This window comes from Tachypleus tridentatus, chromosome 10 (assembly GCF_004210375.1).
Source record: "Tachypleus tridentatus isolate NWPU-2018 chromosome 10, ASM421037v1, whole genome shotgun sequence".
NCBI classification, from domain to species: Eukaryota; Metazoa; Arthropoda; class Merostomata; order Xiphosura; family Limulidae; genus Tachypleus; species Tachypleus tridentatus.
This window is the reverse complement of record NC_134834.1, coordinates 111,352,293-111,424,381: the sequence shown is the minus strand read 5'-3', so window position 1 is coordinate 111,424,381 and position 72,089 is coordinate 111,352,293. Positions and strand designations below refer to the sequence as shown.

General features: G+C 33.2%; 1 protein-coding gene across 1 annotated transcript; it reads left to right on the top strand.

Moving 5' to 3' along the window:
* Positions 1–31,864: 31,864 nt before the first annotated feature.
* LOC143228443 (cytosolic carboxypeptidase-like protein 5) lies at positions 31,865–70,694 on the top strand. The gene is made up of 13 exons (XM_076459703.1): positions 31,865–32,589; positions 33,575–34,095; positions 41,105–41,276; positions 43,205–43,383; positions 43,770–43,944; positions 44,434–45,105; positions 45,958–46,233; positions 47,721–47,890; positions 50,282–50,420; positions 54,969–55,174; positions 55,975–56,207; positions 57,108–57,170; positions 65,601–70,694. Exons 2-13 carry the CDS (start codon positions 33,605–33,607, stop codon positions 65,981–65,983), a joined length of 3,159 nt encoding a protein of 1,052 aa, XP_076315818.1. The 5' UTR covers positions 31,865–32,589; positions 33,575–33,604; the 3' UTR covers positions 65,984–70,694.
* Positions 70,695–72,089: the final 1,395 nt, after the last annotated feature.

Sequence of the window (72,089 nt, the reverse complement as noted above, 5' to 3'; positions counted from 1 at the left end):
CTCTAATGTGTTCTGTGTGCTTGTTCAATAAACAAAATAGGTTTTGATGAATACAGACATATGATGAGATAAAAAGTAATGGTAGGTTTGGTCAACTGAAAAAAAATGTCAGCATTCTCCTCCTTGATGGTTTAGTTTTTTATGTGCTGCGAATTCTGCATTGGGTAAATGACAAAATTGTAGTAGGCAAATTTTTTAAAGATATGGTAGAAAATACAGGGAAAGGTTACCTTGTGTTGTATAAAGTGGTAGTAAGATGAACTAAAATATAGGGAAAGGTTAGCTTGTGTTGTATAAAGTGGTAGTAAGATGAACTAAAATATAGGGAAAGGTTAGCTTGTGTTGTATAAAGTGGTAATAAGATGAACTAAAATATAGGGAAAGGTTAGCTTGTGTTGTATAAGTGGTAGTAAGATGAACTAAAATATATAGGAAAGGTTAGTTTGTGTTGTATAAAAGTGGTAGTAAGATGAACTAAAATACAGGAAAGGTTAGCTTGTGTTGTATAAAGTGGTAGTTAGATGAACTAAAATATAGGAAAGGTTAAACTTGTGTTGTATAAAGTGGTAGTAAGATGAACCAAAATATAGGGAAAGGTTAGCTTGTGTTGTATAAGTGGTAGTAAGATGAACTAAAATATAGGGAAAGGTTAGCTTGTGTTGTATAAGTGGTAGTAAGATGAACTAAAATATAGGGAAAGGTTAGCTTGTGTTGTATAAAGTGGTAGTAAGATGAACTAAAATATAGCTTGTTGTTGTAAAGTGGTAGCAAGACGATCCAAAATATAGGCTTGTGTTGTATAAAGTGGTAGTAAGATGAACTAAAATATAGGGAAAGGTTAGCTTGTGTTGTATAAGTGGTAGTAAGATGAACTAAAATATAGGGAAAAGGTTAAGCTTGTGTTGTATAAGTGGTAGTAAGATGAACTAAAATATAGGAAAAGGTTAAGCTTGTGTTGTATAAAGTGGTAAGTAAGATGAACTAAAATATAGGGAAAGGTTAAGCTTGTGTTGTATAAAGTGGTAGTAAGATGATCTAAAATATAGGAAAAGGTTAGCTTGTGTTGTATAAGTGGTAGTAAGATGAACTAAAATATAGGAAAGGTTAGCTTGTGTTGTATAAAGTGGTAGTTAGATGAACTAAAATATAAGGGAAAAGGTTAGCTTGTGTTGTATAAAGTGGTAGTAAGATGAACCTAAAATATAGGGAAAGGTTAGCTTGTGTTGTATAAAGTGGTAGTAAGATGAACTAAAATATAGGGAAAGGTTAGCTTGTGTTGTATAAGTGGTAGTAAGATGAACTAAAATATAGGGAAAGGTTAGCTTGTGTTGTATAAAGTGGTAGTTAGATGAACTAAAATATAGGGAAAGGTTAGCTTGTGTTGTATAAAGTGGTAGTAAGATGAACTAAAATATAGGGAAAGGTTAGCTTGTGTTGTATAAGTGGTAGTAAGATGAACTAAAATATAGGGAAAGGTTAGCTTGTGTTGTATAAGTGGTAGTAAGATGAACTAAAATATAGGGAAAGGTTAGCTTGTGTTGTATAAAGTGGTAGTTAGATGAACTAAAATATAGGGAAAGGTTAGCTTGTGTTGTATAAAGTGGTAGTAAGATGAACTAAAATATAGGGAAAGGTTAGCTTGTGTTGTATAAAGTGGTAATAAGATGAACTAAAATATAGGGAAAAGGTTAGCTTGTGTTGTATAAAGTGGTAGTAAGATGAACTAAAAAATATAGGGAAAAGGTTAGCTTGTGTTGTATAAAGTGGTAATTAGATGAACTAAAATATAGGAAAAGGTTAGCTTGTGTTGTATAAAGTGGTAGTTAGATGAACTAAAATATAGGGAAAGGTTAGCAGGCTGTTGTATAAAGTGGTAGTAAGATGAACTAAAATATAGGGAAAAGGTTAGCTTGTGTTGTATAAAGTGGTAGTAAGATGAACTAAAATATAGGGAAAAGGTTAGCTTGTGTTGTATAAGTGGTAGTAAGATGAACTAAAATATAGGGAAAGGTTAGCTTGTGTTGTATAAGTGGTAGTAAGATGAACTAAAATATAGGGAAGGGTTAGCTTGTGTTGTATAAGTGGTAGTAAGATGAACTAAAATATAGGGAAAGGTTAGCTTGTGTTGTATAAGTGGTAGTAAGATAACTAAAATACAGGGAAAGGTTAGCTTGTGTTGTATTAGTGGTAGTTAGATGAACTAAAATACAGGGAAAGGTTAGCTTGTGTTGTATAAGTGGTAGTTAGATGAACTAAAATATAGGGAAAGGTTAGCTTGTGTTGTATAAGTGGTAGTTAGATGAACTAAAATATAGGGAAAGGTTAGCTTGTGTTGTATAAGTGGTAGTTAGATGAACTAAAATATATAGGAAAAGGTTAGCTTGTGTTGTATAAAGTGGTAGTAAGATGAACTAAAATATAGGGAAAAGGTTAGCTTGTGTTGTATAAGTGGTAGTAAGATGAACTAAAATATAGGGAAAGGTTAGCTTGTGTTGTATAAGTGGTAGTAAGATGAACTAAAATATAGGGAAAGGTTAGCTTGTGTTGTATAAAGTGGTAGTTAGATGAACTAAAATATAGGGAAAGGTTAGCTTGTGTTGTATAAAGTGGTAGTAAGATGAACTAAAATATAGGGAAAGGTTAGCTTGTGTTGTATAAAGTGGTAGTCAGATGAACTAAAATATAGGGAAAGGTTAGCTTGTGTTGTATAAGTGGTAGTAAGATGAACTAAAATATAGGGAAAGGTTAGCTTGTGTTGTATAAGTGGTAGTAAGATGAACTAAAATATAGGGAAAGGTTAGCTTGTGTTGTATAAAGTGGTAGTAAGATAACTAAAATACAGGGAAAAGGTTAGCTTGTGTTGTATAAGTAGTAGTTAGATGAACTAAAATATAGGGAAAAGGTTAGCTTGTGTTGTATAAGTGGTAGTTAGATGAACTAAATATAGGGACGAAAGGTTAACTTGTGTTGTATAAAAGTAGTAGTAAGATGAACTAAAATATAGGGAAAAGGTTAGCTTGTGTTGTATAAAAGTGGTAATAAGATGAACTAAAATATAAGGAAAAGGTTAAGCTTGTGTTGTATAAGTGGTAGTAAGATGAACTAAAATATAGGGAAAAGGTTAGCTTGTGTTGTATAAAGTGGTAGTTAGATGAACTAAAATATAGGGAAAAGGTTAGCTTGTGTTGTATAAGTGGTAGTAAGATGAACTAAAATATAGGAAAAGGTTAGCTTGTGTTGTATAAAGTGGTAATAAGATGAACTAAAATATAGGGAAAAGGTTAGCTTGTGTTGTATAAAGTGGTAATAAGATGAACTAAAATATAGGGAAAGGTTAGCTTGTGTTGTATAAGTGGTAGTAAGATGAACTAAAATATAGGGAAAGGTTAGCTTGTGTTGTATAAGTGGTAGTAAGATAACTAAAATACAGGGAAAGGTTAGCTTGTGTTGTATAAGTGGTAGTTAGATGAACTAAAATATAGGGAAAGGTTAGCTTGTGTTGTATAAGTGGTAGTTAGATGAACTAAAATATAGGGAAAGGTTAGCTTGTGTTGTATAAGTGGTAATAAGATGAACTAAAATGTAGGGAAAGGTTAGCTTGTGTTGTATAAGATGAACTATTTTTAAAAGTTTTTAACATTTTGTTGTTTCCTAAGGTGCTATAATAACAATACTGTGAAATGTGTTTAGTTGTTTTATGAATAATTTGATTTATTACAGTTTTACAGAGATTGCTTGTTACAAGTACCTTTACATAAGGTATATTTATAGAGCAATTTCAAAAATACTGACTGCATTTCTTAGTAAGTGTTTTTGTATTTATTTAATTTTGTCATAATTTATTTTAATTGCTTATTTCAGCTTCTTTGGCTAGAAATGTATTAGTCTGTTTCATTTATCACCTGATTTAATTTGACTAGAGAAAGTTCTTTTTCATCTAAGCAGTTTCCATTTTGATATTTTAGCTAAAGAACTAATACCAGTATATATGTATGTATTCTTGTAAAGCACAATTTAAATAAATTTATATAAAATAAAAATGCTAACATTGAATTTATCAAGGTGTTACATTTATGTCATTATTTGAACTAAGCTAGGTTTCAGTAAAGTTTTCAAGAGGGATTATGATATATTGACAAGTGTTTACTTCAGTAAGTATTACAATATACTGAACTGTGTTCACTTTCCAAGATGCAAGTAGGATTTGTGCATATCCTTTATTGGGGAAAATAAAAATCGGCATTGAAAATCCTGGAAAATTATTGAACTTGTGTTCTTGTATTGGAAATATCTTGAACATAAGTTTCAACAAAAATACAGCACATAAAATAAATGAGACAATTAAAAAATTAAAAACTACAACAAATTTGGCTAACAGTATTAAGTTTGAAAACCTGAAATTAATGAAACTTTCATTGGCAAGCACATTTCATGAATGGAAATGCATGGCAGGATTTAAAGTCATGGATTTTTCTAAGTAAAGTATGTATCAATCCTGCTTAAGTGCCCAGTGGCATAACTAGGCCTAAATGTATGTAAGCCTAATAGCAAATTTAATATAATTATAATTTGCTTCATTCTTTTTATCTCTCTTTCACTGCCTTTTTATTTGCAATATTCTGAATAGACTTAGCCCTACGGGTCTTTATGGATACTGTTGTTTCTCAGCATCAGAATTTATTAAAGTGCAGAAAGTACATCATTTACCATAATAGGCTTAACTACATTTGTTTCATCCAGTATGAAAATTTTTAAAACATTTCTATGTTTGGTGTATCATATGTTGTTGATTTCTTCATTTGCTGATTGATTTTCTGTTATTATTATTTTCTATTTTAAAAATTCACTTGAAAATAAATTTTTGTTTTTTTTATTGTATCTAAAACTTAGGTTTATGTGTAGTTCACATCACAATAACAGTGACATAGGACTCGTGAAGAAGTGTGATAACAGAACAGTCTAATATAATTGATGTTTCAATATCTTTTACAAAAGTAAAGGATTGAAATATGGTACAATACATAAATAAGAAAACAAATCATGTGAAGTAAAAATAAATGCCATTAATTCTGTTAGCTTTCTCTTAATTTCAACAGTATTCATTAAAAGTATGAAAACATTGGAAGTATTTATGTATGCAGTAGGCTGTTAGTCCATAAAGTGTTGTGTACATTAAATTATATATATTGATAAAATGTTTTCGTTGAGTTAGTTTTAAAGAGTGGTTTTATAGACAGTTATGAGATTTCCAGTGTGACTAAAAATTGAAAGTGTGTTAGCATGTGTGATTTTATCATGTGCATTAGCATATATATATGTGTGATTTGAAAAATCAAAAATAGGTTCACAAAATGTAGTCTATTTGTTTAAAACTACTTATAAAATAGTAACAAAACGCATAATGGGGACTAAGTAAATTGAAATTTGTGAACATTTTTGCTAAAGTGAAAATAGGTAGTTTGACAACTTACTAGTGATATTCTGTAAAGCAAAACTTTTTGATAGATTTTCTGAAATATAGTGAATGATGTTACATAACTATTTTCTCATAATTATAGATAGACATTTTTGGTTAGCCATGACATCGTATCTGTAATAGCAGTAGATATGAGTTTACAAGTGGTATTTTTCTAATTACCAACATATGTGTACAAAACATAAAAATATCTTGTGTTTTAGTAGGTTTCAAACAGTTGTATGCCTTTTAGGCCCAGAATTAGTGATTACATATTTTAAAAAGCCAATGGTTACTGAATGTCTAAACTTTACAAGGTTTCTTGAGAAAACTAGTTAAATTTTTTTTAGTTGTAAGGACATTTTATGAAAATATCTAATTAAATTATTAATAAAGTGCAACTTTTTTATCTGAATACAGACCAAAACCTGCATCCTCATTTCAACAACAAGTTTCACCTCACCATGATCTGCGATCTCTCACAAAATAAAGCTTTCACCTCACCACGATTTGTGACTTCGCATAAAATATCGTTTCATCTCACTGTGGTCTGTGACCTCACATACAATACAGGTTTCCACCTGAACCTCATCTATAACCCACATACAATACAGGTTTTCACCTGAACCTCATCTATAACCCACATACAATACAGGTTTTCACCTGAACCTCATCTATAACCCACATACAATACAGGTTTTCACCTGAACCTCATCTATAACCTGACATACAATACAGGTTTTCACCTGAACCTCATCTATAACCTGACATACAATACAGGTTTTCACCTGAACCTCATCTATAACCTGACATACAATACAGGTTTTCACCTGAACCTCATCTATAACCCCACATACAATACAGGTTTTCACCTGAACCTCATCTATAACCTGACATACAATACAGGTTTTCACCTGAACCTCATCTATAACCCCACATACAATACAGGTTTTCACCTGAACCTCATCTATAACCCCACATACAATACAGGTTTTCACCTGAACCTCATCTATAACCCCACATACAATACAGGTTTTCACCTGAACCTCATCTATAACCCCACATACAATACAGGTTTTCACCTGAACCTCATCTATAACCCCACATACAATACAGGTTTTCACCTGAACCTCATCTATACCCCACATACAATACAGGTTTTCACCTGAACCTCATCTATAACCTGACATACAATACAGGTTTTCACCTGAACCTCATCTATATCCTGACATACAATACAGGTTTTCACCTGAACCTCATCTATATCCTGACATACAATACAGGTTTTCACCTGAACCTCATCTATAACCCCATACAATACAGGTTTTCACCTGAACCTCATCTATATCCTGACATACAATACAGGTTTTCACCTGAACCTCATCTATAACCCACATACAATACAGGTTTTCACCTGAACCTCATCTATAACCCCACATACAATACAGGTTTTCACCTGAACCTCATCTATAACCTGACATACAATACAGGTTTTCACCTGAACCTCATCTATATCCTGACATACAATACAGGTTTTCATCTGAACCTCATCTATAACCCCACATACAATACAGGTTTTCACCTGAACCTCATCTATAACCTGACATACAATACAGGTTTTCACCTGAACCTCATCTATAACCCCACATACAATACAGGTTTTCACCTGAACCTCATCTATAACCTGACATACAATACAGGTTTTCACCTGAACCTCATCTATATCCTGACATACAATACAGGTTTTCACCTGAACCTCATCTATAACCTGACATACAATACAGGTTTTCACCTGAACCTCATCTATAACCTGACATACAATACAGGTTTTCACCTGAACCTCATCTATAACCCCACATACAATACAGGTTTTCACCTGAACCTCATCTATAACCTCAGGATGTCATAACATTATTATATCTAGAATATTTTTACTTAATACTAAAGTTTTTTCTTATGAATGTCAAACATTTACCAGTAAGTAGCACCAGTACTGTTTTGTTTGAGATTTCTTAATATAAAATACATTTTTATATGTTGGTTAGATATTTTATTTGACTTTGTATCTCTAATTTTGCTTTATTGTAACATCTGTTTAAAAATGTTTGTTCAGTATCCTGGATTTCTCTCTATCCTCTCCTTACTCTGATACTCCTGTATTTTACAATTATGTTCAGAAGTAAGCACCTGTTCCATGTCAACTTTCTTTTGTTATGATTATGGTTTCTTTTTCAAATATACCCTGTAAGAAAGGAGTAGCTTTACAAACGTATAACACTAAAATTTTGTTTTAGTTCTCCACACCTCAGGAAATCTAAACAATTACTGATTTTTCTCCTGCAAATGCAATTTCAACTGGTCTGCAAATTAATAATTACAAAATTCTGTTGTTCGTCATCTTCCAACAGTAGCCACATGTGTGTATATTGTTTACCCTATTGTATTCAACTAAATATCAGGTAGTATTAATTTTCAGAACATTAAAATAATTAATAACTCCATCAATATTCATGTTAGCTTGGAAAACATTACAATATAGTAAATAAGAACACCATCCATAGTACAATCAGTATTAGTGTTAACTCAGAAAACATTTAAAATATAATAATTATTTTTATGCCAGTCCTATTGCACATCCATTTGTTTAACAATAAGTCTGAGAATTTCATAGCCATGCCTCGTTGGGCTATCTATTGCGTACACCACGAGGAAATTGAACTCCAGATTTCAGTTATATAAGTCCATAATATTACCCATGTCACATATCGGGAACAAAGGTTTTATATCTCAATAACTTGGGTTTGTATACATATGGTGGACATAGCAAGGATAGCCCACTGTGTAGCTTTGACCTTAAAATACAAAAGCAAACAAAATTAACCCTTTTTGATGTTGTGAAGCCTTTATTGTGCATTAGGAATATTCATACAATTCACATATCACAGAAACTTTCACACTTAAATTATTTACCTTCCGTCGTTGGTTACAAAATTACATGATATTAAACTAATTCATATAAAATAATTTTAAAGATTAATATAACTGCCAGATTACTACTAATTCAGCTTCAAACATTTAACAGAAATATTGAGCACCTGATTTTAAGTTCTGTGCGGAACAACAGTCAACATGTTTACGATGACTGACTATTAAAGCCTAGCATAATCTGGTGGTTTAGGCAGAAGATTTGCAATTTTCGAAATCTGCCATTTCATAGTTGTTTCAACTGTGGGTATTACAATGTGGAAGTAAATCCCATTATTTGTTTGCAAGAGTTGACAACGGGTAACGTCTGAAACCTGTCCTCTCTATTCTACTAATTGAAAATTAAAGACGACTGGGTGCAGGTAGCCCTCAGTAGGTTTTCGTGAAATTGAACAGACGAATAAACCGAAGACTATCCGTTAAGTGCTTTCAGCATTCTAATTCAAGTAAAAGCCTAAATATGATAATTTCTTAAGCTAAAGACAGATTAATTTCCTGCCCAGGCGTTAGTAAAGTTTTTTGGACTTTTTTTTTTTTTTTAACGGAGAAGAACAAACAATCAGTTTAAGACAAAAAAAATATTACTTTTATGTCAGTAGCAATTATGATGGAAATAACTTTAAAACCTTGAAAGCGTGAATATCTGGTTGAGGGAAACTCACACACTGGCGGATACACCCTGGCCGGACGGCTTGCACAACAGTTTTTACCGATATCTATAATTATCAAAATGTTATTGACAAAAGATGTTTATGATCTTGGAAAATAGCTTCATGGTTTGGACGTTCGGCTCACAATCTACGATGCGCCGATTCAAATCCGCGCAACATCGAACATAGACGCCATTTCAGCTGTGAGGGCGTTATAATGAAACGACCACTCTAATGATTATAATCATTGGTAAAGGAATAGCCCAAGAGTTGGAGTGGTATTAACTAGCTGCATTACTTCTAGTGTATCAGATACAGCTAGCGCAGTTAGCCTTCGTATAGCTTTGTGCGAATTCAAAACAAACTTAAAAAGTAAAATTGTGACATAACAAGGAGCTCTATAATACATATATAAAAAGAAAGTTGAATAACATTTCTATTATTTGCGATAACAACAGAGTTCAAAGCAAAACACCGTATGAAGATTTTTAAGTTAAATATAAATTAAACATTTAAATTTTTTCCATCATCAGCTATTATCAACCTAATTTTGAGAATTGTTTTTTTCCAACACAGGATGGGTAAGACAACATCATGGATACAAAGTTTCAGTTACTCAAGTTCCCATGTTTTATTTAAAAACAAAAAGAGCCAAAGTAATGAACTCGGTAGAACTTTCCACGAGTTGCCATTTTACTCAAACTAGGACCAGTTCAAAATCTGCATTATAACACATATTTTGAAATTTTTGTTATCTCAAGTAATAAAATGTTACTTATCTTTCTTTTTGGTAAACTTAGTTTGCGATATCCTGTACAATGCTGATGTGTGTATATATACACACATACATTCACACTTCGCCTTCCTGCCTTAATGTATTTATTTTGTAACAGGAATTCGCTCATATCCACGTAAATAGAATACATTTGTGTTTGTTATATTAAAACACACGTTAAGCACTAGATTTTAATTCTTACTGGCAGCGTTTTTCTTCCTTTCTATCTTTGTGTATATCCTTTCACTCTCTCACCTCAGGTATTTTCTTCTGTTATGCTCTCGTATATTACAGTTGTTCCTCCAAAGTCGCAGCAACAAGTCGATTTATATTAAGTCCTTGTACAACTCCTGTATATTATAGTTGTTTCACCAAAGTCATTCAATAAGTCATTTTATTTTATGACCTTAATCCTGTTTCGTGTAATCGAATTAATAATCAAATGAGTTTTGTGTCTTCCAAATCCAGTTAGACTTAAAAAGTTGGATTTTCCATTCAATAATTTTCTAACGACATAGTCATAGATTGACCAAAAGATTTCCTTACTGAGAAAGATTCATTGTTCTAAAGGTGTAAATCCGAGTGTACGTGGTTTAAGATTGGCTGCCACAAAACGACTGCTAAATTAGGGACGTCTAGCGCAGCTAATCCTCGTGTAGCTATGCGCGAAATTCAAAGCAAATAAACCAAAGCCACGAAACGAAACTCTGTAGTAGTAACCAGGTTGGTGTTGTAAGAATAACAGTAAAATCCCACTATTTTCTGAGAGTAGCCCAAGATTTTCCGTGAATGGTTTTCTTCTCGACTGTTAACATCTTATCCTGTTTATGTATAGATGTAAGAAGATAACAGAGATTAATATTTCGTTAAACCTACAGCGTTGGTTGGCCCTACTTCGGCATGATCTAAGTCATTCTTTCTTGTGCTTCATTCAGGTAATTGAAAATATTCATTTTAGAGAATAAAAGCCCCATTCACTGATTCGTCTAGATGAACCATCCGGTTCTGATCGCCTATTTAACAGTTCTGTTTCTTTTTTTGACTTTACTGATTTTCACGCTGGGACCGTTTTATAACATACGAGCAGCGACACCGTGAATGTTCGTTTTTAGTTTTATGTCTCGGATAATTTCAGTAAAATACGTACGGTGGTTTTAATCAGTGCCAAAGTAAAGTGAAATATATCGAAAACATAGAAATTTTATAAAATTGATATTTATAATTAAAACTGTTAAGAATAAAACATCCACATGATACAAACCACTGGGATAAAACTTAATCTCAATACCAGAATCAAATAAAGTGAACTGAGTGTTTTCTACAATTCTAAATTATCAAGGAAGAGAATGATTATGATAAATTACTTCTATGTACTTTATAACCAGGGCAAATGTTATAATTTCAACAAAAGGCACTGTGAGTACAATTTACTGGTATCATATCATTACAGTTAGAAGTTTTTCAACTTTTTCTCTGACCTAACGTTATTGTTTAGATTTTGTTTCTTACTGTCACAATAGGCGGCAGTAATTTTGAGACGTAAATTATGTTTGTTTGTTTGTTTTTGAATTTCGCGTTAAGCTACACGAGGGCTATCTGCGCTAGCCGTCCTTAAATTTAACAATGTAAGATTAGGGGGAAGGTAGCTAGACATCACCACCCACCGCCAACGAAGAGGGGGATTGATTGTTACATTATAACCCTCCCAAGTGCTAGCATGATTGGTGTGACGGTGATTTGAACCCACGACTCACGGATTAAAATCCGAGTTCCTTAACCACCTTATCATGCCGAGCCTCGTAGGTTACGTCTTTATTGGGGTATAAATTCTGAGGAGAAAGAATGAATTGCGTTTGATACTAATTCATAGCTCACAATGACCTTATGGGTTTTTTAGTTAGAATAGCAAACTCACAGTCGTCTCGAACTTCTTTCATGTAGTTGAGTGGACAAACATAGTTACCAACCCGATATAAATTCAATAAGGTTTGTACCTTGTCTTTAAAGTGGAAGAAACTCGGAAGACGATAATAACTTCTGATGCAATGGTGAACAATTTGAAATCATAATTAATAACATAGATAAGACACTCTGGGAAAGCAAACAATTTATTTCACATCAGTTTTCACAAAATCAAGATAAAACAATTTTACAAACAACGATAAATACTGGGTCAACACACATAATAACTATATGAATATGTCATCAACACCCTTAGTAACAATATTTGTATATGCCATCAACACACCTAGTAATAATACACATATGTCATCAACATACGTAGTAACATTACAAATATGTTATCATTACACCTGGTAACAAAACTAACATGTCATCAACACAGATAGTAACGTTACAAATATGTCATCTACACACCTAGTAACAACACTTATATGTTATCAACAAATCTAGTAACAGTACATATGTTATAAACACATTTAGTAACAATACATATGCTATTGACATATCTATTAACAATACAAAAGTGTCATCAACACCCCTAGTAACAATACATATATGTCGATAACACAGATAGTAACAATACTAAAATGTAATCAACATACCTAATAACAATACAAAAATGTCATTACCACACATAGTAACAATAGATATGTTATCAACATTCCAAATAACAGTACATATATGTCATCAATATACCCAGTAATAAAACACATATGTCATAACACACTTAGTAACAATAAATATGTGTTAACCTAGAAGGAACAGTTGATAACAATATGGAAGTCTGAAGTGTTTCTTATGTAGAACAAAGGCTCGTTAACCTAGAAGGAACAGTTGATAACAATATGGAAGTCTGAAGTGTTTCTTATGTGGAACTAAGGCTCGTTAACCTAAAAGGAACAGTTGATAACAATATGGAAGTCTGAAGTGCTTCTTATGTAGAACAAAGGCTCGTTAACCTAAAAGGAACAGTTGATAACAATATGGAAGTCTGAAGTGTTTCTTATGTGGAACTAAGGCTCGTTAACCTAAAAGGAACAGTTGATAACAATATGGAAGTCTGAAGTGTTTCTTATGTAGAACAAAGGCTCGTTAACCTAGAAGGAACAGTTGATAACAATATGGAAGTCTGAAGTGTTTCTTATGTAGAACAAAGGCTCGTTAACCTAGAAGGAACAGTTGATAACAATATGGAAGTCTGAAGTGTTTCTTATGTAGAACAAAGGCTCGTTAACCTAGAAGGAACAGTTGATAACAATATGGAAGTCTGAAGTGTTTCTTATGTGGAACTAAGGCTCGTTAACCTAAAAGGAACAGTTGATAACAATATGGAAGTCTGAAGTGTTTCTTATGTAGAACAAAGGCTCGTTAACCTAGAAGGAACAGTTGATAACAATATGGAAGTCTGAAGTGTTTCTTATGTGGAACTAAGGCTCGTTAACCTAAAAGGAACAGTTGATAACAATATGGAAGTCTGAAGTGCTTCTTATGTAGAACAAAGGCTCGTTAACCTAAAAGGAACAGTTGATAACAATATGGAAGTCTGAAGTGCTTCTTATGTGGAACTAAGGCTCGTTAACCTAAAAGGAACAGTTGATAACAATATGGAAGTCTGAAGTGTTTCTTATGTAGAACAAAGGCTCGTTAACCTAGAAGGAACAGTTGATAACAATATGGAAGTCTGAAGTGTTTCTTATGTAGAACAAAGGCTCGTTAACCTAGAAGGAACAGTTGATAACAATATGGAAGTCTGATGTGTTTCTTACGTAGAACAAAGGCTCGTTAACCTGAAAGGAACAGTTGCTAACAATGGGGAAGTCTGAAGTGTTTCTTATGTAGAACAAAGGCTCGTTAACCTAGAAGGAACAGTTGATAACAATATGGAAGTCTGAAGTGTTTCTTATGTAGAACAAAGGCTCGTTAACCTAGAAGGAACAGTTGATAACAATATGGAAGTCTGAAGTGTTTCTTATGTGGAACTAAGGCTCGTTAACCCAGAAGGAACAGTTGATAATATGTCATTAGTTCTACAGTTTATCTACTCCCGTCTCTACTACAATGTCCTTAGTTCTACAGTTTATCTACCCCTGGCTCTACTACTATATCCTTGGTTCTACAGTTTATCTACTCCCGTCTCTACTACTATGTCCTTAGTTCTACAGTTTATCTACCCCCGTCTCTACTACTATGTCCTTAGTTCTACAGTTTATCTACTCCTGTCTCTACTACTATGTCCTTAGTTCTACAGTTTATCTACCCTTGTCTCTACTACTATGTCCTTAGTTCTACAGTTTATCTACCCCCGTCTCTACTACTATGTCCTTAGTTCTACAGTTTATCTACTCCTGTCTCTACTACTATGTCCTTAGTTCTACAGTTTATCTACCCTTGTCTCTACTACTATATCATTAGTTCTACAGTTTATCTACCCCTGTCTCTACTACTATGTCATGAGTTCTACAGTTTATCTACCATTGCCTCCACAACTATGTCATAAGTTATACAGTTTATCTACCCCTGTCTCTACTACTATGTCATGAGTTATACAGTTTATCTACGTTCCTGTCTATACTACTATGTCATGAGTTCTACAGTTTATCTACTATTGTCTCCACTACTATTTCATGAGTTCTACAGTTTATCTACCCCTGTCTCTGCTACTGTGTCATGAGTTCTACTGTTTATCTACCTTTGTCTCTACTACTATATCATTAGTTCTAAAGTTTATCTACCCCTGTTTCTACTACTATATCATTAGTTCTACAGTTTATCTTCGTTCCCGTCTCTACTACTATATCATTAGTTCTAAAGTTTATCTACCCTGTCTCTACTACTATATCATGAGTTCTACAGTTTATCTACCCCTGTCTCTGCTACTGTGTCATGAGTTCTACTGTTTATCTACCCCTGTCTCTACTACTGTCATGAGTTCTACAGTTTATCTACCATTGTCTCCACTACTATGTCATTAGTTCTACAGTTTATCTTCGTTCCCGTCTCTACTACTATATCATTAGTTCTACAGTTTATCTTCGTTCCTGTCTCTACTACTATATCATTAGTTCTACAGTTTATCTTCGTTCCTGTCTCTACTACTATATCATTAGTTCTACAGTTTATCTTCGTTCCTGTCTCTACTACTATGTCCTTAGCTCTACAGTTTATCTTCGTTCCTGTCTCTACCACTATGTCATTAGCTCTACAGTTTATCTACCCCTGTCTCTGCTACTATGTCATTAGTTCTACTGTTTTCCTTTCTCAACTGGTGTTGTTAGTTTCGTTTTTATTATCATGTCATAACCTTACTGTTTTTTATCTCTCCTGCTCCATTTCTTTAATTTTTACGAGTCTTTCTCTCATGTTATGTTGTTAGTTTCTATAGTTTTAACGAGTCTTTTTCTCAGGTTATGTTAGTTTCTATAGTTTTAACGAGTCTTTCTCTCAGGTTATGTTGTTAGTTTCTATAGTTTTAACGAGTTTTTCTCTCAAATTGTTTTGTTAGTTTCTATAGTTTTAACGAGTCTTTCTCTCATGTTATGTTGTTAGTTTCTATAGTTTTAACGAGTTTTTCTCTCAAATTGTTTTGTTAGTTTCTATAGTTTTAACGAGTCTTTCTCTCAGGTTATGTTGTTAGTTTCTATAGTTTTAACGAGTCTTTCTCTCATGTTATGTTGTTAGTTTCTATAGTTTTAACGAGTTTTTCTCTCATGTTATATTGTTAGTTTCTTTAATTTTTTTATCCAATCATATCGTAAGTTTTCCTTTTTCTAACATGATCATGTTTTACGTTGTTGTCACTCTGTCTCTCATGGTATCTTATATTTGTTTATATGATTCTTCGCTATATGATCTCACTCTGTTATACTTCCTCTTTCTGATTCTTAACGTTTTTCATTATTGTGTTTTATTTACGGATGATTCTAAACAAAAATTCTTATCATATCTGTCGATCGGGATATTAACAGACGCACGGGAAGAAATGTTAATGTTTCTTTAAATATTATTAACTGCAAAGCTCCTTTTGTTTGTTAAAAGAAAAACGCATTAATATAATCTCAGTTATAAACAGGTTATCTGATTCTTAATAAGAGATGCTCTGGCTCATTACCGTTAATCTGGTTGTTAACCATGGAAATACTTTGGTTTATAAACAGCTAATCAGGTTCTAAACCATGGAGATATGTTAATTTATAAACAGGTAATCAGGTTGTTAACCATATAACTACTGTGGTTTATGAACAACTTATCAGGTTTCTTAACCATATAACCACTGTAGTTTATTAAGAACTAATTATGTTCATTTTCTCTATGAAGTTAACTAACCCACATGGTGTTCATACCTATCAACAAGCAACATATCGTTCACACGAAAGTAAATTTAACCCTTATTTACAGTTGGATGGTCTTTAACGGGAACTAACACCTTTACATGTAGTTTGATTGGTTGACCTTTGTGAATATCTATTAACCCTCGGAACGTGTTTATGACCTGATTGAAAAATTCATTTCCTGCCATTTCTTTGTTGCAGTTTTGTTCTGAAACAACAAACGTTCAAAGAAAGATATTTTACAACACAAGTCAGTTAAAAAATAAGTACAAAGCTTATAAACAATGGCTACAGTGTGTTCATAGGTTAATATGAAACACCATAAAGCTTATAAACAATGGCTACAGTGTGTTCATAGGTTAATATGAAACACCATAAAGCTTATAAACAATGGCTACAGTGTGTTCATAGGTTAATATGAAACATCATAAAGCTTATAAACAATGGCTACAGTGTGTTCATAGGTTAATATGAAACACCATAAAGCTTATAAACAATGGCTACAGTGTGTTCATAGGTTAATATGAAACACCATAAAGCTTATAAACAATGGCTACAGTGTGTTCATAGGTTAATATGAAACACCATAAAGCTTATAAACAATGGCTACAGTGTGTTCATAGGTTAATATGAAACACCATAAAGCTTATAAACAATGGCTACAGTGTGTTCATAGGTTAATATGAAACACCATAAAGCTTATAAACAATGGCTACAGTGTGTTCATAGGTTAATATGAAACACCATAAAGCTTATAAACAATGGCTACAGTGTGTTCATAGGTTAATATGAAACATCATAAAGCTTATAAACAATGGCTACAGTGTGTTCATAGGTTAATATGAAACACCATAAAGCTTATAAACAATGGCTACAGTGTGTTCATAGGTTAATATGAAACACCATAAAGCTTATAAACAGTGTCTACAATGTATTCATAGGTAAATATGAAACACCATAAAGTTAATAAACAATGGCTACAGTGTGTTCATAGGTTAATATGAAACACCATAAAGCTTATAAACAATGGCTACAGTGTGTTCATAGGTTAATATGAAACACTATAAAGCTTATAAACAATGGCTACAGTGTGTTCATAGGTACATATGAAACACCATAAAGCTTATAAACAGTGTCCACAGAGTGTTCATAGGTTAATATGAAATACCATAAAGCTTATAAACAGTGTCTACAATATGTTCATAGGTTAATATGAAACACCATAAAGCTTATAAACAATGGCTACAGTGTGTTCATATATTAATATGAAACACCATAAAGCTTATAAACAGTGTCTACAATATATTCATAGGTAAATATGAAACACCATGAAGTTAATAAACAATGGCTACAGTGTGTTCATAGGTTAATATGAAACACCATAAAGTTAATAAACAATGGTTACAGTGTGTTCATAGGTTAATATGAAACACCATAAAGTTAATAAACAATGGTTACAGTGTGTTCATAGGTTAATATGAAACACCATAAAGCTTATAAACAGTGTCTACAATATATTCATAGGTAAATATGAAACACCATGAAGTTAATAAACAATGGCTACAGTGTGTTCATAGGTTAATATGAAACACCATAAAGTTAATAAACAATGGCTACAGTGTGTTCATAGGCTAATATGAAACACCATAAAGCTTATAAACAGTGTCTACAATGTATTCATAGGTAAATATGAAACACCATAAAGTTAAAAAACAATGGCCACAGTGTGTTCATAGGTTAATATGAAACACCATAAAGGTTATAAACAGTGTCTACAATGTGTTCATAGGTTAATATGAAACACCATTAAGCTTATAAACAATGGCTACAGTGTGTTCATAGGTTAATATGAAACACCTTAAAGTTTATAAACAATGGCTACAGTGTGTTCATAGGTTAATATGAAACACCATAAAGCTTATAAACAGTGTCTACAATGTATTCATAGGTAAATATGAAACACCATAAAGTTAATAAACAATGGCTACAGTTTGTTCATAGGTTAATATGAAACACCATAAAGGTTATAAACAGTGTCTACAATGTGTTCATAGGTTAATATGAAACACCTTAAAGCTTATACATAATGGCTACAGTATATTTACAGGTTAATATGAAACACCATAAAGCTTATAAATAATGGCTACAGTATATTTACAAGTTAATATGAAACACCATAAAGCTTATAAACAATGGCTACAGTGTGTTCATAGGTTAATATGAAACACCATAAAGCTTATAAACAATGGCTACAGTGTGTTCATAGGTACATATGAAACACCATAAAGCTTATAAACAGTGTCCACAGTGTGTTCATAGGTTAATATGAAATACCATAAAGCTTATAAACAGTGTCTACAATATGTTCATAGGTTAATATGAAACACCATGAAGTTAATAAACAATGGCTACAGTGTGTTCATAGGTTAATATGAAACACCATAAAGTTAATAAAGAATGGCTACAGTGTGTTCATAGGTTAATATGAAACACCATAAAGCTTATAAACAGTGTCTACAATGTATTCATAGGTAAATATGAAACACCATAAAGGTTATAAACAGTGTCTACAATGTGTTCATAGGTTAATATGAAACACCTTAAAGCTTATACATAATGGCTACAGTATATTTACAGGTTAATATGAAACACCATAAAGCTTATAAATAATGGCTACAGTATATTTACAAGTTAATATGAAACACCATAAAGCTTATAAACAATGGCTACAGTGTGTTCATAGGTTAATATGAAACACCATAAAGCTTATAAACAATGGCTACAGTGTGTTCATAGGTACATATGAAACACCATAAAGCTTATAAACAGTGTCCACAGTGTGTTCATAGGTTAATATGAAATACCATAAAGCTTATAAACAGTGTCTACAATATGTTCATAGGTTAATATGAAACACCATGAAGTTAATAAACAATGGCTACAGTGTGTTCATAGGTTAATATGAAACACCATAAAGTTAATAAAGAATGGCTACAGTGTGTTCATAGGTTAATATGAAACACCATAAAGCTTATAAACAGTGTCTACAATGTATTCATAGGTAAATATGAAACACCATAAAGCTTATAAACAGTGTCTACAATGTATTCATAGGTAAATATGAAACACCATAAAGTTAATAAACAATGGCTACAGTGTGTTCATAGGTTAATATGAAACACCATAAAGGTTATAAACAGTGTCTACAATGTGTTTATAGGTTAATATGAAACACCATAAAGCTTATAAACAATGGCTACAGTGTGTTTATAGGTTAATATGAAACACCTTAAAGTTTATAAACAGTGTCTACAGTGTGTTTACAGGTTAATATGAAACACCATACATCTTACAAACTATATGTTTATAAGAATAACGTGTAACACTAAAACGTTTATTGTAATGTGTTTGTCCAATAGAACTTAGCTATCTGGAAGAAAATATGAAAGTTTAAATTTGATTTTGTTTTAAATATATCCATATTGATTTCAGTTTACTGTCTGACGATACAGATATTTTAACTGCAAAGTAAATAGATGTTTATATATATTTTACAGTAAAGATGTTTGCACACATAATCGATTCATACAAACAGAAAAAAAAAAAGAGATTCTTTAAACTCATTATAACAGTTTCTTATAGCGGGTAACCCAAAACTTGACTGTTTGTAATGGATCTCTGGAAGAAAACATTATGAAGGAAAAGCCTGAACACAATTGTCGTGAAGTAAATGTAATATCAACACAATAGTTTCATGTTCAAAGTAATTTAAAGAAAACTTGGTTAGTTTCGTGTTCAAAGTGGTTTAAAGAAAACTTAGTTAGTTTCATGTTCAAAGTGGTTTAAAGAAAACTTGGTTGGTATCTTATTGAATATGTCACATATTATTTCGTTTTGTCTCAAATAAATGTTTACTTAAATCGATCTTGTAGTTTTCACTCTCTGAGAGGTACAAACCATCCACACGGTCCGTTGCCACCAAAGATACTTGTTATTTTTTCGATAAAAGAAAGGGTACGATGAACATCTTTCGAAGACAGTAGTGGTGTATAAAAATACTTTCTGTCCATTATTGTCTGACAAAACACAAAATTTGATTACTTTCGGAGATTACAATAGCAAACTGTCTGTATAATATGAAATTTTCGTACATTAGTATTCTCTTGGAATATTGGTTATCGGAACTGTTATGTCTGCTGAACCTTGTTATAGACCAGAAAAGATAAATAAATAAACAATCTGATTGCAGGGTAGTGCAGATGCAGATAAAGCCATCCAGCTCAGAATAAAACTCCTAGAGCAAATTTGGAAGTACTTTAATAATGTTTAGTTATTATGTGTGAATATATCATCCAAAATACCCATGAACACCAAAATGTATCCAAGGAATGTTTCATACAATTATTCAATGTGCTTTATACAGATACCTGTGTGACAGTAGAGAGACAATGCAGAATGCAAAAATACAAAGCAGACAGATCTGTGTAACACCAGAGGTCCAAAAAATAAACAGATCTGTGTAACACCAGAGAGGGAAGAAGGAGAACGCAAGGATACAAAGCAGACAGATCTGTGTAACACCAAAGGAAAATAAAGCAGACAGATCTGTATGACACCAGAGGGAGAGTGAAGGGACAGGCCTGCGTGACACTAAGGAAAGACAGTGGAAAAAGATCTGTCCGACACTAGAAGTAGAAAAAGCATACAGATTTGTGTAAAACCAGAGGGAGAAAGTCCAGACATATCTGTGTGACATCAGAGGGAGACAGTCCAGACATATCTGTGTGACCCTAGAGAGAGATAGAGCAGACAGATCTGTGTGACATCAGAGGGAGACAGTCCAGACATATCTGTGTGACACTAGAGAGAGATAGAGCAGACAGATCTGTGTGACATCAGAGGGAGACAGTCCAGACATATCTGTGTGACACTAGAGAGAGATAGAGCATACAGATCTGTGTGACATCAGAGGGAGACAGTCCAGACATATCTGTGTGACCCTAGAGAGAGATAGAGCAGACAGATCTGTGTGACATCAGAGGGAGACAGTCCAGACATATCTGTGTGACACTAGAGAGAGATAGAGCAGACAGATCTGTGTGACATCAGAGGGAGACATACCAGACATATCTGTGTGACACCAAAGATAGATAAATCAGAGAGATCTGTGCGACATCAAAGAGAGATAGAGCAGACAGATCTGTGTGACACCAAAGGAAGATAAAGCAGGCAGATCTGTACAACACCAGAGGGAGAGAGAAGGGACAGACCTGTGTGACAATAAGTAAAGACAGTGAGAAGATATCTGTGCGACACTAGAAGTAGATAAAGCATACATATCTGTGTAAAACCAGAGGAAGACAGTCTAGACATATCTGTGTGACACTAGAGAGAGATAGAGCAGACAGATCTATGTGACACTAGAGATATGCAGAGCGCACAGATCTGTGTGATATCAGAGGCAGGAAAAGCAGACAAATCTGTGTGAGACCAGAGAGAGATAGAGCAGGTAGACCTGTGTGACGCCAGAGGTAGACAAAGCAGAGATCTGCGTGACACCAGATATAGGCAAAACAGATAGATATAAGCGACACCACAGAGAGGTAGAGCAGGCAGATCTGTGTTACACCAGAGGCATGTAGAACACGCAGATCTGTGTTATACCAAAGAAGCAAAAAGCGGATAAACAAAAACACTCAATAACTACCAAGAAATAAAATAAAATAAATCACTAATAATTTGTTTTATTAATAATAAACTTAGACCTTTCTCCTACAAATGTGGGTTATCCAATCAGGTTTCTCATTTCATTATGCATGAACAAAATAAAAAAAAATGAAACCAGTGTCATTCACCTAGTTAATATCTACTAATTGCATAACATAGATTACCAATATGTAGTAATTTTACAGCACAGATTACCAATATCTACTAACTACATAGCACAGATTACCAACATCTCCTAGCTACATAGCACAGATTACCAACATATACCACCTACATAGCACAGATTACCAATATCTACTAACTACATAGCACAGATTACCAACATCTCCTAGCTACCTAGCACGGATTACCAATATTTACTACCTACATGGCACAGATTACCAATTTCTACTGGCTACATTGCACAGATTACCAGCATCTACTGGCTATATGGCACAGATTACCAGCATCTACTGGCTACCTGGCACGGATTACTAACATCTACTGGCTACATGGCTGGAATATAAACATCTACCAGCTACATAGCACTGGATTACCAACATGTACTACCTGCATGGCATGGATTGCCAGTATCTACTGGATACATAGTACAAATTACCAGCATCTACTACCTACATGGCACAAATTACCAGCATCTACTGGCTACATGGCACAGATTACCAGCATCGACTACTTACATAGCACAGGTGCTAATATCTACCAGCTACATGGCACAGATTACCAGCATGTACTACCTACATAGCTGGATTACCAGCATCGACTACTTACATAGCACAAATTGCTAATATCTACTAGCTACATGGTGCGGATTACCAATATCTACTGGCTACATGGCACAGATTACCAACATCTACCACCTACATTGCACGGATTACCAATATCTGGTAGCTACATGGCACAGACTACCAGTATCCACCACCTACATTGCACAGATTACCAGTATCTGGTAGCTACATGGCACAGGCTACCAATATCTAGTAGCTACATGGCACGGATTACCAATATCTGGAAGCTACATGGTACAGATTACCAATACCTACCACCTACATAGCACGGATTACCAGTATCTACTAGCTACATGGCACAGATTACCAGCATCTCCTGGCTGCCTGTGCACGGTTACCAATATTTACTGCCTGCATGGCACAGATTACCAGTTTCTACTAGCTACATTGCACAGATTACCAGCATCTACTGGCTATATAGCACAGATTACCAACATCTACTGGCTACCTGGCACAGATTACTAACATCTACTGGCTACATGGCTGGAATATAAACATCTACCAGCTACATGGCTGGATTACCAACATGTACTACCTACATAGCATGGATTACCAATATCTACTGGATACATAGTACAGATTACCAGCATCTACTGCCTACATAGCACAGGATTACCAACATCTACTAGCTACATGGCACAGATTACCAACATCGACTACTTACATGGCACAAATTGCTAATATCTACCAGCTACATAGCACAGATTACCAACATGTACTACCTACATAGCACAGATTACCAACATCGACTACTTACATAGCACAAATTGCTAATATCTACTAGCTACATAATGCAGATTACCAATATCTACTAGCTACATAGCACAGATTACCAACATCTACCACCTACATTGCATAGATTACCAATATCTAGTAGCTACATAGCACAGACTACCAATATCCACCACCTACATTGCACAGATTACCAATATCTGGTAGCTACATGGCACAGGACTACCAGTATCTGGTGGCTACATGGCACAGATTACCAGTATCTAGAAGCTACATAGTACAGATTACCAATACCTACCACCTACATAGCACAGATTACTAACATCTACTAGCTACATAGCACAGATTACCAATATTTTCTACCTACATAATGCAGATTACCAACATCTACTAGCTACATGGCACAGATTACCAATATCTGCTACATACTTAGCACGGTTTGCCAGTATCTACTGGCTACCTGGCACAGATTACCAATACTTACTATTTACATAGCACGGATTACCAACATCTACTAGCTACATAGCACAGATTACCAACATCTACTACCTACATAACACATATTACCAACATCTACTACCTACATAGCCCAGATTACCAACATCTTCTAGCTACATTGCACAGATTACCAACATCTACTACCTACATTGCACAGATTACCAACATCTACTAGCTACATAGCACAGATTACCAACATCTACTAGCTACATAGCACAGATTACCAACATCTACTACCTACATAGCACAGATTACCAACATCTACTACCTACATAGCACAGATTACCAACATCTACTAGCTACATAGCACAGATTACCAACATCTACTAGCTACATTGCACAGATTACCAACATCTACTAGCTACATAGCTCAGATTACCAATATCTACTAGCTATGTGATGTTATGCTTAGGACAGTTGATTTTTTTGTTTAATATTCCAAGGTAAATATGAAGATAAAATAACACAGGTTTAGAATTATTCATGAGTATTATTATTCATGATTAATAATGAGTGACAAAGAAATTCCTCAAATGATTTGTGAGAGTTCAATACTAAATACAATTGTAGAAATAATGTTATACCAGTTATGAACAAAAAATGAAACATTATTTTTGTCCTTGTTTACTGTGTTAATATAACTTGCCCTCTAACTCCTTCTGGGCTTTTACATGTCCTTAACTGAAAGTAGTCAAGTAAAGTACACACCTTATCTTTAGAATATAACAAATCTTATCGTATTGAAACTAGCCGCGTAAAGTGCACACTTTAGTTCTAGAATAAATTTGATCGTATGGTGTTGAAACTAGCCAGATCAGGTACACACCTTATTTCTAGAATCTACCTAGTCTTGTAGTGTTGAAACTAGCCAGATCAGGTATACACCTTATTTCTAGAATCTATCTGGTCTTGTAATGTTGAAACTAGCCAGATCAGGTACACACCTTATTTCTAGAATATACCTGGTCTTGTAATGTTGAAACTAGCCAGATCAGGTATACACCTTATTTCTAGAATCTACTTGGTCTTGTGGTGTTGAAACTAGCCAGATCAGGTACACTCCTTAGTTCTGGAATATACCTGGTCTTGTAGTGTTGAAACTAGCCAGATCAGGTACACACCTTATTTCTAGAATCTACCTGGTCTTGTAATGTTGAAACTAGCCAGATCAGGTACACACCTTATTTCTAGAATCTACATGGTCTTGTAGTGTTGAAACTAGCCAGATCAGGTACACACCTTAGTTCTAGAATATACCTGGTCTTGTAATGTTGAAACTAGCCAGATCAGGTATACACCTTAGTTCTAGAATCTACCTGGTCTTGTAGTGTTGAAACTAGCCAGTTCAGGTACACACCTTATTTCTAGAATCTACCTGGTCTTGTAATGTTGAAACTAGCCAGATCAGGTATACACCTTATTTCTAGAATCTACTTGGTCTTGTAATGTTGAAACTAGCCAGATCAGGTACACACCTTATTTCTAGAATCTACATGGTCTTGTAGTGTTGAAACTAGCCAGATCAGGTACACACCTTAGTTCTAGAATATACCTGGTCTTGTAATGTTGAAACTAGCCAGATCAGGTACACACCTTAGTTCTAGAATATACTTGGTCTTGTGGTGTTGAAACTAGCCAGATCAGGTACACTCCTTAGTTCTAGAATATACCTGTTCTTGTGGTGTTGAAACTAGCCAGATAAGGTACACACATTAGTTCTAGAATATACCTGTTCTTGTGGTGTTGAAACTAGCCAGATCAGGTACACACCTTAGTTCTAAAATATACCAATGTTGAAATGAGAGTAAAATACCTTCTAGCCTTAATTCGAGACAGCTTCTAACACAACTTCTGGGAGACCATTAGAATATAAAACGTAAGAACACTAAATTTGGAGAATGTTAAAATATTTTCAAAATAGATAGAATTTGAAGCAATGCCAGAAAATTAGAAGTTAAAAGCTTTGCACGTGTTCTCATAATAGCAGGAACAGGAAGTAATTTTTCTGACTATTTATGGATAGTTTGTACAGTTTCTACGTTAATTTAGAAACTACAGGTAAGGTAAGTTTGTTTGTTTGTTTGTTTGTTTGTTTTGGAATTTCGTACAAAGCTACTCGAGGGCTATCTGTGCTAGCCGTCCCTAATTTAGCAGTGTAAGATTAGAGGGAAGGCAGCTAATCATCACCACCCACCGCCTACTCTTGGGCTACTCTTTTACCAACGAATAGTGGGATTGACCGTCACCTTATACGCCCCCACGGCTGGGAGGGCGAGCATGTTTAGCGCGACGCGGGCGCGTATCCGCGACCCTCGGATTACGAGTCGCACGCTTTACGCGCTTGGCCATGCCAGGCCATGGTAAGGTAAGTAGTCAACACTACTGACCGACAACTCTTAGGCTATACTTCACCAACAAAACGTCGGATTGACCATTCCATCGCAAAGCCTTCAAGACAAAATTAAAGTTGTAGAGTATCGTAACCGCCAGGCCATAATAGGTTTGAAATAAGAGCTTATTATTGAACAAAAAATTATGAATTAAGTAGATTATGATGAACAAATAAAACTTCGAGACCTGAACTCAGGACCTTCGTTTTGCTTCTAGGAAATGGAGACCTTGCATGATATAATACTATCACATATCATATGGTCGAAATATATATTTATTGATTTAGCTCTGTTACCTTGGAAATGACGTATTTATGGTGTTTGTTTGTAGTTAAGCAGAAAGGTATGAAAACCAACTTCCTGGCGTTATAAGTTCGCAGATATTACTTTGTGTCACTAGAGGGCGGGGGATGGCTTATGCATGTAGTAAATATGACGCCATATTTTTATAATTGTTTTAAGTACCGGAAGATGGCGAAACCTGAAAACAACACCTGCGACAAAATTCAGTTATTTTTTTATCACAGGCGATATGATGTTTTGTCATGCTTTCAGTAGAGACGTTATAAGGTGCAGTCAATCTCACTATTCGTTGGTAAAAAAGTAGCCCAAGAGTTGACGGTGGGTAATGATGACTAGCGGCCTTTCATCCAGTGTTAAGGTGCTAAATTAGGAAAGGCTAGCGAAGATAGCCCTCGTGTAGCTTTGCGTGAAATTCAAAACAAACAAACTTATATTTCAAGTTTCTGTCTTGTAGGAGCACATCGTGAAAAGTCCTCAAACACAAGGAAACTGTTTAGTCTACAAAAACAAAATAAATAAATCAGGAATAACGTGGATACTACGCGTATAACTCAGGCCTGAAAACGTCATTAACACTTGACAACGTAGCTACCCTTAAAGAGAGAGAGAAAAACATGAAATAAGGGTAATAATTAATGAAACACACGAATATCACAAGCACGAATATTAGCAGTTAAATCTAATACATATCATAAGTGATACTTCAAACACTGACCACCGTACCAATAATGCTAATTGTAAACACTCCAGTTCTAGTATATATCACTAGTGATACTTCAAACACTAACCACCGTACCAATAATGTTAATTGTAAACACTCCAGTTCTAGTATATATCACTAGTGATACTTCAAACACTAACCACCGTACCAATAATGTTAATTGTAAACACTCCAGTTTTAGTATATATCACTAGTGATACTTCAAACACTAACCACCGTACCAATAATGTTAATTGTAAACACTCCAGTTTTAGTATATATCACTAGTGATACTTCAAACACTGACCACCGTACCAATAATGTTGATTGTAAACACTCCAGTTTTAGTATATATCACTAGTGAGACTTCAAACACTAACCATCCAACCAACGGTCCCTCTAGTAGATAAACGGTAATTTTACAAATTTTCAATCCCAAAATTCTCGGTTCATGACGAAGAGAACACAAATAGTGTGTTGTGTACTTTTGTTCCAGAGAAAGAAGCACTTGAGTACATGTTTTCATGATGTTATGAAGTACATTATTACTTTTACTTTACTACTAACAACACTTTAAACGCTTGCCATGCTAAGGGATTTATTTTGATAACATGTAAAACGTTTCGATATTTATTCCTCACGCCAGTACTCCAAGAGTTATAAAGACAACAATCTCTACATTCATTAACAATACGTGTTAAGTTTAAACGTTATTATTCAAATTTATTTTCAAGAAAACAGCCATTGTTTTTGATGTATTATTGGAATGTTATAAACAGTTATCAGTTCAACTCTTTAAATATCTTGTTGTCAGTTCCAGGAAATTATGCCATTAGTCAGAGAGCAGTACGATAGCCTTCATTTTGCTGTTTGTGAGTTCTCTTAGGGTTAGCTAGAGATATGATCTACAAACTGTCTCAAGGTTGGATAAAGGTGTGATCTACGAACCCTTGTAAATACTCTGTTGTGAGAATTTTCTAATTCACCTATAAAGTGTTGTGTCCTTTCATTATACCACACCAGGTGGTTATGGCGTACTCTGAGGGTCGCAGATTCGAATCCGCGTCATACCAAACATGCGCACTCTTTCATACGTAAAGGAATTATTATGTGACGGTCAATCCACTATTCGTTGGTAAGATAATAGATCGAGATTTAAGCGTGGATGGTTATGACCAGCTGCCTTCTATTTAGTTCTGCTCGCCGCTGGTACAGCAGTAAGTCTACAGATTTATAATGCTAAAATCAGCGGTTCGAATCCCCTCGGCGGACTCACCAGATAGTCCGATGTGTCTTTGCTGTAAGAAAACACACACTATTTAGTCTTACACTGTAAATTAGGGACGGCTTTGTAGCTTAGCCTGAAATTAAAAGACAAAAACCTCATTATACGAACATAGCATAGTAAACATTCCACGTATTTGCAATGCACTATGGGACCTGTCTGGTAGTAAATACACAGATACCAACTATGTCTCCTCAGCTGCTATTTTTTTTTTTTAACGTTTCGTTTGTAGTTGAAATAGAACATAGGAGAAATTTCTCTTTTGGCTTTTTTTAAATATCAGCGTTATGGATAAAGATGCTTCAGTGTTTCTACAACACGCCTGTAGAAAATACATTCGATATCAACGTAACCGACTTCCTTGGCGGTTTGCTCCAGTTTTGCATTCCATTATCTGATAATAATTTAAAAACAGATATAATTAATCAACGTGGCACAGTGTTTTAAAAAATGTTAGTTCCTCACAGTACGTAAAATAGACACTTCCACTGATTTACTGACTTAAAGCTTAGTTCATGTAGCTGAAAGAAGTTTTTATTAACACTGACAGTGTGATGAAGTTCCAGTTTTTTCAGTATTAAAATGATTATCCACGCTACTTCAAAACTTCGAAAAACATCGGACCTGCCATCTAACGGTACAGTTTGGTAAAATAAGTTATGGCAAGATGATGAAGAATAAATTTAAATAAAAAAAGTTAAAATTAGAAATTCCTTTGCGAGTTCTAAACATGACAAAAGTTAAAATTAGAAATTCCTTTACTAGTTCTCAACATGACAAAATTTAAAATGAGAAATTCCTTTACTAGTTATAAACATGACGAAATTTAAAATTAGAAATTCTTTTGCTAGTTCTAAACATGACAAAAGTTAAAATTAGAAATTCCTTTGCTAATTCTAAACATGACAAAATTTAAAATTAGAAATTCCTTTGCTAATTCTAAACATGACAAAATTTAAAATTAGAAATTCCTTTACTAGTTCTAAACATGACAAAATTTAAAATTAGAAATTCCTTTACTAGTTCTAAACATGACAAAAGTTAAAATTACAAATTCCTTTACTTGTTTTAAACATGACAAAAGTTAAAATTAGAAATTCCTTTACTAGTTCTAAACATGACAAAATATAAAATTAGAAATTCCTTTACTAGTTCTAAAGATGACAAAATTTAAAATTAGAAATTCCTTTACTAGTTCTAAACATGAGAAAATTTAAAATTAGAAATTCCTTTAGTAGTTCTAAACATGACAAAATTTAAAATTAGAAATTCCTTTACTAGTTCTAAACATGACAAAATTTAAAATTAGAAATTTCTTTACTAGTTCTAAACATGACAAAATTTAAAATTAGAAATTCCTTTATCAGTTCTAAACATGACAAAATTTAAAATTAGAAATTTCTTCACTAGTTCTAAACATGACAAATCCAGTAAAAGTTAAAGTAACCACATTCTAGTCTGTGGGGAACATAAAGGGGTAAAGAAACTGAAATCCAGTGCTTCGAAATTGGAAAAAACGTTTGCTCCAAGCTTTTCAGGAAATTTCTTTTTGGTGCTCAACCAAGAGAAGAGACTTACAAGAAGTCTTAGTCTGAGTTGTTTGAAACACATTTGTCCAGTTATCTTTTTATTAAGTGACTGAATGATTTCCTTCTAATGTCGTGATTTATCTGTTCATTATAACATCACTGAAACAGACAAAGTGAACGATGAGGAAGAGGCCATTTCTTCATAATATCTCGATCTTTAGAGAAACACAGACTGAACACATTGTTACCAATGATATTCTAGTTTATTAACATGTTACAATAACCCGTGTTAACTATATAACGTAAAGTAACAATTTACAATAACCCGTATTAACTGTATAACGTGAAGTAACAATTTACGATAACCCATATCAACAATATCACATGAAGTGATAATCTGAAATTTAGAAAAGGTCTATATTTAAAGGGGAGACCTCGAGATTACATCTCACCTGACTACCTAAGTATATAGCCTCTCAAAATATTGATATCTGTAAGTCATCGTTTGGTAAAGCTTGTATCGGTTTTATCATTCAATCATATTCAAATTCAACATGCTTTAGCTAGATGGTGAGTTAGAGCTTTAACGTAACTAAAAATCTATATTTGAACTAAACGTTAGGAGGAACTATAAATGAATAGTAAACAAAAACATAAGAAAATGAAATTAGAATTCGCTATCTCACAATTTTGATTTATCCTTTTGTTTGAAAATGTATCCCAGACCTGAATCTTAAAAATTATCTTATAAGTTTAATCATCTCTTTGTTCTAAATATCGCGAAAATATCACACAACAAGTTCTACTCAAATTCTTCAATGTTACTATTTAAACTTATTATTAGAAAGGACGGCATTCTAATCCATCGTATTATTAGCGAAGATTATTCGGTCAGGCATGAACGGATTTTTTCCTAATAAGCGTACCACGAGTATCGAAACCAGATTTTTTGGATGAAAGCTCTCAAAATCACCAGGTCCGGCATGGCCAGTGGTTAAGACACTCGACTCGTAATCCGAAGGTCGCGGGTTCAAATTCCCATAGCACCAAACATTCTCGTCTTTTCAGCCGGGGATGTTATAATGTACGGTCAATCCCACTATTCGTTAGTAAAAGAGTAGCCCAAGAGCTAACAGTGAGGGGTGATGCTAGCTGTCTTCTCTCAAGTCTTACACTGCTAAATTAGGGACGGTTTATGTCTTATTTAACTGCGCGCGCAAGTGTAAAGGTACACTGGTATTGTTAAACGTATATTTATAATTACTATTAATGATATATCCTTATATACTAAATTTATTGTTTATGAATTAGAAATTTTCATGTATTTAAATATTTCTCATAATTAAAGGATTAACGCGTAATATGATTAGAGAATCAGGAGTTCAAACAAAGCCATTTCATTTCAATACAATAAAATTATAGCTTGTTTTAAAATCAAACAATAAATCTGGAAAACTGTTATATATATCAAAGTTAATATCTCATTCAAAAGCTCCCTGTCTGTGGACTTATAACTCTAAAATTCGGGTTTAAATAATACTTGCAGTGAAAAGACAACTTTGTGTAACTGTGTTTAAGAATATTAACATTTATTCCAAAAATTTAATTTCAGTGTATCTTAAAAGAAAGAAAGAAAAAAAGTATGATTAATGCATTTACCATCAGGGGGCTTGAAACCAGTAAACGAGAATCATATGGAATTGGGTTTTGACAGTATGCATTGTTTGTTTCCAAAGTTTAAAATAACTGTTTTGGTTAGTGTTCTGTATAGTAATGATGAGTCTAAGTTCCAGTTTTTATAATTTGCAGTTCGATAAAGGGTTAATATTATATATTTTAAGTTTAAATTTTTAGGACAAATTGGAGGTGGTTCTTCCAAGTTAGAAGAACGACAATTAACGTTTACCCTTTCGTAATTCTTTGCCACATAGTATTTTCAGTATTTCCAGACTGGGTTATTAGTATCATGCTGTGGAATACAAGTTATTTTGATCTTTAAAAATTGTTATTTTAGTGTTAGTCGGCAAGTCTATCGACTTTTCTTTATTATTTAGCTGGTATTCTTGGATCCAAAACTACGCTACTTGTCAAACTTACCATTCATAAACAAGTTACACTTTACAAAATACTTTCACGTTCAGTCCAGCATTCTAGTTTTGAAATGTAATTTGAATGTTATGGTATTTTAGCTATCACATCGGTTTCACTTAAGGCAGGAGGCAAAGCCATATTGATATTCATAGTGGTTTATGCTTTGTTTTTTACTTTTGAGACTTTAAGTTAGTTTCACCTAAAGCTTTCTCTTTCAGTTTCAGGATAAGTTTATTTTTATAAATCTTGGGAAGATAAAAATAACAGATTTTGAAAATTTTGTTTGGAATTTTAGCATATCTTTCCTTTGTATTGTTTTGAGGTGAATTATCTATTTGTAAAAACATTTTATTCAGTATTCATTATGTGTACACCCAACTAAGGAAGGAAGTGTGTAAGTCCTGTTTGTTATGACATTGATGTTAATAGTAGAACATCATTTATAATGTTTTCAATTTTAGAAGTTGTGAAGTCATTTTGTGTATATTTAAAATTATGAATGAATTGTCTTCAAAATTAAAATTGTTTTTTTTTTTAATTTCATGGTAGAAATTAAAACTGTTTATCTTGTAATGGCATATTAATTCATCTTTTATAATTCAGTAGTCCTCAAGAATTGTTTTCATGGTGCTTTTAGGCCTGTTGTTTTAGTTATGTAATTTATACATGTTATGTGCATGCAACATATTTTATGGACAGTTGCTATTCGAAACTTGTGTAAAATAAATAGCAATATACAGGTGTGGAAATAAGTTCGAGAAATTACCCAGGAGATATCCCAGAACCTCTGAGAAGGAAAGTTATGCTGCAGATCAGTTTAGATGTTGGTTTACTAGTTTCTGTTTTTCCAACATTTTGTTGTCTGTTAGAATAACATACAATGATGATATTTTTTTCATTTTGTATAAGCTGTCAGAATAAAAGAAACATTTAAAAACTTGCATCTAAACTGGACTTGACATTATCAACAATAGAAATTGTACTAGAAGTGAAGGTGTGTTGTAGTATAAAAGTCACATGATGTACACAACAAATAATCATTAGATAACTTGGGAATTCCTCCAGAATGAATTATATACATAGTCAAGGTAAATGTGTCTGTACAGGATATAGGGAAAGAAGGGTAGTGTCTGCAAGAGATTTGTGCATATGTACAAATAGGTATCAGTGAAAAAACTGCAAGAGATACTATGGAATTGTGCATATGTACAAATAGGTATCAGTGAAAATATTTAATTATGGTTAAAAATATCTATTACAATAATTAGTGTATTAAAATATGAATAAATCTAAAATATCTGTTTTCCTTGTCAACACTTTTATGAATAAACTATCTTGTGTGTGGATATACATGCCCTTATATTTCTTTCTTGTTACAGTTCTAACAGGCTGGTAGACATGGTGATTGCATGATTTATGGTCTGAGGCTCATTTTATCAGAAACTGTTGTACAAATGAGGATTACATGTGGTGGATTGCTGTTTTTTTCTGACTTTGATTCTGGTAACCTTGCTAGTGTTGAACAGGTGTTACATGAATCAACAACATCAGGTGGTTCCAGTCCTGATAAAGATCTAAACCATCAAACAAAGGATGATTTCAGTACTTTATGTAACAGAGATGTTAAACAAGAAGTAAAAAATCAACAGAACTGTTTAAGTAACAATCAGTCATCTCTGTTAAGCAACAGAAAATCCATTGACCTTAAAACAAACTCCTGCTTATCCAAGGCATGTTCTGGTCGTAACTGGGGAACTGGAGGTAAACAAAAGTCTTCAAACACTGACAGTAATGGTGCAACAAGCTCATCTAGTTCCATATCCAAGGAAACTGTAGACCTTGAGTTCAATGTCTGGACAAAGCCAGATTGTGCTGGTTATCCATATGAAAATGGAAACAGGTACTCATGATTCAAGAATTATTTTTTATAACCATAATAATTATTTTGGAAAATATTTAATATAAGCAACTGTCAGAAATTCAGTGTTTGAGGTGCTGTTCTCAGTGATTAAATATAATTTTTTCTAGAGACGTGTACACAATTAAACTATTTCATTCTCATATTTCCTGTGTTACAATGAGGGTTGTTTTTAATGTAACAATTACTTTATATACAAACAGCAGGGACCATTTGACCCTTCAAAACTATCATTTCACACCCACACTTATGAAAAGTAAAACTAAACCCACCATTTATTTTTAAGAAACTTGTTGACTCCCCTTTTAAATTTGTAAGAACTGGTCTCCAGTACAGCTGATAGCAACCCCTTCCACCTGTCAATCACCTTGTTGTAAAAATAAAGTTGAAGACTCCTAAACTTGTGTTCCCTCTTTCATTTTTTTCAGAAGATACCAGATAAAGTCGGAGGTCTTATTCCTTAGATAAATTTCAATAAGATCTCTCTTACCTTTCTTTTCTCTACAGAGTATAACTTCTATTATTAAGATAACCCATCCATCCTTGGAATCATCTTAGTAGCCTTCTGAACTTTTTCCAGTAAGCAGTATCCTTTATTAGACAAGGAGACAAAAGCTGTATGCACTATTCGAAGTGAAGCCTAATTGATAATATGTATCAGTTTTCAATGGTAATAAGTGTCTATAAACATGCTATAAAATTCTGTTACCTTTAATGTTAGTAACAGAACACTGCTTCAGTGGATTGTTTTTGTCATGCTATTGAGAAGGTTTCTGTCTATTTTGAATGTGATACAAATTATAGTCACCTAAGTGTTACTTTGAACTTGCTATGATCAAAGGTCATTTGCAAGATATTTATTTAACCAGTTGATCCAAGTCAATCTATGATATTTCAACATCCACACTATAGCTAGAAACTCTATTATCAGCAAACTTAACTAATGATGTCCGTATCATTGTTATTGATATAAATGAGAAAGATCAAACACCCAAGTACTGAGCCCTGTAGCACTGCACTAGTAACAAGGGTCCAGATTTCCATTAGAAACTTTGTCCCCTTTAGCCACTTTACAGTCCAGTTATGATTAGCCTTGTCCCCACCTGCACCAATATAATTTTTTTTAGTTAATCTTTTGTGTGGCACCTTATTGAAATACACAAAGTCACCTCACTTAAATAACAAGTAACATGAAGAACATTCTCATAGATGTGAAATCAGGTAGTGAAACACAATTTTGTTTGTAGGAAGTAACACAATGATGTAAAGTCATAAAACTGTCTACAAGTTTTCACCCTTTTTAAAAACAGCCTTCAGACACTTATCTACTGACAGACCAAAAATGAGAGATGGAAAATGGATGCTGGCATATCTTTTACTTAACCTCATTTAGAAGTCCAAGAATCATGCCAGTACCTGGATATTTTAATGTCTCAAACTTTCTGCTTATTACCAAAGGATTAATATGTACTTTATTAAGATCAGTTACCCTAAAAACATAATGCAAGAAGAATTACACCAACCCATATCCTTGGAAAACTTGTATATAGTCAAGATGACAGTGTTTCATTGTAAATATAACCTGTTTTAGTGGAATTGTATAATGATAACTTTTGTGACAGACATCCATTTTATTGTTTTCACAAAACTGCTACATTAATGTTGTAAATATGTAGGATAAATTACTACTAAATCTTTGTTCACTCTTTCCTGTTCCATTTACTGTTTCCGAAATATTTATTTTCTTAGTTCTATTGAAACTAGTGGTTATCTTCAGCATTTCAGTTTGTAGTTTCAAAGACAGTTTTAAGTCATTAATATTAACATATGAACATCCAAACACGAAATAGTGCCTGCTTATATATGACTTTGTTACTAGAAACAGTAGCTGGTATTCTGTCATGTTTATTACATATGAAAATTTGAAAACAGTTTAAATGAAATATCTAATATATGGTTCCATGAAATAATAATAAGTACAGTAGTTCATTATCACAGTGCTTCTTGTTTCAGCATTTAGTTGCCATAGAAATGAATGTCCAACAGTTAGTTCTTAATGTCACCTTGCTGTTTCTCTTGCAATATCCAATATGGATAACTGTAGAAGTGAGTATCAAACACTAATTTCTTAATGTCACCTTGCTATTTCTGTTGTAATATCCAATATGGATAACTGTAGAAGTGAGTATCAAACACTAATTTCTTAATGTCACCTTGCTGTTTCTCTTGCAATATCCAATATGGATAACTGTAGAAGTGAGTATCAAACACTAATTTCTTAATGTCACCTTGCTATTTCTGTTGTAATATCCAATATGGATAACTGTAGAAGTGAGTATCAAACACTAATTTCTTAATGTCACCTTGCTGTTTCTCTTGCAATATCCAATATGGATAACTGTAGAAGTGAGTATCAAACACTAATTTCTTAATGTCACCTTGCTGTTTCTGTTGTAATATCCAATATGGATAACTGTAGAAGTGAGTATCAAACACTAATTTCTTAATGTCACCTTGCTGTTTCTGTTGTAATATCCAATATGGATAACTGTAGAAGTGAGTATCAAACACTAACTTCTTAATGTCACCTTGCAGTTTCTGTTGTAATATCCAATATGGATAACTGTAGAAGTGAGTATCAAACACTAATTTCTTAATGTCACCTTGCTGTTTCTCTTGCAATATCCAATATGGATAACTGTAGAAGTGAGTATCAAACACTAATTTCTTAATGTCACCTTGCTGTTTCTGTTGTAATATCCAATATGGATAACTGTAGAAGTGAGTATCAAACACTAATTTCTTAATGTCACCTTGCTGTTTCTGTTGTAATATCCAATATGGATAACTGTAGAAGTGAGTATCAAACACTAACTTCTTAATGTCACCTTGCAGTTTCTGTTGTAATATCCAATATGGATAACTGTAGAAGTGAGTATCAAACACTAATTTCTTAATGTCACCTTGCTGTTTCTGTTATGATATCCAATATGGATAGCTGTAGAAGTTAGTATCAAACACTAACTTCTTAATGTCACCTTGCAGTTTCTGTTGTAGTATCCAATATGGATAACTGTAGAAGTGAGTATCAAACACTAATTTCTTAATGTCACCTTGCTGTTTCTGTTATGATATCTAATATGGATAGCTGTAGAAGTGAGTATCAAACACTAATTTCTTAATGTCACCTTGCAGTTTCTGTTGTAGTATCCAATATGGATAACTGTAGAAGTGAGTATCAAACACTAACTTCTTAATGTCACCTTGCTGTTTCTGTTGTAATATCTAATATGGATAACTGTAGAAGTGAGTATCAAACACTAATTTCTTAATGTCACCTTGCTGTTTCTGTTGTAATATCCAATATGGATAACTGTAGAAGTGAGTATCAAACACTAATTTCTTAATGTCACCTTGCTGTTTCTGTTGTAATATCCAATATGGATAACTGTAGAAGTGAGTATCAAACACTAACTTCTTAATGTCACCTTGCAGTTTCTGTTGTAATATCCAATATGGATAACTGTAGAAGTGAGTATCAAACACTAATTTCTTAATGTCACCTTGCTGTTTCTGTTGTAATATCCAATATGGATAACTGTAGAAGTGAGTATCAAACACTAATTTCTTAATGTCACCTTGCTGTTTCTGTTATAATATCCAATATGGATAACTGTAGAAGTGAGTATCAAACACTAATTTCTTAATGTCACCTTGCTGTTTCTGTTATGATATCCAACATGGATAGCTGTAGAAGTTAGTATCAAACACTAACTTCTTAATGTCACCTTGCAGTTTCTGTTGTAGTATCCAATATGGATAACTGTAGAAGTGAGTATCAAACACTAATTTCTTAATGTCACCTTGCTGTTTCTGTTATTATATCCAATATGGATAGCTGTAGAAGTGAGTATCAAACACTAATTTCTTAATGTCAACTTGCTGTTTCTGTTGTAATATCCAATATGGATAACTGTAGAAGTGAGTATCAAACACTAATTTCTTAATGTCACCTTGCTGTTTCTGTTGCAATATCCAATATGGATAACTGTAGAAGTGAGTATCAAACACTAATTTCTTAATGTCACCTTGCTGTTTCTGTTATGATATCCAATATGGATAGCTGTAGAAGTGAGTATCAAACACTAACTTCTTAATGTCACCTTGCAGTTTCTGTTGTAGTATCCAATATGGATAACTGTAGAAGTGAGTATCAAACACTAATTTCTTAATGTCACCTTGCTGTTTCTGTTATGATATCCAATATGGATAGCTGTAGAAGTGAGTATCAAACACTAACTTCTTAATGTCACCTTGCAGTTTCTGTTGTAGTATCCAATATGGATAACTGTAGAAGTGAGTATCAAACACTAATTTCTTAATGTCACCTTGCAGTTTCTGTTGTAATATCCAATATGGATAACTGTAGAAATGAGTATCAAACACTAATTTCTTAATGTCACCTTGCTGTTTCTGTTGTAATATACAATATGGATAGCTGTAGAAGTGAGTATCAAACACTAATTTCTTAATGTCACCTTGCTGTTTCTGTTATGATATCCAACATGGATAGCTGTAGAAGTTAGTATCAGACACTAACTTCTTAATGTCACCTTGCAGTTTCTGTTGTAGTATCCAATATGGATAACTGTAGAAGTGAGTATCAAACACTAATTTCTTAATGTCACCTTGCTGTTTCTGTTATTATATCCAATATGGATAGCTGTAGAAGTGAGTATCAAACACTAATTTCTTAATGTCAACTTGCTGTTTCTGTTGTAATATCCAATATGGATAACTGTAGAAGTGAGTATCAAACACTAATTTCTTAATGTCACCTTGCTGTTTCTGTTGCAATATCCAATATGGATAACTGTAGAAGTGAGTATCAAACACTAATTTCTTAATGTCACCTTGCTGTTTCTGTTATGATATCCAATATGGATAGCTGTAGAAGTGAGTATCAAACACTAACTTCTTAATGTCACCTTGCAGTTTCTGTTGTAGTATCCAATATGGATAACTGTAGAAGTGAGTATCAAACACTAATTTCTTAATGTCACCTTGCTGTTTCTGTTATGATATCCAATATGGATAGCTGTAGAAGTGAGTATCAAACACTAACTTCTTAATGTCACCTTGCAGTTTTTGTTGTAGTATCCAATATGGATAACTGTAGAAGTGAGTATCAAACACTAATTTCTTAATGTCACCTTGCAGTTTCTGTTGTAATATCCAATATGGATAACTGTAGAAATGAGTATCAAACACTAATTTCTTAATGTCACCTTGCTGTTTCTGTTGTAATATACAATATGGATAGCTGTAGAAGTGAGTATCAAACACTAATTTCTTAATGTCACCTTGCTGTTTCTGTTGTAATATCCAATATGGATAACTGTAGAAGTGAGTATCAAACACTAATTTCTTAATGTCACCTTGCTGTTTCTGTTGTAATATCCAATATGGATAACTGTAGAAGTGAGTATCAAACATTAACTTCTTAATGTCACCTTGCAGTTTCTGTTGTAGTATCCAATATGGATAACTGTAGAAGTGGGTATCAAACACTAATTTCTTAATGTCACCTTCCAGTTTCTGTTGTAATATCCAATATGGATAACTGTAGAAGTGAGTATCAAACACTAATTTCTTAATGTCACCTTGCTGTTTCTGTTATGATATCCAATATGGATAGCTGTAGAAGTTAGTATCAAACACTAACTTCTTAATGTCACCTTGCAGTTTCTGTTGTAGTATCCAATATGGATAACTGTAGAAGTGAGTATCAAACACTAATTTCTTAATGTCACCTTGCTGTTTCTGTTATGATATCTAATATGGATAGCTGTAGAAGTGAGTATCAAACACTAACTTCTTAATGTCACCTTGCAGTTTCTGTTGTAGTATCCAATATGGATAACTGTAGAAGTGAGTATCAAACACTAACTTCTTAATGTCACCTTGCTGTTTCTGTTGTAATATCTAATATGGATAACTGTAGAAGTGAGTATCAAACACTAATTTCTTAATGTCACCTTGCTGTTTCTGTTGTAATATCCAATATGGATAACTGTAGAAGTGAGTATCAAACACTAATTTCTTAATGTCACCTTGCTGTTTCTGTTGTAATATCCAATATGGATAACTGTAGAAGTGAGTATCAAACACTAACTTCTTAATGTCACCTTGCAGTTTCTGTTGTAATATCCAATATGGATAACTGTAGAAGTGAGTATCAAACACTAATTTCTTAATGTCACCTTGCTGTTTCTGTTGTAATATCCAATATGGATAACTGTAGAAGTGAGTATCAAACACTAATTTCTTAATGTCACCTTGCAGTTTCTGTTGTAGTATCCAATATGGATAACTGTAGAAGTGAGTATCAAACACTAATTTCTTAATGTCACCTTGCTGTTTCTGTTATGATATCCAATATGGATAGCTGTAGAAGTGAGTTTCAAACACTAATTTCTTAATGTCACCTTGCTGTTTCTGTTGTAATATCCAATATGGATAACTGTAGAAGTGAGTTTCAAACACTAATTTCTTAATGTCACCTTGCTGTTTCTGTTGTAATATCCAATATGGATAACTGTAGAAGTGAGTATCAAACACTAACTTCTTAATGTCACCTTGCTGTTTCTGTTGTAATATCCAATATGGATAACTGTAGAAGTGAGTATCAAACACTAACTTCTTAATGTCACCTTGCTGTTTCTGTTGCAATATCCAATATGGATAACTGTAGAAGTGAGTATCAAACACTTATTTCTTAATGTCACCTTGCTGTTTCTGTTTTAATATCCAATATGGATAACTGTAGAAGTGAGTATCAAACACTAATTTCTTAATGTCACCTTGCTGTTTTTCATGTTAATTTCTAAGATGTTTTAAAAAGACCAAAAGGGTGTATCTCATCTAATTATTTTATATCTATTTAACCCCTATTTACACCTTCCTAGTAAGGGTTCTGATATCTTTTTAGGACATGGTTTTACTTTGGAGTTCAAGGAGGATTACCAGGAGTCACTGTTTGCATCAATGTAATGAATCTAAATAGGCAAAACAAACTCTTCAGCCAGGGGATGGCCCCAGTGTACCGAGTTATTCCTGGAAAGGCAACATGGCAGAGAATCCCTAACAAGCCTTCTTACTCAGTAAGCATTTAAAGTAATGCATACTGTGTTAGCTGTATAGAATAATTGGCATAAAAATTAATTATAATTTCATAATTTAATTTTATCTGTTGCATGTAAAATATATGAAATAAAACCAATAATAATTACAATTCACTTTTATTCACACCATAACATTTATTGTTGATGAAGGTTGGTAACAAACACCCTTTTATCCGAGACCACAACAATATGCGTTGTATCCCACTTGGTGCAGTGAATTTTGGTATTAGTGGAAGGCCTCATTGGCACTGTCTAATGAATATGTTGCTTTATCGTACATTTTAAATTCTAAGTCACTTGCTGTTTTATGGTCAATTAAAAGATTGAGAAAGTTTGAGTTTAATTTAAAATGTTGTGCATGTTTAGAATGGAAAAACATGTAGACGTCCAAGTTAGACCAGGACAGTTAAAAAGTTTGAGTTTAATTTAAAATGTTGTGCATGTTTAGAATGGAAAGACATGTAGACGTCCAAGTTGGACCAGGACAGTCAAAAAGTTTGAGTTTAATTTAAAATGTTGTGCATGTTTAGAATGGAATGACGTGTAGACGTCCAAGTTAGACCAGGACAATTAAAAAGGTTTCATAAATGATTAATCTTTGGGCACATTAATCAGTTACCTTCAACTACTTGGTTGGTCTTGGACAATAATGAGCTAGAATACCAGAAAACAGTAAATATTTGAACCACTAATTTCAATTAATGTATCACGTTCATAACATTAAAGTTTCACTGAATGATTTGTTTTACCTTGTGCAAATCAATATGATAAATTTTTATAAGCAATGTCATACTCAATCACCTTAATTATCCAAACCTAGTTCAAGTGTTCCAACAGATCTGTAACGCCTACTTCTCTTCAGTACTTTGAAACTCTGACAGCTGTAAATGAACTGATTCAGATTATTTTAACTGTGTGAAGAACATAATTAATTAACTGTTGTAGATATGAGCTGACTGGTTGGGTTGTTTAACTTTACAACAAGAGGTAGGTTAATTTGGTGTTTTGTTTCCTACCTGGATCTGTTTCTTTGTACTTTACAACAATAGTTAGGTTAATGATGGTGTTTTGTTTCCTATCTGGATCTGTTTCTTTGTACTTTACAACAATAGGTAGGTTAATTTGGTGTTTTGTTTCCTACCTGAAACTGTTTCTTTGTACTTTACAACAATAGGTAGGTTAATGATGGTGTTTTGTTTCCTACCTGGATCTGTTTCTTTGTACTTTACAACAATAGTTAGGTTAATGATGGTGTTTTGTTTCCTATCTGGATCTGTTTCTTTGTACTTTACAACAATAGGCAGGTTAATTGTGGTGTTTTGTTTCCTACCTGGATCTGTTTCTTTGTGCTTTACAACAATAGGTAGGTTAATGATGGTGTTTTGTTTCCTACCTGGATCTGTTTCTTTGTACTTTACAACAATAGGTAGGTTAATGATGGTGTTGTGTTTCCTACCTGAATCTGTTTCTTTGTACTTTACAACAATAGGCAGATTAATTGTGGTCTTTTGTTTCCTACCTGGATCTGTTTCTTTGTACTTTACAACAATAGTTAGGTTAATAATGGTGTTTTGTTTCCTACCTGGATCTGTTTCTTTGTACTTTACAACAATAGGTAAGTTAATGATGTTGTTTTGTTTCCTACCTGAATCTGTTTCTTTGTACTTTACAACAATAAGTATATTTAGTTTTAGGTTACTGTGTTTGATTTGGATGTTTACTAATACTGTACAGTGATAAGTATAGTATCTTGTTTATTTCCATCAGGATGGCTTGTGTGCTGGTTAAAGCTAATGTTTTCTGTCAAAATATGATGGACAGTATATGTGTTCTTATTTTCTAGTTTGCACTAAACAACTTTTATTTGTTTTAGAAAATCGTGTTTATTTTATATTCTGATCTAACAGGTTAAGGAAGGAAACTTTGTGTTGACATTTCTTCATAAGCTCCCAAGTCACAGTACTGCAACAACATATTTTGCCTTTACGTTTCCTTTCAGCTACAATGAATGTCAGGAAATGTTGACTCAGTTAGATAAACAGTTTGGATCAGGCCTTTACTTAGACCCAAGTGATCCATCATCCAGGTGTGTATATCAGTAGTGTTGATTTATATACTTAGACATATAGATCAGGCCTTTACTTGGACCCAAGTGATCCAACATCCAGGTCTGTATATAGGAAGAGTTTTGATTTATGCAAATAGGAGAAGAGGATCATGGCTACAATTATAACCAACATTTTCAAGGTAGGTATGTAGGCAGTGTTGATTTAGGTAGGTAGATGGTACAGATATGTCTGTACTTAGACCTGAGTGACCCAACATCCAGGTGTGTATGCAGGTAATATTGTTTTAGGTATTTAGAAAGTACAGGTTTGGATGTGTTTTGGCATGTCTTAGATACATGTGCATAAGAAATGTTACCTATTTGCTTTATATTGAAACTATTAAATGTTTTAATGTTTTCTGCAGTATTGACAACATTTACTATTGTCGTGAAGTTTTGTGTTATTCTTTGGATGGCCATAAAGTGGAGCTAGTGACAGTTACGTCGTTAAAGGGTATGTTGGAAGAACGGGAAGATCGTCTACCTTACCTCTTCCCTCATCAAACCATTCCTCGGTGCCATAAGTTTCAAAATAAAAAGGTGAGTTCAGAAAAAAATGTGCATTTTACACTCAGGACGATATTAATAAATTATAATTAAGATGATTGATCATTACTGTACAGAGTTATAGTTCAGTGAAATATTTTAACCTGAAGTACTTAAGTTGGTTGTGTTCATACAGGAACTTTGTCCGTAAAGTATTATTGCTTTAATCACAACACTATCAGGAGGTGACTTGAATGAGTAAGTTAATGTCTGTTTATAAGTAAAGCAACCTAAAGATTAATCAAATAGTAAAATGCTATTGTGTTCATTAGACATGGCAAAATTATAAGAAAGTAGGTAGAAAACACTAGGAGTATGGAATTGTGTTGATTAAAAAACTGTTTTTTTCCCTTCAACTATTATGATATGATATTAAAATCCTAAACAATCAAGCTACATGTTCAAATACTTTATTATCTTTATGTAAAAGATTTAAGTCAATGAACCTTTAAAATATTTTTCAAATTCAAACTCTGTTGACAGATTGTTTTCATCAGTAGTCGTGTACACCCAGGAGAAACACCTTCGAGTTTTGTTCTTCGTGGATTTTTGCATTTTATTCTTGCCACTGAAGACCCCAGGCCTGTTTTTCTGCGGGATAACTTTGTTTTCAAATTGATTCCAATTCTCAATCCTGATGGTGTAGTAAGAGGACATTACCGAATGGATGTTCGTGGAGTTAACTTGAACCGTAAATACTTGACTGCAAACTTGGAAGACCATCCTGCAGTGTACTCCACCTGCCATTTGCTCCTCTATTATCATTCAAAGATGTACCCTCTTCATAATTGTGTTGAATCTTCAAATACAAAATGGAACAGTTATGAAAGTTTTGAAGTCTCCCAATATGATACAAGTCCCTCTTTTGATAAAGAATTGTTGGGAGAAAGTTTGATAAAGAAATCAGACAGTAATATTCATCAGTTTGCAGAAGAACAAAAGTTTATGGATAATAACAATAAACTTGACAATATTCGGCAAATTTCTCCACCATCCTTTTTTGACTTCTCAAACCAACCTTTAGCCATGATACCTAACAAAGCAGAAACTTCATTTGGTGTGTTCACTTCAAATGCTCTTCAATCATTTCCCAAAATTTCTAAGCCTTTCTTATCAAAGTTAGGTAGTATTTCACCAGAAGTGAAACTATCAAAGGTAGATTTTACTTTAATTTTCCATGAGTTACGTTTAAAACACATTCAGTTTAGTTTTTGTTTTAATTCATTGCCTTGATTACATCACCAATGCTGTGTTGACAATCCCATAATATCCTGTCCTCATAATTATAGAAGCTAACTTGCATTGTGAAAAGATGTAGGATCTGTAGTCTTCCTATAGATTGCACTATGTAAGATCAATATGTTTTATAATATTTTAACTTCCTTTGACTTGTACTCTTTGATGGTCCTGAAAATAATAATATCTTTATTACTGCTTTGAATCATATCACTTAAGTATGTGAATCAACATTACCTACATACATACTTGGATGGTAGATAACTTAAGTACAGATTTGATCTATATCTTCTAGGTACCTGAATTGTCATTACCTATGTACAACCTGGATAGTGAGTAACTTAGTTATACATATGGCCTTGATTTGTACTTCATATGTACTTAAATTAGCATGTATTACCTAATACCTAAATTCAACATTACCTATATACATACCTGAAATATATCTGATTGTAAACATTACTAGAACATTTGTGTTGTTGAATAATGTTTGAACATTTACTTTTCAACTGTCTGGAATGTCGTGTAGTAAACCAGTAGGTGACTATCTACCATTTATTTGTTTAATTAGATTAACATTTTAATGTTAAGTATGACACAAATTTGGTAGTGAATTATTTAAGCTTTTTGCTATTTATAATAACACTCACTTGTGGTTGTTAAGCCTTATTGTATGATTACAGTTAACACTTGGTGCTCATTTTTAAAACCTCCAGGTTATTATGTAGTTGCTTTCAGTCTAGCAAGGGTTTATTTATCTTTTGTGCACAGTTGTCTATTCAACAAGAAGACTGGACGGATCGTACCAGCTGTACAGATAGAGAAGGAAGTGAGGGTGAAGACAATTCTCTATCTTCCTTCACACTTAAGGAAGAAGTCACTCAGAGACAGAGTCCAAAGGACCTAAAGTTCTTGTGCAACTCCTGTTTATATGCCCAAATCAGCCCAGAGGAGAGTGGAATATACTGCTATGTGGATCTTCATGGTCATGCTTCCAAGAGGGGCTGCTTCTTGTATGGGAACTATTTTACTGATTGTCGAAAAAGGGTATGAAAGTTGTTGAGGTTCATATGTATGTGTACAACTAGATTTATTATCATGTAAACGTTTCTTGAATATTATTTATAGATATTTTCAAACAAAATTGTTAGAACATGCATATTAACCTTCAAACGAAACTGTTAGAACATGCATATTAACCTTCAAACAAAACTGTTAGAACATACATATTAACCTTCAAACGAAACTGGTAGAACATGCATATTAACCTTCAAACGAAACTGTTAGAACATGCATATTAACCTTCAAACGAAACTGTTAGAACATGCATATTAACCTTCAAACGAAACTGTTAGAACTAAATATTAACCTTCAAACAAAACAGTTAGAACTACATATTAACCTTCAAACGAAACTGTTAGAACATGCATATTAACCTTCAAACGAAACTGTTAGAACATGCATATTAACCTTCAAACGAAACTGTTAGAACATGCATGTTAACCTTCAAACGAAACTGTTAGAACATGCATGTTAACCTTCAAACGAAACTGTTAGAACATGCATGTTAACCTTCAAACGAAACTGTTAGAACATGCATGTTAACCTTCAAACGAAACTGTTAGAACATGCATGTTAACCTTCAAACGAAACTGTTAGAACATGCATGTTAACCTTCAAACGAAACTGTTAGAACATGCATGTTAACCTTCAAACAAAACTGTTAGAACATACATATTAACCTTCAAATGAAACTGTTAGAACATGCATGTTAACCTTCAAATGAAAATGGGAAACTGCATTCAAAGTAAAAAACCAGTTAAAACTATTTTCTTAAGTATAAAAGAAATTTTAAATATTTACTAAAATATTAGTTTTGTTCATTGAAAACTTGCAATGTCCAGCATGCTTTTTGACTTTTTAGAATGTGTATAATAATGTCAAACAAAATATTATTTTTCAGTTATAACAATTAGAGAACGATCATTTGGTGAATTTTTATGCAGTGTTTGAAGTATCAATATCTTGTTTCCACTAATCAGAAGCTGTCAGATTGAACGTACTTAGTATAAAGTAAATTCATAAGCTTTTGCTTTATGTTCATATAATTAGGGTTTGTCATTATATTAATGAAATTACGCTTATGTAACCAAATTTTTATTAGGTTAATGACATTATAATTGATATTTTCTGAGGGTTAAGGTAACCAAAATGGTTCAAATATGGTACCATAATTGACATGTTTTTGAGTTTTCTGTCAGCTTGTTATCATTCAGAAGTAAAAAAACTCATTTTGGTTGATTCTTATTCATGTTAACTATTGTTAAATCAAGCAAGTTTCAGGTACATTTCTTTATTTACAACATTTTCAGTGACCTTTGTGGTAATATGGTTTTTTATTACATTATATAATGCTATTATTTTGATGTTTCTGAAGGGTAATACAAAGTTAATTAAAAAACTACAAAATTATGTGAACAGTTATGTTTGTGTTGTGAAAACATTTATTTCAAACAACATTGTTTTAATTTCAGGTGGAAAGTTTACTTTTAGCCAAATTGATGACCATCAATAGTCCTAATTTTGATTTCAACGCCTGTAATTTTACAGAACAAAATATGTATGGCAGTAAAAAGCACGATGGTAGCAGCAAAGAAGGAAGTGGAAGAGTAGCATTGTACACACTCACAGGCATAACACACAGGTGAGATTAATGTATCTTTTTACAGGTGTTGTACACACTCACAGGCATAACACAGGTGAGATTAATGTATCTTTTTACAGGTGTTGTACACACTCGCATAACACACAGGTGAGATTAATCTATCTTTTTACAGGTTTGTACACACTCACAGGCATAACACACAGGTGAGATTAATCTATCTTTTTACAGGTGTTGTACACACTCACAGGCATAACACACAGGTGAGATTAATGTATCTTTTTACAGGTGTTGTACACACTCGCAGGCATAACACAGGTGAGATTAATGTATCTTTTTACAGGTGTTGTACACACTCGCATAACACACAGGTGAGATTAATCTATCTTTTTACAGGTTTGTACACACTCGCATAACACACAGGTGAGATTAATCTATCTTTTTACAGGTTTGTACACACTCACAGGCATAACACACAGGTGAGATTAATCTATCTTTTTACAGGTGTTGTACACACTCACAGGCATAACACACAGGTGAGATTAATGTATCTTTTTACAGGTTTGTACACACTCACAGGCATAACACACAGGTGAGATTAATGTATCTTTTTACAGGTGTTGTACACACTCACAGGCATAACACACAGGTGAGATTAATGTATCTTTTTACAGGTGTTGTACACACTCACAGGCATAACACAGGTGAGATTAATGTATCTTTTTACAGGTTTGTACACACTCGCATAACACACAGGTGAGATTAATCTATCTTTTTACAGGTTTCTACACACTCGTATAACACACAGGTGAGATTAATCTATCTTTTTACAGGTTTCTACACACTCGTATAACACACAGGTGAGATTAATCTATCTTTTTACAGGTTTGTACACACTCGCATAACACACAGGTGAGATTAATCTATCTTTTTACAGGTGTTGTACACACTCACAGGCATAACACACAGGTGGGATTAATCTATCTTTTTACAGGTGTTGTACACACTCGCATAACACACAGGTGAGATTAATCTATCTTTTTACAGGTTTGTACACACTTGCATAACACACAGGTGAGATTAATCTATCTTTTTACAGGTTTGTACACACAGGCATAACACGCAGGTGAGATTAATCTATCTTTTTACAGGTGTTGTACACACTCACAGGCATAACACACAGGTGAGATTAATGTATCTTTTTACAGGTGTTGTACACACTCACAGGCATAACACAGGTGAGATTAATGTATCTTTTTACAGGTGTTGTACATACTTACAGGCATAACACACAGGTGAGATTAATCTATCTTTTTACAGGTTTGTACACACTCGCATAACACACAGGTGAGATTAATCTATCTTTTTACAGGTTTGTACACACTCGCATAACACACAGGTGAGATTAATCTATCTTTTTACAGGTGTTGTACACACTCACAGGCATAACACACAGGTGAGATTAATCTATCTTTTTACAGGTGTTGTACACACTCACAGGCATAACACAGGTGAGATTAATGTAACTTTTTTACAGGTTTGTACACACTCTCATAACACACAGGTGAGATTAATCTATCTTTTTACAGGTTTGTACACACTCACAGGCATAACACACAGGTGAGATTAATGTATCTTTTTACAGGTGTTGTGCACACTCACAGGCATAACACAGGTGAGATTAATGTATCTTTTTACAGGTGTTGTACACACTTACAGGCATAACACAGGTGAGATTAATGTATCTTTTTACAGGTTTGTACACACTCACAGGCATAACACACAGGTGAGATTAATGTATCTTTTTACAGGTGTTGTTCACAGATGAGTTTATTCTACAGTATTACAGGTATTGTTCACAGATGAGTTTATTCTACAGTATTACAGGTGTTGTTCACAGATTAGTTTATTCTACAGTATTACAGGTATTGTTCACAGATGAGTTTGTTCTACAGTATTACAGGTATTGTTTCCAAGTGGTTCTGATGCTTGTTTACTAACTAAAGAATATATTAATAAAGAGCCAATGCTTTGCAGATATTGTTAATGTTTCTGTATGTATTTTTAAAACTCATTTTTAATGAACGAGAAATTTTATAAAACAAATAAATTGAAATTACTGTAGTTTCAATTCAAGTAGAGAGTTCAAGATTTTACATTTCACTCATGAAAACCAAGCTAGGCATCTCATTAACTTCTAGGTTAAACAAACCTTAATTATTATTTAATATTTCTACTAGTAATAGCAAATTTAAATACTGTGTTTTTAAATGCTAATAATATGCAAAGGTAACAGAAGTTCATTCATAAATATATAGGATATGTTTCATTGATGGCAGTCAGATATTAAATTTATATCTTCTGTTGATAAGATTACATGTTTGGAACAAATTTAAAAAGTTTTGTTTGAAAACAGCTGCTTTTTCTTTCAAGTTACACATTAGAGTGTAACTACAACACAGGACGCTCAGTGAACATTATACCTCCTGTGGAACTTTTAGGAACTAACCTAAGTCCACCAGTAACAAGAAGAAACACTCCACCTCCTTACACACCTGAAATATTCGAACAGGTGAGATTAGAGAAAAGCAACCAATGGCTTTCTTTAAAACAGATTATACTAATTACATCAAAGTTATCTGTTTCACCTTCAAAACACTTCATTCTTTTGTAAAGCTATGCAGCAGAAGTTGGTGAAGATAAACATGCTATGAAGTCTTGATTGTTTTCTTGTCAGTATACATAAGGGAAACAATATTTTAGGTTGTATACATAGAAGTAATGAGAAAATCAACAGTCCAATGTAAACTGCTGATTACGCATCATTTTATTTAACTTTTTCACAATGAAAACAGTATAATATACACTAGTTTGACTACACATTTGCAGCATTAAGTAATTTACTCTCTAACTTTTGATACAGAATGTGTCTTCACAAGATTGGTAGACGTCTAGTAAAGTTTACAAGTATTTTGAGTACAGAAATGTTTTTTAATGAAATATTTTTTTACTAAAGAGTTTGTTAAAATATGGAGACAATTTTGTTATTAGTCTGAGTGCAAAGTGATCTTATGTTGTAATTAAAATCTATTTTGCTTTCCAGAAATCTCAGGTATTATTTGTGTAATTTCTAAAACCTTTTAAATACATTTCAAATGTTTGTTTTAAGTAAGACTTGATATTTTACTCTATTTTCTCTACTTTAACGATGTGGGGTCTGTCACTTGACCAACTCTGTAATCATCATAAAATAAATCAGGAAATGATGCTTATTTCATACTAAAATTAATACTGTTATGACATGAAAGCACAAGTTGCTTAAATCTCATAATAATTTTTATTTACATATATTTATTATACTGACCTTTCTTTCAGTTATGCCTAGTTAATATTATATAACTTGCATTATGCATCCAGTAATATAAAACGGATCTTCCCTGTTTTATCTATGTTTTATTGGACTAATATTTTTGTAATATACAGTCACATTTCACTTATTATGCATTATATATGTATATAGATTACTATTTAGAAATAAATTTGTAAACTTGTTTTTCTTAAAATACAGAACAGTAAATGGTAAAATAAAGCAAGTAATTATCTCTTCTGTCTGTAGCCTTTGAACTCTGTTGCTGCTAGCATAAGTTGTTAAGCCTTTTAAAATTTTGCACATGTAAGATATCAAACAATATTTTTTTTAGGTTTCATATATGTAGTTAAATAACCAAAAAATCATAAATAACTATACTGATACCATAGAATTCCACTATTATTTATTAAGCTTAGTAACTATGATGTATTTAGGTTTTAAAAAATAGTAAACCTCAAGCAGACTAAAGACATAGCCTACCTTCATGAAATCTTAGTTCAAAAGAATATGGTAGTCTTTTCATATATTAAAGTGGCTGAGAAAACCCCAAATGGGACATTCTAAGCTGTGGACTGATTATTCATATATCACATACTGATGTCTGTATGTAAAGGAGCATTTCCAAAAGTAGAAAGACGTAAATGGGACCACTGTGTTTGATTCAGTATATAAACCATATCTCAGCAGAATAAAAATATACCAGTTTCTTATTTTATACACCAGCTTGTTAATATTGGTAATTTGTATTTCTAAGTTGTATAAAAGTATAGACTTAGTATTCTGACATCACAAACATCTAATTTTAAAGTGCTGCATTCATCATACCAAAATTCACTAAAATGTATAATAGGTGTGTTCTTTTAATATTCAATTTTAAATTAAGAAGTTTACTGATATATAACATTAAAGTTTGAATTGTAATTTATAATTTGATACCAAACTTGTTGAGATAAATTCATAAAATAATAAAACTTTCAATGCACGTCAACAAACATGATGACATGGCCTTTTCATCCCTGGCTTGTCGTGAAAGGTTTAAGGCAGGAAATTGAATTATTGGAAGGGATAAGATTTCAGGGAAGAAGTATCATGAGGGAATATGTTGAAATTTCTTGACATACTTTCAGCTCAGGGGGATTGATTAATGTTTAAGATTATTAGAGTTTTAAGAGTCCATAAATCCATTTTTCCAAACAAATGTTCATACAAATTTCGTTAAGGCAACTTTCATTTTTAAATAAGGTGGTTCTTGTCCTCAGGTATGGCTTGAATGAGTATTTTGGAAAGTGTGGTTGCATTACAAAGAATAATTTTTTATGTAGTGTGAGGGCAGTAGAAAATTATATAACACAAATTGTTCATTTGAAATTAAATATATATTTTATTCAAACAATTTTAAGCATTTCACACAATATGTAACACTTTAATTTATAACTAATATGGTTGAAAAGGCTAAGCTGCTAACACTTACAAGCTACAGTTCCATGAGACTCTCTGTTTAAAAATATCTTTGTGTGATGTAATTACAGTTTGAAAATTCCAAGAATGTTTCTACATATCTGTCACCTGTAGAATGAAACAAAATATGTCGACAACACTTGGAAATGTTTACATTGCTCTATGTGTTTTCCCACCTGGAAGCTTGAAACATGAAAACAGGAGAATTCAAAAACGTGCTACAGAGTGGATGGTTACAACACCTTATTCCAATCATTGATTAATATATTTCAGAAGAAATCAAAAGGTGGTAGACTGAGAATTTTCCAGAGGAGTATAGATATTTCACTCAACATAGAAATGTGTAGTTTGTCTTTGTAATTATCTTGTACTCTATTTACACATCTACAGTTTTATCACACATAAACAGCTACCTGTATTTTACAGTTTCATATTCTATAATCACTTCCTTCTACTGTAATTACAGATTAATCTACAGTTTTATCATACATAAACAGCTACCCATATTTTACAGTTTCATGTTCTATAATCACTTCCTTCTACTGTAATTACAGATTAATCTACAGTTTTATCATACATAAACAGCTACCCATATTTTACAGTTTCATGTTCTATAATCATTTCCTTCTGTAATTACACATTGATCTACAGTTTTATCATACATAAACAGCTACCCGTATTTTACAGTTTCATGTTCTATAATCACTTCCTTCTGTAATTACACATTGATCTACAGTTTTATCATACATAAACAGCTACCCGTATTTTACAGTTTCATGTTCTATAATCATTTCCTTCTGTAATTACAGATTAATCTACAGTTTTATCATACATAAACAGCTACCCATATTTTACAGTTTTATGTTCTTACTCACCTTCTATTTTATTTAAATATTCATCTTCAACTTTATACTGAGTAAACAACTTCCCCATAATTTACAGTTTTTACAGTAATCGTTAGTATAAAATGAAGTGAATGTAATACTGCTTTGTACGATACACTTTTCTTTACAATGGCTGTAGTTCTCACTAAAAGTAACTGTACATGAGTGAAGTATGACAAAATTCTTTCTTTTCCAGTAAAATGAGAACTAAAGGGAAGTTGTAGGTGATATTCACCGAGTCATCCCATACAGTTTGAACCAAGATAAGTCTTACCAGCCACTGAATGAACTTCTGTAAAATCATATCACCACAAAACAGCAAGAAGCTGAAATACACACCTCAAATACTGTGTTTTCAAGTGCTTCACCCCTTAGTTCTGTTTGTGATGTATTTTGAAAGGAAAGTTTATGTAACTTGAAATCAAATGCAGCTTTTGTAGTTCCTTCACATTGTTGTTTCTTAAATGTGGAGAACAAAGTATTGCAAAGACTTGTTGCAGAGAAAATGTTTAAAGCAGATTATCACTTTTGTTCTTCTTAGTGTGAATGTACATGATGAGGGGACCTCCTAGAAAATGCCCTGTCTTTTCACTTTACCTCATGGTTGAGGGGTCCAACCCCAACACACCACATTGGTCTTGAATTTCCTGTGGGTGGGTAGCCTTGCGATGGCACCTCCTCCAGGATCAGTCAACTTATCTTGTTGGGGTAGAGTCAACTGCATACCAATGTTGGACAATTTCAACAGGTGTTGTGGACATTGTATTTGATGCTGGTGTTTGACTGTCATGCTCATAAAACCCTGGCATTGCTGCAATGTCCTTTTTTATCATTTTAGTGCATCCCCTTATAAGATACTGTCGTGAGTGGGATCATAGGGTAAGGAATCCCCCAAATCCTCTAAAAAATAAAACTATTATAAAACACCTTCACCTCATTTTCTCATCCTGCATTCTCTATCACACCAACCTTTAAGACAAACGCCTCCCTGTTTTATTTAGAAGGAACACGACCTCACTCTAGTGAAACAAAAACATCTTGTTTTGTATCAATATTGATCTACAGTTTAGTGAAATAGTAGAATGTTTCATTATAAAACAGAATTCACTTATATATGAATTATGTTCATGTTTTAATCTATTAATCAATGATATATAAATGTGTATGTTATTTGGGAAAACCTGAACTGAAGTACAGATCTCATTAGACTTGAAGAACCTGCTTCTTAAGGCAAAATCATTTATTGGAAAATATTAAAACTTAATTTTGATTCCTAAGTTATGACCACATTCTTTAGCTTTACACACTTATTATTTTTCTGTCATCCAGTTTACTAAATTTTTTTATTGTTTTAATTAACTTGTACATTTTAGAAGGTTCTGATTTTATACACTGTTCTGATTGGTAGGTGGGTAGAGCCTTGGCTGTATCTCTTCTTGACCTAATTAATAAAAATCCTGTGTCCAGGCTTCCCCTCACTCCATATCGTACCTTGGATGGTGTGAGGGAATGGTTGTGGAAACATCTTAACATCTTTAGTACTTGGGGCTCTCCAATTCGTCGTTCTCGGTACCACAGCTGGAGTGGACAGAGTCTGCCTTCTAGTACAATTTGGTAAATAAAATATACTTTTTTCTCTTGTCACGACGTAAAGATGAAAACTAATATTGTATGTGATTTATGTATTCCCGTTTTCTATGTACACAAAAATCTTGTAATTTTAAAGTATTTGAACTGGAAGCATATTAAACTGATATGTCACAGTTCAAGATATTTTTCCCTATAACAAAGTTTGGTATTAGTCATTGTTGATGGAATGTGAGGATGAATTTGTAAAAAATTAAGTTTCAGTAACTGGAAAGTTGATAAGTATGTTAAATATGTATATCTGTTAATTAAATATGTTAATATATTTTGTTTTAAAAGATAGTATGGAGATTGTCACTGATATTTTTGTTTTTTATCAAACTCTAAAATTATGGACTTGAATTTGAAGAAGAATCTGTTCTAATAGGAAATGTTATGAGACAAAGAATAATTTAAAATTGTGGGTTATGTCTTATTACAAATGTATAGCCTTGTAATAAGCTCTAGAAATGCAGTGGTGTATCCTCGACATGGATTTCATGCCTAATGTGTTTTTGGCTTGTTCTTTTCAATAATAGATTTTATATTAATATGTATGCAAAAAGAGAGGACATTAGTTTCACACCCTGAGTTGTAGTTTCTAAATTTCAGTAATTGTGATCTAACAAGTGACATTGTGTTTTTAAGAAGTTATTTAATTTAATAAAATTTTAAAATATTTTTCCATTTTTAATGTTTTAGGACACATCAGAATTCTTTTCATGTATTTTTTGCCCACTTTGAAAATGTAGCTGTTTCTAAAAATTAAATATAATCTAACACTTCAGTTCACCAGGAAAAAAGAATAGTGGTAGCCCCAAAGCAAGCGTAAGGAGAAGTGTGTCTTTACGATACAACCTCAGGCGATTTCGACAATCAGAACACTCAGTTAGGTCATCAGTTTCTAGCTCTCCCTCTGTTCGGAAAGCTCTCTCTTTGGAACAGCTTTCTGCTGACCTCAAGAAAAAGAAACCAAGCATTTGTAGGAGGTTACATTTTTCTTATAGCCAGGAAGGTTTAGGTAAGAAATTAAGTGTTTATAAAAAGTTAGTTTTCTTGTAGTCAGGATGGTTTAGAAATAAAATGTTTGTAAAAAAATAGTTAAAATATTCTTATAGCCATGATGGTTTGGAAAAAAATAGTGTTAAGAAGTTAGTTTTATTGTAGTCAGGAAGCTTTAGGTGAGAAATCAAATATTGTTAAAAAGTTAGTTTTCTTTTGGCCATGAAGATTTTTTCTAGCCAAGAAGAGTCAATTTCTAGAGTCAATTTATTTAATGTATTTAAATTTTTTTTTCTGGTTTCAAATTCAGTTAATTGTACTTGAGAAATTAAATACATTTTTATTTCATTGTATGTTTAGGTAATAAACAGTAATATCAAAGTAATGTTAATTTTAATTTAATTCTGTTAACTATAAACTTTCTGTAGCTGTAACGTAGCCATGGTCCACAAGAGAAGAATGTAAGTAAAACAGCAGTGCCATACAGTGAAAACTTACCCCGTATCTTGGTGAGCAACCCTTCTACCTGTGTTGTTAATAAAAGATTATTTGAAGAGCAGTGTTCTTCACCGGTGAAATCAGAGTCTGATCAGAGTAAGGTAGATAACATGTTATCCACTTCTTCTGATTTAAACAAGAAACTATTTCCAATGTCTGTAGAAAACAGGTTCAAAAAGTCATCTCTGAAATACAAGTCAAGTAGTGATTGTGTGAAGAGCAGTCGAATCAGGAAGGTAAAAGCCAAAGGTAAAAGTAAAGCAGGAAAAAAAAACATTGTACAAGTTGATAAGAAGGAAGATGTCGGTTTTACAGAGAGTAAATGTCCAACTAGCCTATTCAACAAGTTCAAGAACGTATCTAAAAGGGTGAAACAGAGGTGTTCTAATACACTTAATGAAAAATAAATTTTCAACCAAAGAATTTAACCACCGAAAACCACATAGAGACAAAAAAGCATCAGGAACACTGGGAGATAAATCAGGTAAACTGAAACATTTCCTTTGTAACAACTTTATTTTCCATAGCAGTACGTTTAACTTATTCATATAACATATGCCAGCTGCATCCTAAACAAGCAATCTTTCATAACAACTTTATATTTTAGTAAATTTTCCATAGCAGTATGTTTAACTTATTCATATAACATATGCCAGCCACATCCTAAACAAGCAATCTTTCATAACAACTTTATATTTTAGTAAATTTTCCATAGCAGTACGTTTAACTTATTCATATAACATATGCCAGCTGCATCCTAGACAAGCAATCAAAACAAAGTAATTAACATGACACAATTTGTAACATTCTCCTGTGTATTAAGTTAATTATAGAATAGTCAACAGCAAATTCCAATATGATACAATACCTTCCCTCACATAAATAGCTATTCTTGTTCTGCCCTACTCCCTATATACATAAAACTTTTTCACATGTTGCAAGCTCTGAAGTTCCTAACCATCTTTGAATCAATTGATTCAACTGTATCTCACATTCAATTCATCATGCGTTAACCCTCCATCAACAAGAGTGTGACACACACTCTTGATGTATGCGACTCCCTCTGTTATTTCTACCAAACAGTCGCTTTGAATTCAGCAGTACGTTTGTTGTAATGTTTGTTTTCTCCATATCTCTATATCAATTTCTCACCACACATTTACTATTTATTGCACAGTAATAATACTTGTAAGTTGATGAGTTATTCCAACATGAAATTATTTTATATTTCTACCCAGTTATAGAACCTATTACTTCATTACACCTTTTTATTTATTTCTGCCAACACAGTGATGTCTGGTTATTTATTATGAATTCTACATTACTGCTGTGGAATTTATATATTCTTTCAGCAGATTTACACAAGCTTCAAGTAGCAGTACGTCTGTGCAGTTTTGTCTGTTAATAAATATATAAGTGCACAGTGACTTTCCGAACACCCTGTAGCATGCTAATATACTTTGGAGAGTAGTCACCTTCCCACAACTATCTACAGGCAGTGAAAGGTAATATAGATGTAGGGACGTTATGGGGTTTAGTATCTACATCTTGCTCTCCTAATTTCTATTTTTTTTAATTATTTTATTGTTTTATGTGACACTGACAGAGGTTAAGACTGAGAGATGGTGTATTGCCACCACAATGTGGGTCGTACTTCCAGTCAAGTACAAAACCTAGGGTACATTTTATATTCTACATTATAGCCTGTATCTTAGGAATCATTTTGATTTGTGCAGCATATATTTTTTATTATTTAAGCTTGTTTTTGTTTATTATAAAATTCCATCAGTCAGAGGTTTGCGTTTGAGGTTTTTAATACAGCCTTTCTTCTCAATTTTGATTTATGTTACTCGACTGTATATATACTTAACTGATTTTAAAATCATTCACTTCTTACTGGTGTATATGATGAGATATCATCCACTGTGTAACACTGGAATGAGCCATCATTCACTTCTTACTGGTGTATATGATGAGATATCATACACTATGTAACACTGGAATGAGCCATCATTCACTTCTTACTGGTGTATATGGTGAGATATCATCCACTGTGTAACACTGGAATGAGCCATCATTCACTTTAACTGGTGTATATGATGAGATATCATCCACTGTGTAACACTGGAATGAGCCATCATTCACTTCTTACTGGTGTATATGATGAGATATCATCCACTGTGTAACACTGGAATGAGCCATCATTCACTTCTTACTGGTGTACATGATGAGATATCATCCACTGTGTAACACTGGAGTGAGCCAGCATTCACTTCTTACTGGTGTATATGATGAGATATCATCCACTGTGTAACACTGGAATGAGCCATCATTCACTTCTTACTGGTGTATATGATGAGATATTATCCACTGTGTAACACTGGAATGAGCCATCATTCACTTCTTACTGGTGTATATGATGAGATATCATCCACTGTGTAACACTGGAGTGAGCCATCATTCACTTCTTACTGGTGTATATGATGAGATATCATCCACTGTGTAACACTGGAATGAGCCATCATTCACTTCTTACTGGTGTATATGATGAGATATCATCCACTGTGTAACACTGGAATGAGCCATCATTCACTTCTTACTGGTGTATATGATGAGATATCATCCACTGTGTAACACTGGAATGAGCCATGAAAATTGCCATTCACCTCTTTAAATTGGGATTCTCATTCCTACCCCCACTTGGATGTTGCTTCCTAATGTTTTGGATTTAGAGCTGAACAGATCAGTACAAGTCTTCACACATATTATATTTCTATCTCTTGTTAATTTATTCATGTTGTGGAGGTACTTGCAGGTTACTTCAGTTCTTCCCTTTCTGCTGTTCCTTGATGTTCTTGTTATTCCAGAGATGTTTGAACAGTCCTTATCATTAAATTTCAGTGAGATGGTTCACATTATACAAACATCTTTTTCAATGCCAGATCTTGGTTTCCTGGATAAAGTAATCACTTTCTCACATTGTTACCATGCTCCCATAGTAGTGTCCATAGTTTTGAACTGTAGATGACTTAACAATGGTATGATCATCTTTACCACCTCTCATGGATGTTGGTATTTGGTGTCTTTGGTTTTGGACCATAGTTGACTTAACAATGGTATGATCATCTTTAAATACCAATATCCATGAGAGATAGTAGTGTCCACAGTTTTGAACTGTAGATGACTTAACAATGGTATGATCATCTTTACCACCTCTCATGGATGTTGGTATTTGGTGTCTTTGGTTTTGGACCATAGTTGACTTAACAATGGTATGATCATCTTTAAATACCAATATCCATGAGAGATAGTAGTGTCCACAGTTTTGAACTGTAGATGACTTAACAATGGTATGATCATCTTTACTACCTTTTTTTTTTTCTTGTAATATAAACCACAGTAGAGTTAATCAGAAAAAATATAAAAATAAATAAAACTAGCTTTTAGCTAAAGTTTAATATGATTGTGTATAGAATTTGGAGTATGTTTGATGCTTGTGAAGATTTTAGTTAGCCATCAAAAATGTTTCAAATTATGTACATGAAATGTCTACCTGAGATCCAGTTGATTTAATGAGAGAAGGAAAGTCAAACGTGCTTAGTGTGTGGAAAGTTTTGATACAACAGTTGGAAGCTTTTTATATCATAAAGCTATTGCTTGTTTATGACTTAAATATATTGAAATTTGAATATATTAATATTTGATGGTAACTACTAATCTAGTGAGACAAGTAAACTGTGTATAAATCTTAACTGCTGTGACATCCCTCTATGAACTGTACAAGTTGTATTGAACACCATCAACACAAACTTTGGGCAGGTAAATAATTCTCATTCTAATGTCACTGATATTTCAATATACAGTTAGATATGAATCAACTAAATGCTTATTTTGTGAAAAGGTTCTCTGTTATTGATGCCTCATTTTTGTCTAAAAAACATTTAAAACACACTAATGCTTTGTTTCAGAAATTTCTGATATCCCATAATAGAGCTGCTACCTGCTCTTACTCAAAGCTATCTCAAACTTGATTTGCCCTCTAAGCATTGCTAAAAGTTTCAACCAGTCTTTTATCCACTTCATTTTTGTGCACGTTAAGCAACGTGCTGATAATGCGCCTATCTTCCACATATGTCACCTATAGTAGTGCAGGTAGCTCCCTCTATGATTACAACACAGCTCTCACTTTTTTTATTAGTATTCTGGTATACAGGTTTTATCTCATTTTCCATGTGACTACAATATTTTGATTGTGCTTGATCGTAAAAGTTATATCAGTTACAACTTCATGTTTGGACTGTTGTTTCATTTACACTGTTTCTACTTGCTTGTTTTAGAAATGTGTGTGTTTCCAAATTCTGCTTTGTTCTTATGAATTAAAGATTTAGTATGGTGGATGATGAAATTCCTACCATAACTAGAATACCAGTTCCCAGGTCCCACAGTGCATAATGTCTGCTGGGGAAACACAGATTTTAGTTTGTGAGGGGTACCTGTCATATGTTCAGACAATGATTTTTCCTTTCATGTTACAATTTTTGTGAAATTGGGTATAGCTACCTAGTGGAAACTGTCCTTCCATGGCACTTTCCACCTGAAACTGTGCCTCGACATATTCTACTGATTCAGGTGTTGTTCTTTTTTAACAAGAGATTTGTATTATGTTTTTCTCACTTTCCATAGGTTTACTACTACTTTTACTCAGTTGGTTACTTTAGTTTAAACTTGTCTTTAGTATCTTTATTTGTTTGTGTTTAGAGTTTTACTTACTTTCTCTGTTAATGTTATTTATTGTGTAAGTTGTTTTTTGCCTACTACTAGTCACAATCTAATTGAGGGTTAGGTTAGAATTTAACTTTCTTATTCTTAACTGGATACTGTTTTATTCTGATCTTCTGTATGGTAGGTTCTATTTTTATCCTCTTTGTTTTGTATATTCTTTGGTAGGTTTATATGTTCAATATTTAAGTGTCATTTATCTTCGACATTCCTTTAGCGGTTTTGTAATTTTGGTGTTTTATATCAGACTCATAATTTTGCTGGTTTATTTTTTATCATAATAAGATTATAATTTTTATTATTTTGTAGACTTTACATATTTTATAAGTTTGTTAGTAATGAGTACGTTTTCTAAATATGTTTAGTTATGGGTCTCTTTAACTACATTTCAGGATAGTTTTGTGGTTTATATGGGTTTTATCTGGGATTTTCTGCCTGTCATTCCCTTAGGTTGGGCACACATGCATTCATTTCCTTATCCAGTGGAACTTCCCCCAAGATACCTTGGACTATCTCCCTTCCACATGGAATCAGACCACCCTTTCTTGGTGACTTGATGAGGAATTGACCTCAGTGGAGATTCCCATTTCTCTACCTCATCCCAAATTATCTTTTTACAGATAGTTTCTTGATCAGTTTGGGGGACTTTCCTTAATTCCACAAGGATTTGTGATTGCTGGTCAATCAAAGAGGCTATTCTCCAATTTTACACCCAGAAGCCTTTGGCAGTTCATTGGGCTCTATATCATTTCTTTTCAGTCCTGAGGGGGTGGGTGGTTATGGTGCGTATTGACAATTTCACTGTCATCATCAATGTTACCAAACAAGGGGTGAGCAAATCCAGATCTCTATGTTTTCAGATGCTGTATCTCTTGTACTTACAATGACCACAAAATGAATGTTGTGGTGTGTCATATTTTTAGAGTTATGAATCTTGTGCCTGATTAATCATCACCCCCCATCTAGATCCTCTCCACGAAGTGCACCCTTTATGTCTATGCTGATAATTTCTTCAAGAACCACATTTGGACATTTTTTATCCTAACATCACCACATTACAGCTTCATGTGTGAGTTTTGTCTTGTCTCATGTCTCAGCTCTGGGATTTGCTCTTGTCCAGCATCCTTGTACATTTTTTTCTCTAAGACCCATTTCTTCCCCATCCTGGCATATGGTTGTTCTCATTCTAATATTTATGCCATTAATGTTTCTCACATCATCTACCATTTCTCATATGTTTTCCTCTATCTGAATTGGGCCTTCCTTTCTAGGATATTGGCTGCCCAAGATAGCTGTTGAACCTTTTCTCCTATTCCCTTTCCTTTCTTTTCCCATTAGGATCCAGATCATCTCCGTGGAATTCCTCTGTTTCCTGTGATCTTTCACCTATTACATTCACTGGTTAGGCTCATCAACTCATATTCTGATTTGTCCATGGATTGGCCACCATCTCTATCATGTTTCTTCACACCAACTTTGTCATCTATCTCTTTAGCTGCTCACAACCTTTGCTTTTGGAGAAGATCATTCAGGCTGTTATGTGGACAGCTCCCAATTCATTCTTGCTTTCTGTCTGCACAACACACATCTGTTTGCCTTTGCATAAGGTAAATCAATATAATATTACATAAGATTTCACCTGGTGAGGTATGCTAAATATTATATCTTGATACTAACTATGCATACTTCCATGAACTCACTGTGGAGATGAAGTCTTTCTGTAAGACCACAGGCCACTTATCTGGGGGTGTGCATATATCTATATCTGAATGTATTTTTTTCTTATTGTATCATATATAAAAAGGTCTATCCCTCATGGACTTCATGGGTAAAACAGGTGGGTATTTTTACCCATCCCTACTGATCCATGATTCTTACTAATGGGGTCTTTCTGCTTTTCAAAACAGGGAATCACAGACACCCATAACATTATGTCCAGTGGGTTGTTCTTCTGGAGACACCCATTACATTATGCTCAGTGGGTTGTTCTTCTGGAGACACCCATTAACATTATGTCCAGTGGGTTGTTCTTCTGGAGACACCCATTAACATTATGTCCAGTGGGTTGTTCTTCTGGAGACACCCATTAACATTATGTCCAGTGGGTTGTTCTTCTGAAGACACCCATTAACATTGTCCAGTGGGTTGTTCTTCTGAAGACACCCATTAACATTGTCCAGTGGGTTGTTCTTCTGAAGACACCCATTAACATTGTCCAGTGGGTTGTTCTTCTGAAGACACCCATTAACATTGTCCAGTGGGTTGTTCTTCTGAAGACACCCATTAACATTGTCCAGTGGGTTGTTCTTCTGGAGACACCCATTAACATTATGTCCAGTGGGTTGTTCTTCTGGAGACACCCATTAACATTATGTCCAGTGGGTTGTTCTTCTGGAGACACCCATTAACATTATGTCCAGTGGGTTGTTCTTCTGGAGACACCCATTAACATTATGTCCAGTGTGTTGTTCTTCTGGAGACACCCATTACATTATGTCCAGTGTGTTGTTCTTCTGGAGACACCCATTACATTATGTCCAGTGTGTTGTTCTTCTGGAGACACCCATTAACATTATGTCCAGTGGGTTGTTCTTCTGGAGAAACCCATTAACATTATGTCCAGTGGGTTGTTCTTCTGAAGACACCCATTAACATTGTCCAGTGGGTTGTTCTTCTGAAGACACCCATTAACATTGTCCAGTGGGTTGTTCTTCTGGAGACACCCATTAACATTATGTCCAGTGGGTTGTTCTTCTGGAGACACCCATTAACATTATGTCCAGTGTGTTGTTCTTCTGGAGACACCCATTAACATTATGTCCAGTGTGTTGTTCTTCTGGAGACACCCATTACATTATGTCCAGTGTGTTGTTCTTCTGGAGACACCCATTACATTATGTCCAGTGTGTTGTTCTTCTGGAGACACTCATTACATTATGTCCAGTGTGTTGTTCTTCTGGACTCTCCAGTGTATATTCTCCCTTTTCTTCATGGTGTTTCCCCAGACATTTTTTTCCTGGTCTAACTGCACTTGTTGTTCACACAATCTGTTACATACTATATATAAAATGAAAAAATACTATACAGAGTTCTTCAACTGAAGAACTATGGCTATCTTAATATATATCCAAGATGTTGTCCCTGGATAATTTTTGCCTTGGTGTACAATACTTGTTGACCTTACAATCTTATGTGAAGCACTTCCACCATTGGTTTTTCTTAGAAAGGCTGCACGTGGCCCATTTATATACAGCCCTTTAACCCTAGCCACATATTCTTATCAGATTGTAAGCACCTTCAAATTTAACTATAATTGTGTCATATGCTCACGCTTATTACAAATGTGGATATCTCACATACTATCTGTTGTCTGTTGGTGTAATCTTTCTTGACATGGTGCTTGATTATTAAGTTCTGCCCTGTGTGTCATATTGTATTTGTTACTGGGTGAAGAACATACCTGTTCCAAAAATAGTGTGATACCCTAAAGGTGTGCCTCCTTTCATAGCTGGGCCACACATGTTCTTTCACAGCTGTAGTTTTCCAATTCTTTGGCTACTTTTGCACTTTCACCAGCTCCTCCACCTTTGCAATGTGGAATTCTGGCTTTGGGTGAAAGAGTACAGTATCATTTCAGAAGTTAACATTTTCTAAAACACAGAATGTATTTCCAATAGGTACTTACCTTCAATCACCCACTTCTCACCCTTCCTCCCCACCATGTCTGGCTCATATCTGCCAAGTGCTGTCTTGGTAGTATATGTGGCATGGTATGATTGGTTGAGGGTAGTCACATGAGCAGCCCATGTTACTGAAATGGAACAAAAATGAAGGAGCATGAAAGACTGGTTTGCTGTTCAAATTTTTAATTATGCTTAGAAGGAAATCAAGATTAAGATAGCTTTGGGTGTTAACAGTTGTTGGAAATAAATTCTAAGTGTTAGAAGATGTTAACTTGTGCTCTCATTCAAATATTCTTGATTTAAGTATGTTTTTCAGAATTATTTGTCGTGAAGCAATGAAATTATCTTCATTTTATTGATATTGTATGTAAAGATTTAGTAATAAAATAATTTGTCCCTAAACATCTATTTAAAGTTCTATTATAAAACCTTTGTTTTCTAATTTTCATCAGGTAAAACTCCAGTTTCAAATGGAGGTATTACATCAAACACAGTTCAGCTCTCTCCTCAATGTTTTCATGGTGTTTTACAATTAGAAGCTTCGACAGTAGTCCTAGGAACAACTTTTGGTAAGTTTCAAGCATCCCTGCCTCCTTTGGTTTCAAGTTCAGTAGACAAAAATCCCCAATCTTCAATAAAAAACAGTGAAGTGGGAGCCTTAGCCAAGCATCTTCAACGTGGCTCTCGACTTGTGAAGAAACCTGTTAGAAAAAGATCGAATTCTAAAAGTTGTAAGGTTTCTCAGCCTTCAAGAAGCAAGGAAGACAAACCATTGCCAGTGATGACGGATGCTTCGAGCTGTTTAGAAGTAATAAGCATCAAGAAATGTCAGTAAGCTAATGTTGAGAGTAAGTACATATGTAAACACTGCCATGCCAAAAGTTGTCCAATTAAACTACGTAAATTTAAGCAGCTATTTAAATGTTCTTGCAGCACATACATGTATTACTTGTTAACATCAGTAGTCTGTTTAATAATAGTCAGATCGCATGCACATACTATCACTGAAAATAACATATATTACACAAGTCACATTTACTAAGTCAGATTTTAAGATTAGCAGTTTGTGAAAACCACATATTGAGTATTTTACTGTCCTATAAAATGCTAGACTTGCTAGAAAATAAGTAATTGCAACCTGTCTTATTTTTGTGAGGTATAAGAACATTTATACCATATTTATATTAATTGCCTATAAGATATGTTGTTTTATCAAGGCATTAGAAGTTATCTAATGTGCTGTGTAGTTTTAAGAAGAGAAAGACTGCAAAGAAACAAATGTAATTTGTCTCTTTCATTAGGTTATGGTATATTTAAACTTATTAATAAATTAATTATCATGAAAAATATCCAGAACTATGTGTCAAAGCTGTTTAATTAATAATAAAACAAGGTTTATCTCTGCATCCTGATGACTTTATGTGCACTTGATTAACTCCAGTCTTTACACCTATGTATCCAGTCTATACACCTGTGTATCCAGTCTATACACCTGTGTATCCAGTCTATACACCTGTGTATGTTTCTTAATATTTAAGTTTGGTTGTTTGAAACAACCTCCTATTTCCACAAAACTTTTTGTAGCTCAATCAATTGAAGTAAATTGTGTAAATAATTCCACTTGACACTTTATTGTTTTAATATCTTTGTAAAGTTCTTTACATGTTTATAACTTGGTTGTTGAAAGAACATTAGTTCTAGTGTTTTATATTAGTTTTAGATGTAAGAAAATTGTTCTTACTTGTGTATGGGAGCTAACACAGTATTAAATTAACAAATTTAAAAGCTCAGTTATATTTATTGTAGAAAACATGTTTCTATAGTATCTCTTCTTAAGTTATTGATCAGTCATATAAAGTCAATATTTTGTAAGTTACTCCAGTAAACACCTCAACTTCTTAATACCAAAAACATTTTGAAAACACTGAAATACAGTAACAATATTTTATTAAAACTTACTTAGTTGATGAATTTGTAAGGAAAATTAGACCTGTACCAGTGAAGCTAAATAGTTGATAAAAGTTTTAAGAAAACTTAGATCTGTGTCAGTGAAACAAAATGGTTGATAAAAGTTTTGCATCAAAAGTAAAAAAAATTCAGGTTTGGTCTAATAGTGAGAGTTCTTGTAGACGATATGTCTTTGTTGTTTTAGTTCAAGATGCAATTTTTTAAAGATCTTGTTTCATAACATTATAGTTATGAAGACAGTTACAGTGAATAGTTAGATAAGATAGTTGAGACATAATTGTAATCAGATAAGATGGTAGTTTAGTTGTAATAATACTTAAATAACACTTCTGAAATGTAACAGTGGTCTAGTAAGATTGTTGAGTTGTAACAGTGACTGTAGATGATGACTGAAATGTGACAGTGATCTGGTAAGATGGTTGAGTTGTAACAGTGGTCTGGTAAGATGGTTGAGTTGTAACAGTGACTGTAGATGATGACTGAAATGTAACAGTGGTCTGGTAAGATTGTTGAGTTGTAAGAGTGACTGTAAGTGATGACTGAAATGTGACAGTGGTCTGGTAAGATGGTTGAGTTGTAACAGTGACTGTAGATGATGACTGAAATGTAACAGTGGTCTGGTAAGATGGTTGAGTTGTAAGAGTGACTGTAAGTGATGACTGAAATGTAACTGGTCTGGTGAGATGGTTGAGTTGTAAGAGTGACTGTAAGTGATGACTGAAATGTAACAGTGGTCTGGTAAGATGGTTGAGTTGTAAGAGTGACTGAAATGTGACAGTGGTCTGGTAAGATGGTTGAGTTGTAAGAGTGACTGTAAGTGATGACTGAAATGTAACTGGTCTGGTGAGATGGTTGAGTTGTAAGAGTGACTGTAAGTGATGACTGAAATGTAACAGTGGTCTGGTAAGATGGTTGAGTTGTAAGAGTGACTGTAAGTGATGACTGAAATGTGACAGTGGTCTGGTAAGATGGTTGAGTTGTAAGAGTGACTGTAAGTGATGACTGAAATGTAACAGTGGTCTGGTAAGATGGTTGAGTCGTAAGAGTGACTGTAGATGATGACTGAAATGTGACAGTGGTCTGGTGAGATGGTTGAGTTGTAAGAGTGACTGTAAGTGATGACTGAAATGTAACTGGTCTGGTGAGATGGTTGAGTTGTAAGAGTGACTGTAAGTGATGACTGAAATGTAACAGTGGTCTGGTAAGATGGTTGAGTTGTAAGAGTGACTGTAAGTGATGACTGAAATGTGACAGTGGTCTGGTAAGATGGTTGAGTTGTAAGAGTGACTGTAAGTGATGACTGAAATGTGACAGTGGTCTGGTAAGATGGTTGAGTCGTAACAGTGACTGTAAGTGATGACTGAAATGTAACAGTGGTCTGGTAAGATGGTTGAGTCGTAAGAGTGACTGTAGATGATGACTGAAATGTGACAGTGGTCTGGTGAGATGGTTGAGTTGTAAGAGTGACTGTAAGTGATGACTGAAATGTAACAGTGGTCTGGTAAGATGGTTGAGTCATAACAGTGACTGTAAGTGATGACTGAAATGTAACAGTGGTCTGGTAAGATGGTTAAGTCGTAAGAGTGACTAAGTGATGACTGAAATGTAACAGTGGTCTGGTAAGATGGTTGAGTCGTAACAGTGACTGTAAGTGATGACTGAAATGTAACAGTGGTCTGGTAAGATGGTTGAGTTTTAACAGTGACTGTAAGTGATGACTGAAATGTAACAGTGATTAAAATAATGTTTGTAATTAACTGTAAAATGGTTGAGTTATAAAGGATGACTGAGATGTAACAATGACTATAGTATCAGCTAAAATTGTTTTAAGAATTCATGTGTTATACATTGATGCATATTTTGTTATTACACAGTGTCAGCTAAATCTATTTTAACAGTTCTTATGTTGTGTGAATGTAGAAGGTGACTGAGATGTAAAAATAAATATAAAAGATGTTTGAGATGTTAGTGACTATAGAACATAGTTTGGATGTAACTGTGACTATAGAACATAGTTTGGATGTTACAGTGACTGTAGAACATAGTTCAGATGGAACAGTGACTATAGAACATGATTCAGATGGAACAGTGACTATAGAACATAGTTTGGATGTAACTGACTGTAGAACATGATTCAGATGGAACAGTGACTGTAGAACATGGTTAAGGTGTAACAGTGACCCATATAGTATATAAATATTAATTACAATACAGTTACAATATAACAACAACAATAAGAAATAATAGATAAGACATAGCAATAACTTTACCAGATGGTTGAGATGCACTGATATTAACTGATAACATGAGTACAACGTAACAAGAAAAGGCAGTTGTTAAGTAGTAGCTGTGGCTGGACAAGATAGTTTTATATAAGGTAAGATAGTTGAGTTTTCACAGTAGCTGTATAAGAAGACGTGATCAGAAACACAAAACTGACAAAAATTCTTCTTTATCATTATTTGTGTTCTTCTAGAAGTTAAATTATTGTGTTTTTTGTAATTATCAGTTGATATTTTCATTTGTAATATTATACTAGTATGTATTACAGTATTTGATATCATAATGTAAGTTTGTCATAGACATTGTTCAACATGTATTACAACATTTTAATTTATTTTTTACTGTATTCTTATATTGTTGAGTTTACCCATAGTTTAATTCATTTTCTCCATGTAAGTTCTCTTGTTTTTTATCATATTTAGAGATATTTTATTATGGTTGTTCTCATATTGTTAATTACATTTGTTGTTATAATTAGTTTTTATGTGTACTTCTTGTCTTCACTAATGAGAACACGAACATAAAATATTCATCATGGTTCGTCACAAAAACAACATATATCACTTCAGAAGTACTCTTTTTTTAAAGTTTAAAGTAATTGTAGGAATTATATTAAACCTTATATTAAATTATTGTAAACACAAATAAAAATGATCTGATGAACTTGAAAGTAGTTTTACCTGTGTTAAGATGTTCAACTAGAATCTCTGGCATCACCAAAGATATATATGTTATGTCTTTGATGATATTTATAATGCTATCAATAACAAAGTCTGAAAACACTGAGATGTACAGGTAAGTATTTATACACTGTACAACCTGTGTTCAGAGAATAAATTTATAAGAAGCATTTACTATAGAATTTTAACTTCAACATTTCTGTTATGTTAATCAGTGATGACAAGCAAACCCACTTGTAGAGAAAAATATATATGTAAAAACTCTGGTTTGGGTTGAGAACATTTTTTATGTAGAGGACCAAACAAGGTCGAAACGCTGTTCACTCCTCTTTAAAGAAATTTTCTCAACCCAAACCACCCTTTTGTACATATATTTTTCTATTATGTTAAAATAACCAGTTGTCTAGTGCCTAGTTACCATAGTGTATCACAGCAAAATAAAACCCTTCACTCATTATAGATTTCTTAATATCAGTGTTTAGTTACATTCCAATAGCATTGATTATTTATAAAACCCATTATTAATTATGGTCTCTTTAATTACAAAGTTTAATTACATTAAAATAATCAGGATTCTAATGTCTAGTTACTGTAATGTAGCTTAGTATTATAAACCCCATTATTATTTAATCACAATATTTAGCTACATTAACCAGGTTTGTAGTCTCTTGATTATTAGATATTATTGTTTGTAGAATTTTGCACTCAATTTCTGTCATTTCAATATATGAAATAAACTCCAGTAATTTGTATGTATATTTTGTTTCAACTCTCTTTTTACCACCACAGTTGTTGTTGTAAGTAGTTTATAGGTTTTAATCAAAGTTTTATGTAAGTTTATTATCAACAGATAATGAACTAGATCAGTATGATATTAATACCACTTGTGTACTGTTTATGTATAAACAACAAACAGTAAGGTTAGAATTTCAGTCATTAGTCTTCAAGTTAATAAAGTTAAAAGAAACTTTGTAATAATGAACTTTCTTTAGACCCCTTTTTGCAAATCCTCATTTTTATTGTTAAAGATTATAAACTGCAACAGTTTTGTTGTAACACCAACAATCCTGAATTCATGACATATTTCATAAATTTAAAATATTTCTCTGTCTGACAATTACTTAACTTCCTTCTGATACATGGTAAATATAATTGGTTATACAAAGATCCTTATTTTATTTGTGTTGAATATAAGCAGCTATCTAAGTCAGATTCTTTATTACTTACACCATGATTAAATTCAACCACATATTCTTGTAAATGTTGCTGAACATAGGTTGTTCATGATAAATTTTTATTTGCTTAGATGGCTCTTTGAGTCATAAACATATTCATATTTGTAGTAAACATAATATTTATTGAAGTTAACACATTCTTTGAATCAACATTGAGTATAAATATAACATTTTACTTTTTTTCATGTAAGTATAATGCAGAATATATACTGCTGTTTTCAGTGTTTTAAGCTGTATCAAGTTCACTGTATATCAGTAACTGTATTTATATCTGAAAGTGAAGGCAGGATTGTAAAATTGTGTAACATCTTTCAAGTTTTTTTCATCTTAGACAACTGGGTCATTAAAAAAGTAATTTTTTGCAATATTGTTTTATAAGTGTTATTATAACAGATGTTGCATTTTGTATACATTGCTAATGTTGTGCATGAGTGTGTTCAATCTGTGGGAATGTTTACAATGAATCATGTATATTGAGGTTTTATTCTTAAACAACTTATTTCTCTTATTTGTGTAGAATTAGTTTGTGTTATAGATAACTTATATGCATTAGAATTCTGGTCAACTTTAATTTGCAGTATATGCACTGAAACTGTTTAATGTTTCTCTAATTTAATATTTCTAGTTGTTAAAAATTTATATGTATAGTAAGCCTTTATTGCAAGATAGACTTAGATTGGAAAATTCAAAGTTAATGTGTTAAAAATAAATATTTGACAAAAAAAACAGAAGTTAAATCTAAACAGTTATAAGTAAAAACAAAATTAATCTTTGA

What these genes read in the sequence shown, in the direction of transcription:
- LOC143228443 (XM_076459703.1), top strand. Translation starts at nt 33,605, where the DNA reads ATGATTTATGGTCTGAGGCTCATTTTATCAGAAACTGTTGTACAAATG. An exon ending in CAGAAGTGAAACTATCAAAG is followed by an intron (nt 45,106 to 45,957) that starts GTAGATTTTACT and finishes TTTTGTGCACAG; the next exon opens with TTGTCTATTCAACAAGAAGA. An exon ending in CACCTGAAATATTCGAACAG is followed by an intron (nt 50,421 to 54,968) that starts GTGAGATTAGAG and finishes TCTGATTGGTAG; the next exon opens with GTGGGTAGAGCCTTGGCTGT.